The following is a 50,747-nucleotide window of genomic DNA, read 5'->3' on the forward strand; positions in this document are numbered from 1 at the left end:
AATGGATGATAGCGCAGCTATTTTTGAGATTCAAAATTCGTATCCAATTCCGGACACTTACTTTTGTCCGTGTTGGTGTATTCATATACTCGATATTAACCCTTTATTAACCCTTCCTGTACCATCACAATGTTACAGATACTTGTAAGAAGTGCAGGCTCTGTACTCAAAGCTCTTATTTTTCCATTTATCAGCCAATACCGATTCTCTACATGAAGTAACTGTTGCCCAAAGTGGGATTTAAGGCTTCCCACTTCTTGTTCGTGACTAAGTTCGTAACTTAGTGTTTTATATGCTTAAATGTGTATAGATATTTATGAAATTTGATACCTAGCTTCTGAAATGTGTATGAATTTACGACACTTAGATTTCGGTTGGGAACTCCATACACAAATGCCGGTAAACACCGAAAATTACTTGAGTGACCGAAATTGGATACAGTGTCTGGAATTGGATTCTTTGCATTTTTTTTTCTACAATGGTAAAGAAAAATACTGAAGCAAAAACTCAAAATGTTAATGTATCTCTAGAGTATCGTTAGTTTGTGTTCACCTTGTCTTCTAGCTAGTTAGCTAGTTTGTTAGTCTTGCTAGTTAGTCAGATAGCTAGTAGTGAAAAAATATCAATATAGTAGGCTAATGTTATTAGAAATAATGGGAATTGGCATTTTCATGTTTTTTAATCACAGATTGAATAATGATATGAATTTCAGATTCTTTTTTCAAAGCTCAACATAGGCTAGTCTGTAATAACAGTCTATGTGACTATGTTGCATATTTTACATTTTAAATGAAACACTTTTTACTTTTACTTGAGTAGATTTTTGCAGCAGTAATTTTATTTATACTTAAGCAAAATTACAGCAAAACATTAAAGTATTTCTACGACTAGGACTTTTTTGTAGGCTACTCCATCCCTGGTTGTGTGTGTGTGTGTGTGTGTGTGTGTGTGTGTGTGTGTCTTGTTTTAGTAGCCTACATAGAGCAAATAGTTTTTTTTCACTTGTGACAGCAGCGAGTCACTCCCAAAACATTCATTGTGACTGTCACTGCGTGTGTGTCTGTGTGTCTGTGTGTCTGTGTGTGTGTGTGTGTGTGTGTGTGTGTGTGTGTGACCAGACCAGACCATTGTTTTGTGTTTGCTGACATGGTGCAGCATCCACGGGGTTGTTACTGTTGCTTTCCCAGCAGCACAATGAACAGACAGTCCAGAGATGCTGAGCACAACACTCCATGGCTTTATTTAGCTGAATGACAAACACACCCATACACAACACAGCAGAGACAGAGATAGAGAGAGAACCACATGTGTGTGCGTGTGTGTGTGTGTGTGTGTGTGTGTGTGTGTGTAGGCGTCTCAAAAGGAGTGAAAGGACAAGAGTTCAGAAGTTTGAGGAACAAATGATTTTTTTTTTTTTTTTTCACTCATAGCAATAATGATGAGAAAATAATTGTTGGGCAAAAGTTAGATGAGTTTTTAATTAGGATCACGTACAGAGACCAAGAATAGCTTGTGTTTAACTGGCTGGAGATTAATTTTTCTGGTGGCGTGGCTGCATCTTAAATTGTTCAGTTGCCAACATTCAGCAATGTGTTTTGAACTCTGCGTGGGAGGTCATTAAAATGTCAAATGTGGAAAACAAGACTGGAGAAGTGCATGAATTGGAAAAGCTCCATTGTTTTATATCTGATATCTTATCTTGTATTGTGCCTTTGGTGAGGGATAAGATTAGATGAAACTTTAATGCTCTTTGTGTGGAAATTGGGTTGTTGTAGCAGCAAATAATAATAGGATACAGCAAAGAAAAATAGAATATAAATGAGAATACAGCAAATGAGGGTATTAAACATAACAAAACCAACAATTTCAACACAAGAACATGTTGAGTAGAAATAAGAAGGTATGACAATTTGAGTAAAACGGTATGTGAACTTCAGTTTATATACATGTGCAAAATGTGCATCATATTAACTTTAGCAGGTCTACAGAAAGCCATACATATGTACAGAGAGTGTCTAGGTGTATAAAAACTATACACCTTATCAAATATATTCAATTTACATTAACATCCAGAATGCGCAGATTTGAATATGTGCATTATTTTTATTTTTTTTATGATCAACATTTTATTTGTTTTTTAAACAGACATAACAACAATGGGCAATTGTAGAAACAGAAAATAACTTTAAAAAAAATATATATATATATACTGTATATACAAAAAAAAACTCATCAAAATAATAGAGTACAAAATAAAGCATAGGGGCAGCATAGGGGTTCAGGGCCATAGCAATGTGAAGCATATTCAGTGTGTTAGGAAAAACAAATAAATTGCAAATAAAAGGGCTGTTACCTGATTGTGAGAGGTTTCAAGGGCCTTTAATGTGACTATGGTATCTGTTCCATTTCAGACTATATCTATCTACCTAATTATTAATCCTAAAAGACAATTTCTCATAAGCTGCTACAATTGGATACATGCATTATTAGCTGTTCACATTAACAAAACTCCAGATGGAGTAACCAAATGTACGGAAAGAGTGACAATGTGCAAGAAGCATGTGCATTGTTGCCTGTTCTTATTTTCAGAGCATATTTATAGATAGAGGCCGCATATGTATCGACTCATATCCAGAGAATGTATGGGGAAAAAAATACAGAAATATGTCCATATCAGAAACTACACAAACACAGGTAAAGAAGTGGATGTACTCAAACACAGGTAGAGAGGTAGATGTTGACAGAGCTTAGCTAGGCGGCTGGTGGGAGGGAGGACGACTGCCTGGGTATAAAGGATGCTAATGCTATTGCTAATATTGGAATTACAAAAACCAACATAGTCAACAGCAAACAAGGCAGTGAATGCACCAATGTAGGCAGTCGAAGGTAATGAAAATCCAAATTATCAGTTATATTCACACTAATACAATCAACTGTACTTACAAAATGCGAGCAGTATCTGCTGCAGTTTGTTTATGGTTGAAGTTTATGGTTAAATTCATGAATAAAACAAATTAAACACATGAACCAAGTCGTAGCAATGAGATGTCCTGTTACCCTGCTTCTTCTTCTTTCTTTTTCTTCTTCTTTAGATATAATGTGAACGCAGCACAAGACACTGAGAAGAGAGAGAGAAACGAGAAGATAGGGAGAGACTTTTAACATTTAAAACTTCACTTGAGCATAGTGCAAAAACGAACATACCAACACTTCACAAGGGGAAACAGAACACATCTAACCCTAAACACAGGTAAAGAAGTGGATGTAGACAAACACAGGTAGAGAGGTAGAAGTTGACAGAGCTTAGCTAGGCGGCTGGTGGGAGGGAGGACGACTGCCTGTGTATAAAGGATGCTAATGCTATTGCTAATATTGGAGTTACAAAAAACCAATATAATCAAAATAGACAGCAAACATGGCAGTGAATGCACCAATGTCGGCAGTCGAAGGTAATGAAAATACAAATTATCAGTTATATTCACACTAATACAATCAACTGTACTTACAAAATGCAAGCAGTATCTGCTGCAGTTTGTTTATGGTTGCTTTTAAATTCATGAATAAAACGAGTAAAACACATGAACGCTCCCAAGTTGTAGCGACGAGACGTCATCCTGTTCCCCCGCTTCTTCTTCTTTCTTTTTTCTTCTTCTTTAGATATGATGTGAACGCAGCACAAGGCACAGAGAAGAGAGAGAGAAACGAGAAGATAGGGAGAGACTTTTAACATTTAAAACTTCACTTGAGTATAGCGCAAAAACGAACATACCAACGCTTCACAAGGGGAAACAGAACACATCTAACCTTAAACACAGGTAATGAAGTGGATGTACACAAACGCAGGTAGAGAGGTCGATGTTGACAGATAGAGAGGTCGATGTTGACAGAGCTTAGCTAGGCGGCTGGTGGGAGGGAGGACGACTGCCTGGGTATAAAGTATGCTAATGCTATTGCTAATATTGGAATTACAAAAACCAACGTAGTCAACATAGACAGCAAACATGGCAGTGAATCCACCAATGTCAGCAGTCGAAGGTAAGGAAAATCCAAATTATCAGTTATATTCACACTAATACAATCAACTGTACTTACAAAATGCAAGCAGTATCTGCTGCAGTTTGTTTATGGTTGCTTTTAAATTCATGAATAAGACGAATTAAACGAGATGTCATCCTGTTCCCCTGCTTCTTCTTCTTTCTTTTTTTTCTTCTTCTTTAGATATAATGTGAACACAGCACAAGACACTGAGAAGAGAGAAAGAAACGAGAAGATAGGGAGAGACTTTTAACATTTAAAACTTCACTTGAGCATAGAGTAAAAACATACCAACACTTCACAAAGGAAAACAGAACACATCGTGCATACAGCGTCATTCACATTTTCAAACAACTTGATACCATTGCTTCTTTGATAGGACATAAAGTCAACAGAAACTGCAGCTGTTATCGAGGTTTTGAACAAAGTCAAGTTCAAGAACTTATCCTCCTTGGTGGAGATAGCCAGCTTTGCTCGGCCAAAAGGAGAGATAGAAAGAGAGAGAGATGACGACAAAGGAAAGCTCCCTCAGAAAAACTTGCATGAATTATTCAACTCTGCCTTTGTCTCCTCTCCATTCGTCTCTCAATCCTCTCCTTTTCTCCTCTCTTCCCCAAGCTGGTACAGCCTCTGACAGCTTTATTGTAGCTGCTGGGAGCTCCTTCATGAGTGTGTGTGTGTGTGTGTGTGTGTTTGCCTATTCTTGTGAACTTGTGTTCGTGTGAAGCTCGGGGCATTCGTGTAGTGTGTATGTGTGTGTGAGTGTGTGTGTAAGAACTGTAAGAGTGCATTGCCTTGTGTCCACCCCACCACCCCCACTACTTTAAATAGCCTGGTAATTAGACAGGCAAATTACAACCCTTTCTGCCCGCCTTGCCTGCCTGCAGCTGAGGACTGTGGGAAACATAGGCAGCTTAAGTGTTTCCTTTATTGCATGAATGGCAGACCAGGAGTGTTGCTGGATTTGTAAAGGCAGAAGGAAAAAGAATACATGGTTAGAGTTGCTGGATTTAAGGTTCGTCATGATTTTGCTCGGAAGTAGCTGAGAATTGCAGATTGAGATGCATGTGCTTTTTTACTGAAATGATGCTGGACTACCCGGAGAAACACTGTGGACTGTTGGGGGTGGACTCCAGGGGAGGAGAAAGGAAGATTGATGGGAAATAGAAAAGAATAGAACATAACTGAATAGGAATAGAGCAGGAATTGACAAAAGCAAGAAGAGGAAAGTAAAATAATAATAACTAGAAGGGCACTTGGAGAGTTCAGACCTCCGCCAAGGTTCGTGCTATTATTGCTTGTTCGTGAGTCGGATCCGGATCCGCTCCAAAATTTAATGGGTTCTTCCTTGGCCCATGCTACACCCTTCCACGAAGTTTCATGAAAATTGGGCAAGTAGTTTTTCCATAATCTTGTTGACAGACAAACAGACAAACAAACAAACAAATGAAAACATAACCTCCTTGGCGGAGGTAATAACTAAAGTGCCTTTCGAGGAACCCAAGGGCACTGTACATACAAAAACAGAGTGATTTGTATGAGTGAAATACAAATACGTAGTACGCACTAATGTATGGAAGTCCAGATATGACATTATTCAATTTAAATCATTAAATCGAATTGCAGTTTAATTTCCCATATATGTGCCCAAATTTCAAAGGTAACACTTTACAATAAGGGTACATTAATTAAGGGTTAGTTAATGCTTATTAAGCATCAACTTTAATTAATGTACCCTTATTGTAAAGTGTTACCAATTCAAAATATGCAAAATTAAATAATCCAAAAAATGTACCTTCCATTACATCACTGTTTGTAATGTAAATTTAGATTCAAGCCATAGACTAGATGTGTGCATTATTACTTTTACAAACAGGCCCAGTGACTCCACAGGGAAATATGTGACGGGCAGAAACTTCCAAGTAATTCTGTTGACCTATCCTATATTTTGATTCTGCGTGGCTTAAGTTTTTTGAACTTGAACAAATAAAGTGATGATCATGTAACCACAGGATGACAGGAAGGTTGCACAACAAAGAAGTTCAGCTCAAAATGATACTGTACTCAGCAATGAGCCAGTCAGCTGATTCTAGACAAACTGGTTTCACTCACTCACACCCACACACACACACACACACGCAGATCAGCTGATTCCAGGCAGACAGGTGTAGCAGCATTCACACTGTGACCTATTTCTTGTTTGAATATTTGAAACTAGTCTAGCTGGCATGACAAACCTCTCTCTCTTTTTCTCTCCCCACTAACACACAAACACAGTACAAAACGTGGGCCTCTTGAAGCTATTCAATTTGAATAGCCTGCCATGATGTCAGCCATATCAACTTGTACATACTTAGGTGCTTCTGCTGTCAACAGACTATAGAATGGTAAGAGTTAATAGTGTTTTAATGCGAACAGGCATACAGAAAGACTGGTAGCATTGGCAGTGAGTTAAGTGTAGCCTACCCAGCAAGTGTGAATGTATCAGTACAATCAAGCCTTTTTCTGTGTGTGTGTGTGAGGAGTCATAGAGCAGCCTCCATGACTCTGCTTTAATAGGATTCCTTCTATAGGGGCCTTTGTCTGCTTCTATCACAGTCTGCTGGTGACAAAGGCTGACTTAATGGAGTGGTGCTGAGCGGTGGAGGCTGATACATAGACACACACACACACACACACAAACACATTATAGGTACTCATGGAGTGACTGAGCATGAGCATGAGAAAGTGCATTCCTTCAACTGAGACAGTATTTAAAACTACAAAGCAATCCAGGTTCTCTCTCTCCCTCTCTCTCTTTTGTGTGTGTGTGTGTGTGTGTGTGTGTGTGTGTGTGTGTGTGTGTGTGTGCGCATGCAGTGGACCCATTCCTAAGCCAATGGACAATCAGGGATGCCAGGCAGGATGCCCAACACGGACAGTTTGGGACAGCAGTACCCTGTAGTACCCTCCAGTACTCTGTGATAACCTGCAGTACCCTGTAATACCCTGCACTACCCTGTAATAGCCTGCAGTACCCTGAGGTACCCTGCAGTAACCTGTAATACCCTGGGGTACCTTGTAATACCCTGGGGTACCCTGCAGTACCCTGTAATACCCTGGGGTACCTTGTAATACCCTGGGGTACCCTGCAGTACCCTGTAATACAGTACATTACCCCGCAGTGCCTTATAGTACCCTGCAGTACCCTGTAATACAGTACATCACCCCACAGTACCTTATAGTACCCTGCAGTATCCTGTAATACCCTGCAGTACCCTGAGGTACCCTGCAGTAACCTCTAATACCCTGGGGTACCTTGTAATACCATGAGGTACCCTGCAGTATCCTCTAATACCATGGGGTACCTTGTAATACCCTGGGGTACCCTGCAGTACCCTGTAATACAGTACATTGCCCTGCAGTACCCAAATGCCCCCAAAAGATTCTTAAAAAAAATTAACTAAACTCATCTAAACTCAGTTTAACCTAATTTTTATTTGAAAAGTAGAGTTTACCCACACTTTAGGCTGATGTACACACAACAGTCTTTACTTTTAGATTTTGGTGATGCCTTATAATCACCAATCAGAGGTCATAGTTGGCACACTGTTCTTTGTTAGGTACTTTACAGAATTTAGTCAGAGTGAGTCTCTACACAACTGATGTTTGCGAGAACTATTCACTGTTACCATGGCTCATTTAATAAAACGGGATTTACAGCCATACAGAGTCTTTTACCACCTGAATGGTGTTGCCCCCCTCCCCCTTATATGTTAATGAGTTTGTATTCTGGGTGGTCTGTGGTGGTCATTGTTTCAACAGAGAAATGTCACTCGTTTCACAAGGATTGTTTTTCAAGATATATATTTTTTACAAACATCTTTCTGTTTTTTTGTTTTGTTTTGTTTTTTGTTTTTTTATGTTTTGTGATTATTATTTTATGGTTTTATTCAGTAAACCCATCTAACCATAAAGGTGTACCCACCTGTATATTTGCAGAATAGAGTTTACCCACCTTTTTAAGCTGATATGAATCTTTCTGATAGAAATTCATGGGGTATGTCATTGTAATTATTATTTCAGTGATGTGAAGATAGAATCTTTTACAGGAAAAAGCATAAATTAATGCTTTTGTTTCTTTTGGTGGTTGTTTGCCTTGTGATGGTCATGGAATGGAAGTCATAGTTTAGTCTCCTTTTGATTTAACACTACACCACTGGTTTTATTATTATGAAACTTTTTTATGAACATTTTTGAAAACAAAACTTCTGCTGGTGCAGCAAGATGATCGTGTCACAGAATGGGAATGGTTAGCTTAGTCAATTCAATTCCTGGAAGTCTACATGATCAAGTAGCAGCTCCTTTCAAAAGTAGGGAAATAGATCTGCTCCTGCCTCAAATAAATATAGCTCTGAAACTTACTGGTCTTCCTCAAAGTCCGACATGATTAGCCTATGGTCATTTTCGATAATAGCAAAGACTGATGGCTAAGGGGTTCAATAGCTCTTGAAAGTTTTGAGCTTACAAAACTGCACTCTGGCAAGAAGAGAGCCAAGACAACTGGGAACTGGGAAACTTCCCACTTGGAATTTCCTACATCCCACCTCAGAGCGTTCAAGGTTGAGGTGGGAAACATGGAAGTATTATATCGGTGGGAACCTGAACTCAGAGAACAGTCCCAAGTTTCTGTCTCGGAATTACGAGTTGGAGAGCGGTTCAAATTGATTTTTTCCTATCCAGAAGTAGGACGTTTCCGCGTTCCCAGTTGTCTTGAATGCATGATCAAGGTACTTTACCCCAACTCTAGTGCCACTGTCTTCACGGGGGGTCTGTGCTTTGCCTGCTTTCTTCTTCTTTGTGAGGCCTGTTTGAAGAAGTTATTTGTACAAGAAATTGAATTGGTTATTGACAGCTCATGACTTCGGAAAGTTCAACTGTGGCCAACTTTCTTGGCAGATTTTCCCTGGTTGCTCAGCTGCATAGGAAATGAATGGACTTCCAGTGAGTTGTTGATCGTATCGTTAGACCCCCACCTTCCATTGGCCTTTCTAGTGTTAACAAGGTGAGGGAGGTTTCAAAACAACAAGATTTACTTAGAAGTCCTGTTTGACCCAGGTCCATTCCAGTTACACAACATGCAGGCAGAGAGCCAGAGACCCAGGGAGGGGCTGTAGTTTCCTTCTGGTTTATACCATTGAATGATTGCTGCAGAGTTCAGATGAGGCCTTTCCACAGTTCTGCTGGGCAGGGAATTAACTTCCAGACACTGTACTGGAGAAACAACAACAGTAAACCAGGTTCTACATAAGAACTGGCTGAGAAGGCTGACTGTCTTTCCATCTGTCTGGCAGAGAGGACCAAATATCCTCACAAGGATAGAAAGATGTGTGAAATCATCTACAATGAGGACTTGAGGACATTCACTTCTTATCAGGTTTAGATTAGGGTAAGGGTGAAGGTAAGGGTAAGTCACTGTTCCAGATGTGATAAAATCCATTGAGGTTCTCAGGCAATAATGCTACCTACACTTCCCTGTCTGAGGTTGCACACCATAGCAGAGGTGGGGACTCGAGTCACATGACTTGGACTCAAGTCAGACTCGACTTGAGACTTGACTTGATACATGAAGAGAACACTTGAGACTTAACTTGAGTTCTGGTGACTTGGGACTTGACTTTGACTTGTACTTTGATGACTTGAAAAGGTTTCTAAAGTCTTTGTTCCACTAGACGACTGAATTTAACTGAATTTGTATGGAATGATTGAATTTATTGAAGTTGAAACTGATTATAGAAATCAAACTCATGATGCCCTTACCAAGTTTTTATCCTATTAAAACCATATTGCATTGAAAAGTCCTAGATATTTAGTTTTCTTTAAGATATTAAATTGATACTGGACTCTTGATTTGTTCTGACTTGACTTGCTGTTCTACATTTAGACTTGAGACTTGACATTAATGACATGGACTTGACTTGGAATTGACTTGGTCTTTTACATTTAGGACTTGACTTGGGATTTGAGCAAAGTTGACTTGGGCACACCTCTGCACCATAGTATTTGATTGTTTCCATGCCTCAGTAATCCATTTAATATGGGAGTGCGCTAGGCATCTTGATCAGGTTTTTATAATCAGAGTATGAGTTTACCTAGTTATTCTAACCCAGTTAGAGTAAGACGTTAAGATGGGGATTCTCCCTGCTTGTAACAATAGCCAGTGATGACTTTTCCAGATGCTTCTCCATGCCCATCCTGCCCAACATGACTCCTCCAACCATCTGTGGAACTCAACTCGTCTCAAATGGGTTTTTCACCATCTCTCTTCCCGACACCCCTCTCTTTTCTCTCTCTCTTCTCTCCACTCCACCTCTTCTTCTGTCTTCTAGCATGTTCCTTTCCCGCGTTCTGCTTCATATCAGTGGAGGTAGCACACAGAAACTTAATGAGTCTCGGTGGACTGCAGATGGTTTGTGCAGCGCAGTGAGACAAAACAAAGATGTTCCACTTCCACTCTGTTGCTGTTTAATGGCTTGTTCTATAGTATTTAAGCCAATGGATCTGTCTGTAACACTGTGCCCTTAATAGAATAGAATAGAATAGAATAGAATAGAATAGAATAGAATAGAATAGAATAGAATAGAATAGAATAGAATAGATTAAATTAGGTTAGGTTAGGTTAGGTTACATTAGAGTAGATGAAACTTTAATTGACTATAATGTTATTCTTAGATTAGATTAGATTAGATTAGATTAGATTAGATTAGATCAGATTAGATCAGATTAGATTAGATTAAACTTTAATTAACGGTTATTTTATTTTGTCTCCATCTTTGTTGCTGTGGTGTTTCTGCACTGCATTTCCCAGAGATCACCTGTCAATCAAACAGTGTGTCCAGTACTGTGAAAATGTCACAGATTATTACTTTAAGTACATATATTTGATAAGGTGAATAGATTTTTACACCTACACACTTGATGCATGGCCAGACCTGCTAATGTGAATACATTATTGTAGTGATGCACATTTTGTACATCATGTATATAAACTGTAAATTAATTTTCTTCTCTCTCTAATTTGTATGTTCAAGATCTTGATATTTGTATAACATTTCCCTTATTTGATACTGCATATGTTAATTAATACTTTTTTGGTACATTTTCATATCATACGTATTTTCATTGATTTTCATAATGCTGTAACTCATACTTTCATTCATACATTTCTCTTGACACATTGTCAGTTGCATGAGTTATCGTCGGTATCCAATTACCGTTTGCTACTATTTGCTCTCTCTCTCTGTCTCTCTCTCTCTCACTCTCTCTCTCTCACACACACACACACACACACACACACACACACACACAAACACACGTGTCCTCTCTGTGTGTGATGGATGACCCATTGTCTATAGTCCTACCGAGGTGATAATCTCTTTCCTTCCTGTAAGGCCACAATCTCCCTAATAAAATCGCCCTGTCTCTATGTGGTGTGTGTGTGTGTGTGTGTGTGTGTGTGTGTGTGTGAAATGTCAGGAATAAATTGGTGATCAAATAGTAGTCAAATAAGTCAGAAATGTCAGGAACATATTGGTGATCAAATACACAACAAATAGTAGTAACAAAGCAATCTGAATAGTCATCTAGGCGTCCCACCCACTCTTCCAGACATGGTGATCAAAGTGGCCTTGCTTCCTATAAACACATTAGTCATGATGTGATTGAATTTGAAGGCCTCAGTGTATTATGAGTGAGTGCTGTAGTGACATAACATGTGCCAGTACTGAATGAACAAACTTTACTGAATTTACCAAACACTTATTCATGATGAATCTAGATTGACTGTGTATGGGAGTACATGACATCATCATGACCTCAGCTGACATCATCCCCCATGTTTAGAAACAAGCATTGACACTGCACTGTAAAGGTCAAAACAACAGCAGATGGGATGTGATGAGCTTGACGTAAAACTATAAATCTTCACATGTTAACTGTCCATAATCTTCTTCATTTTCACTTTGTAATGACATTTTTAAATTATTGTTTACATTCTAGCGGGCCAATGCCATTGCTGGAAAGAAATAAACAAAATTCTGAACAGTCATACTTTGTTGTCATTGAACTTTTATTTATCACATCGTATTGTGGTTGTATTGAATCGTGAACCACATATCACGTATTGAATCATATTGTGAGATAGGCATATTGTCCCATCCCTAATAGTGATATATACAGCTATTGATGTATAAGCCAGTGATTCGCAACGTTTTTCAAATCAAGGACCCTTAATTTAGTCCACATTAGAGCCATGGACCCCCATTTGATGAGATTCTGCCTCTTGGACCCAAATCTGAGAATATTTTTTTTCTTAGATATGATTTTGTCCAGTATTCCATGACTATCTGCATTGTAGGTAGAGAGAATAGAGTGAAACTATGATCAAAACAGTCATTCTTCTACATTCTCTAATGAAATAATGGTGAAGTTTAACAATTCACCAATTTGCTGGGGACCCCCTGGAACCCCCTCAAGGACCCCTGGTGGTCCCTGGACCCCACATTGAGAACCACTGGTATAAGTATGTATGTATGTATATGTATAAGTTATGTTTACTAACGTTGCTGTATTCTCTATACAAGATGAAGGCAACTGATCAACTAGGGAACCAGAGAGCTGAGATCACATTAAAATAAACAGACAATTAAATAGATATATGTCATGGCCACTGTGGGTCTTTCCATAATATGTCCTTGTTTGGTTTATTAGATGCTAGCAAAAAGAGAAAGTGTATTTTCTCTACTCTTTCCTATATGCTATGATCTTGTGTTTTCTGTAATCACATCTAATGAGAATCTATTTGGTGCGGTCCATGGTAGGGGGAAGCTTGAGAACATTGCCGGGACTCTTTTTTTTTGAGAAATCAAAAGTCACAACACGATTTTATTTCATCCAAATATCTGCGATGGGAGGCGCCCCGCTCGATAAGAATGACTCCCCTCCTCCTCTGGGTGTGTAGCGGCTTGTATTAGTCTGACACAGCAGAAGCGAGAAACCACAACAGGAAACCATCTTCACCAGATAACCCTGCCGCTTCCTGTATCTGCGATGCTATCACTGCCTCAGTCTGACCGCACAGTAGTCACACTGATTCTCGCAGGTTCTGCATTGCCAAATCTTACAAAGAGCAGAACCAGGGGTCAAGGCAGGATGTGGTAAGAGGTTTAGGGAGCATAGGCCACACTGTCACACACGATTTTGGGAGTGTGTACGAGTAAAGGGAGTCACTCCACTTCCCCTGATCTCATGATGGCTATAAATAATGAATGTAACCATAATAAAATTGATGCCATTGGCGGTTTAGACCGTGTTTTCAATTCACTTGACAACACTGGCAACTGGAGGCAGCAATTTATCCGTCAAGTTCTGACAAACCGCCACCAACAGCGTCTTTGTTTTCGATCCTTTGCGTTTTGTGTGACACCCTCAGCGAACGGCTTTTCAGATATGACTTAAAACACCTGCTGGATTCTTTTTAGGTTTTTGGATGTCCTCCTCTGCCTAAATACTTCAATAATTCGCTCAATGTTTTGTCTCCCACTCCCACTAGTGCCTTACGAGACTTAACCAGTTGTCCGGTGCAGTTCTGGTTCACACTACTGTACGCAAATTCAGGAGTAAATACCTGAATCTTTCTGGTAGTGAGTGCGGTTGCAAACTGAACTTTACAGGATTAAGAACTCTAATGAGGAGTGACAAGCTGTTGTGGTGTCTACAGTTTGGTCTGTTGCCCTGGCTGATGTGGCCATTGACAGCGCATGAGGTACAAATGTTAGAGAGAATGATGAACTCAAGGTGGGAAATGGACGCAGGCCCTTCATGTCTTAGCAGTGTAGCCCTAGATGAATACAAAAGCACATAAGTTAGACTGGAGTTGATGCAAACAAAGGTTAAAGACGTGACAGTAAGAAGTGTAGCACCTTCTCTAGCAACCGGATGGAAATGGACCCCTAAAGAGGCAGTTCAAGTACTCACGACAGTTCGACACAAAGACATTGTAGGGCAAGTACAACAGGGTGGTACAAGCAAATCTGTATGGAACAAAGCAACACCATCAGCAAAGAGGAAGCTGGTAATACATCACCAGGAGGAAGCAGCAAAGCGTGCCGAAGCAGTTTGTCAAGCTAGGAAGGGACAATGGACGAAGTGGAAAGTATGGAGAGGAAGAAGTTGGAACGAATTTTGGAATATGGAGGCATTTAAGATTAGATTGATTATTGGAGCAACCTGTGATGTGCTGCCATCACCAAACCCACCCAAACCCTCAACCGGTTGCTAGATGAAGACCCCACATGTCCTGGAAAGTTAGTACACCTGACAGCATAACCAAGTGTCGATGTCCTTGGTCGCAGAAATTGAGAGTAAATGGACAGAAATTCATTCAAGGAGAGAGAAGAAGATTTATTGTGTAGGCACACATTAGGAGGATTGAGAAAGTCAGCATCTGCCTAAGACCTGACCTAGTGTTGCATGCTCTTTGTAGAACTGAACAGCTGATGGAAGTTGGGTGCCATGGATTTATAGCCACACAAGCTTGAGATTCATAGTTGCGGATTACAGCAGGCCACAAAGGCTTCTGAAACAGCAGAAAAGATCAGCCAGTGGTCCTGACTGAAAAGAAAGGACACCAGTTGGGGTACAAAGTATGGAAGTCTATTCCATGACTAAGACAAGAGTTATACATCATATAATGGTATATCCAGGGTTCCTACACATTTTCAATTAAAAAATTCCGTACTTTTTCCAGACCTTGATTTGTTCTGAAGATTTTGTCTGGTGTTCAATATGATTTACGCAGATAGACATCTTGCCCCTGCTAACTAGGTCATATCACTGTATAGATGAAGATTGCTCTTCACAGCGACACATATCACAATATGTGAGATGATTGGCAGGGTTCCTACACGGTTTCCATTTTAAAATTCCATATTTTTCCCAGACCCTATGTTCTTGACCGGATTTGATTTTGGTGGGTATTTGATATAATGCATGCTGACAGCGGCTGGGTAATAAGAGCGTCCCTCTATCTGAACATTATTCTTCACATCAACAAAAACTGTGGACTCAAAGTGGCTCTACAACAACATAAAAGCTAGAATTATGTGTGTATCGGACCTGAACCGCAACATTTTCCATACTTTTCCAGAAATTTTTTCAAATTCCCAAACTATTCAAGACCTGGAAATGATCAAATATATTTTTAATACTTTTCCAGACTTTCCAGACCTGCGTAGGAACCCTGTATATCTATGGTAGCAGAAGTGGGAAGTCATACCCTATTCTCAGCTGCTGGTATAATTGTTATACATAATTATCCTTACAGTTTGCTGATACAATACATTTTCTGAACTGCTGAGTGGGCCGATTCAAGCCAACATGGTCATCCATCCCTTTAGCCTTATGTTGTCCAGACCAATAGCAGGTTTAGAAATGATTTGGTGTTGGGAACTAGGTATAACCCTAAGTGAGAAACCCAACTGCCCCCCCCACCCCATTTTTCCACCTGGATAATAAATGGAGAGTCCATCCTAAAACAGAATTCATGTCTATGTCTTATGCTATGTTGGCTTATGCTCTGATTCTCTGCTGCTAAGTCAGTGCTTTTAGGTATTTCTGGAAAGTTGAAACACATTCATGTTCAACATATTCATGTCAATGACCTGACCTCTCGCCTTTTTATTTTATCATGTGTTCATGAGCAAGAGATCTGCTAAATCTCAAGCCACTCCCCTTCATTCATCATCTTCTGTGTGTGTGTGTGGGTGTGGGTGTGTGTGTCTGTATGCAGTGTCATCTAAAGGGCATTGAATTTATTGTCTTCATGGTCAACGGCCACCATTTTAATCATCAAATCTATACTCTGCTGTAGAGCCAATATTAATAATACTGTTTGGTTGAGAGAGAGAGAGAGAGAGAGAGAGAGAGAGAGAGAGAGAGAGAGAGAGAGAGAGAGACAGAGAGAGAGAGACCTGGGATGGGGGTGGTGATCAACACACAAGCCCTTACCGTAGGTGTGACAGATAATAAAATGGATGGATCAGGACATAGAAGAGATGTAAAAAAAAAAAAAAAAAAGCTTCTTCAGAGGAGATAATAAGCAGATAGAAAGCTTAGAGAGAGGGAGGAAGGAGGAGGTGTAAAGAAAAGGAGAAAAAGAGCGAGGAGAAGCTGACCTCAGAGGGCGTCGCATGAAAAATCTTTTACACGACGGTGCTTACGATGATCTATGTTTGACCTGCGCCTCCAGGTCAACACCTGCTCTCCCTCAGATCCTCCAACCATTAATCGCAAACATAAAAGTGCAGATTATATTTCCTTATCTTAGACTGGAATTCCACCGTCTCAGACCTTCCCAAGCTACTTTCCGCGCTGACGTCATTTTCATCCCACTGATTTACAGTGAGAGTGAGACCATTTTAGAGCAAGGGAGATTTAAAGTCAGCCTAGATTATCCGTAGACCACTTAAAAAGATATGAAACAAAAACGTCAGACTTTAACATCATAAGTGCTTGGACAGTGTACGCTAAAGTGTTAGCATGGAGCCTACTATTGCTCAACATAATGTATGCTAAAGTGTTAGCATGGAGCCTAGTATTGCTCAACATAATGTATGCTAAAGTGTTAGCATGGAGCCTACTGTCACTCATAGTGTATGCTAAAGTGTTAGCATGGAGCATGCTATCACTCAATGTAGTGTATGCTAAAGTGTTAGCATGGAGCCTACTATCACTCAATGTAGTGTATGCTAAAGTGTTAGCATGGAGCCTACTGTCACTCATAGTGTATGCTAAAGTGTTAGCATGGAGCATGCTATCACTTAACATAATGTATGCTAAAGTGTTAGCATTGAGTCTACTGTCACTCAACGTAGTGTATGCTAAAGTGTTTGCATGGAGCGTGCTATCAGCATAGACAGTGCTAAAGGATTAGCATGGAACCAATTATCTACCAGGGACACATGGATGACTTTGGCTCGTCACTCATGAGAAGTTGACCAACAAAATCTAACAAAAATTTAATTCCTTTAAGCTCTACTCTGCAAAGTCTCATGTTTCATTAAAATTTTTTGATGCTTTAGTGTATTTTTATGCTTTGGATGCATCTCCTATATATGTTTAGATAACTATCAGTATCACTAGCCCAGCGTTTTACATATGTAGAAATGTGAATTAACCCAAAATGTATATAGCCTAATCAAACCTCTCTGTATGATTTATATTGCCTCTCAAATCTTAAGCTAACATGATGGCCATGTTTCAGCGTGGCTGCTTGAAAAATGTGCCTGTCTGATTACACAGTGGTATGATTCAGTGTGTTATCTACCAACACACCTTCTATTTTCCTGTTCTATTCTCACCATTGGTTGCTCATATTCCAAAAGCAACATGTATTTCTCCCACACACTGCAACAGGAAACATCTGCTGCGGTGTGAAATGTGGCCACACAGGATATAACGAGATGTGGAGAGAGTTTATTGTGTTAATATAAAGGTGTGAACAAAAACGGCTTGAAGGTTTATAATAGAAATAGATGCTGCCTATGCTGAATCACACCTCTACAAACAGACATCTCTCTTTCTCTTCCGGTGTACGTAACATGTCCATGTCTATATAAGGCTATCAAGTGAGAACAAATACTTTAGATTGATGCCAAGTCCGATCAGGCAGACATCACATTAAACCACTGTCAGCATCACCCCCAACCTGATGTTTTATTCATCGCATTTGACTGACAGGCAGCCTGTCAGACGAATTGATGACGGCTTGTGTGTAATGTATTGGCTGATCAGGGTCATCCATATTCATCTCAGAGATCGATGCAATGCTAACACTCTGCAGGACAGCAGGCGCTGCTTTAGTTCAGTGTCTGAATTTAAAAAGGCGAAGACAGTATCAGGTGGCTCACCTATATGTATCAGATCAAACACAGCAGTAAAGAGATTCAGTGTTTGCCAAGCTTAAGGTGAGGCGCCACTGGTGACGTTGATTTTGACTTGATTTTGAGATATTATAAGGGTTTGCTTCTATCACTACTGTTGTTTCATAAAATATACAAAACAATCTCCCAAAAAAACGTAACTCTTCATATCCACATTTTTATACCAGCTGTGTCAGGCACAAAACTGTCTAAAAGAAAAAACTTAGTAGACATTTTCTCAAAATTACATATTCCCTGTATGCAAAACACCTTTGTTCCAACTTAATTTGTAGATATGACCACTAAATTAGACTTGCTGCTTCTTAATAACAATAGCTGGCAATTTAAAGAGGCTTTTTTAAAATATAGTTTGTTGTTTATTTATTTATATATTTATATATTATTTATATATATTTTACATGAAAAAACTGCAAAATTCTGACATACACATAGAATGTTAAATTCAGCAAAAAAACAACATTTTTACAAAACTTCGGTGGCCCTGAAGTGCAAAACACAACAACATTTCACAAAACAAATTAACAAAACCGAAAACAACATTTCACAAAACAAATTAACAATACACAAGACACCACAACATTTCACAAAACAAAATTAACAATATGCAAGACACCACAACATTTCACAAAACAAAATTAACAATATGCAAGACACCACAACATTTCACAAAACAAAATTAACAATACGCAAGACACCACAACATTTCACAAAACAAAATTAACAATACGCAAGACACCACAACATTTCACAAAACAACTTAACAAAACCGAAAACACATTTCACAAAACTTAACAAAACCGAAAACACATTTCACAAAACTTAACAAAACCGAAAACACATTTCACAGAACAAATTAACAAATCACAAAACACAACAATTCACAAAACAAATTAACAAAACACAAAACACAACATTTCACAAAACAAATTCACATATAATTATAATATAATAAGCAGTGAGAAGTCACATTCACCCTGGACTGCCCCACTGTGGCCTCTGTCAGTGTTCTGTTTCCTCTGAGTCTATATGTCTTCAATAATTAAGTCAGTTTTCTTTACATTGTCAGTGATTTAGTCTGTAGTCTGTCTCTGTCCTGATCAGTCAGGTTGAGTGTGATCTCTTAGAAGCCCAGTGGTGCTCCTTCCATCTGGAAACCAACCAGTGAATGAACTACACTGGAAACATACACACACATTCATAGAGGAAGGCAGGCTTCTACACAGCCTGTGCACAATATCATGCATAATCTATATAGCATATATGCATTTGGTGAGGCTGAGTGGGGGTTGTGATGTGTGTAAATGCACATATACACGCATTCACACACACACACACACACACACAGAACCATGACTCATCATTTTATGTTGTGTCCTCTGCCTTCCCCCGATTCCCTAGTGACAAATATCATACATTGTTAACCATGACACATTTGCTCTTCTTGTTCCTGAGACAAACCAGTCATTGTTGGTCTAACTGAGAAACGTATGTTGCAAGCTTAACAGTAAATAGGCTTAACTGTAAATAAGCTGCATTTATTAACTGCAACTTCACTGGAAATAGCTGGGTTTATGGTTTTCAATAACCCAGAATAGTTTATTTGCACTGGAGTTAGTTTTGGATGGAATTGGACTAACTTTCATGTCCAATTTTTAGAACTTTCATCTGAACCTTTTTTTTTTGGTGCCAATCCTCTCTGAAGACATTGGGTAAGGTGACCAATGAGCCAAACTCCCAATAAGTCAATAGTAGTATTAAATAGTCTGTATCTTTCTTGCCAGCCGAGGCTCAAGTGTTGTGTTTTCTGGGGATGATGGCAGCCACTGCACTATGTGCAAATAGATATGTGTGTGGTGTTGTGGTGTTGGAAGGAAGGCATTGGCAGCACTGTGTGGCATTCAGCACCTGCTGGCTAGAACTGGTTTAGGAGACAATATGGAAAACAGACAAAACAAAGAGTCCTCCTCTCCTACCATCTAATAGGCTAAATAAAGGCGATATATGGATAATGCACAGGGTTAGAGGTTCGAAAACATGAAGTTGTATGCTTGGTGTAAATTATGCTTTTGAACATCAGTATTCTATTCTATTCTATTCTATTCTATTCTATTCTATTCAGTGAAGATGTGGTAAACTAAAAGGAGGCTAAATTGTGACCTCCAGTCGATCATCATGAGGCAAACAACCAACCATATAAACAAAAATCAATTATATTTTCAGAGAAGCATTCATTTATCTCTTAAAAAGCATATCATTGAACTTAAATTTAACTTTCATCAGTTTGATACCTCTTACTATAAAGTATACTTTACTAAGAATTTATGTGATAATTGAGCATGTCAACCTGAAAAGCTAAACTGAGTTTAACTGGGTTTACCCTCCACTACAGCCCTGACTCAATTCAATTCAGTTCAATTCAATTCAATTCAATTCAATTCAGTTCAATTCAATTCAATTCAATCAAAACAGCAGCAAAACAATGATCAAAGCATAAAGCTCAGAGTTTAAGAAGACAGGGGGAAGGCAGGTCTGAAAATAAAAGTTTAAAGAGGAGACTTGTAAGAAGTAAGGGAGATGGGGGCACAATGTTAATGTTGTTATTGTTGGTCAATGGAGAGTTTTAGTGTCCCATCATGGTCTAAATACTGTTTCAGAGCCTTTCCACCGTGACAAGAATACAACTCTGTGGGAAACACTGAATACTTTAATTTTATTTATTTATTTTTGTCATTTTTGGACATGGATACGGTAAAATTTAAGAAAGAAGAGTCATTTAATACATTTGATTGGACTTGAAACAGTTAACAGGCCTCGTGCACGTTGAATTGTTAAGATCGCGAACGCGCGTCCCGAGCGTAGCGGGAGCGCGACTGGGGCAAGACGCGCACGGGAACGCGGAACCAGAAACAGATCAGACAGCAGCAGGTCGGTCGGTGAGCAGAGAGACAGACGGACCACACAAAGTACTGGCGAAAAACCAGCGTATCTGAACTCTGTGATTTCCGAGGCGTTTTTTTTTCTTCTTCTCCCGTGGACTGAGGGAAGTTTTATTCATCGGTACAGGCGGACGGAGAGATTCTGAAAGGCTGTCCACCATGTCGGGGAGCAGGGAGGAGGAGAGGAGGAAACTGGCCGACATCATCAACCACTGGAACGCCAACCGGCTCGACCTGTTCGAGATCAGCCGGCCCACAGAGGTAGGGGACCAGGCCACAGAGGCAGGATAGGCCGCGGACCCGCAGGCCCTCTCCTGGCTGAATGGGAGAGCGAAAAGCCCCCGCTGTCTGACACTTTGCTTGGAAATGTTGGAAGCCAAGCTGTTGTGGCTAGCATGGTGTACATGGTTTACTCCGTGGTTAGTCCCGATACGTGCAGTTCTCGTGTATGGAGAGAAAGGACGCCGAACTCCATTGAAAAATCTGGCGATGTATTATGTCCTTGCGTGCACTCAACATGACATACGACTTTTTACAGACCATTTGGATTTACTGGTAACGTCGGCAAACAATTAATCCACCAAGCGGCACGCTGTTTAAATAAAATATCACCTTTAACCAGTTCACACTGCTCGCTAACGCCCACCACGGTGCATTTTGTTGGAAGGATATTGTGGGAATAACAGGCGAACCAATTCTCAAAGTTGGCAGTATGTTGAAATACGTGGTGCTTTCTGTATTAGATGGAGGCCGAATTGAACAGTGGATCCTAGTGTTTTGTAAAAGGCCAGATGTTATGTTCGACGAGGTGTGTACGTTTGCCTATTAGCGAGGCAGCATTACACTGCCAGATTTTTGAATGGAGCTTGGCGTACAGTTCTCTCCAATACAGGAGGGAACGGCACGTACCGGGGCTAGCTAGCTAGTTAGCTAGCTCAATACCTGTAGAGCAAACGTGAACCGTGTAAATGTGAAATAGTAACACGGGTAACCGTGGATAATGGCACTACATTACAGCATAGTTAATTGCTGTGTAAAAGGAAGATGGAAGTTAAGCTAAGTTAATGTTGGCTGTGTGTATTGGTTGTGTAGCGGGCTGCAGCAGTGCCTGCAATGGCTGACAAACCCAGTAACACAGCGAGGATGTTTGATACGCAGAACAAATAGATAAGAGCTTAAAGCATTAGCAACTAGCTAGGTGTAAATGCTAACACCAGGTAGGTTACCAAAAAAGCACCGGTGCTACAGCATACAAGCCAAACCCCAATCTCCTTGGCAGTGCAAAACACCCCACCATGTTGTCTGTATTGTCCTCACGTTAGCTAGATGGGAGCTGCTTGTTTGACCAGCAGTAATTTAGCACTGGAACACATTGAGGAGCGCGTTGCTGTAATTAAACGTTGTTCACGAGCAGAAAGAAAAGTCGTCCTTGCGGGCTTCAGCTTAGCTAGCTAGCAAGCAGAGAACGGCTATGGTTTTGTTGTTGTTTTTCTACTGAGTCTGACTTAACAGGTGCAGCTAATTGCTAGTAGTTTTGCCTTTGATTGACAGTTCTGATTTGTAGCTGTGACTGTGTTTGTGTCAACAGCAGTGTTTTTAGGCGGCCAGCCTCACCCCCTACCCCCCACCTTTTCTTGGATAAGGGTGGGAGGTGAGGGGTGGGGGGGCGGGGGGTCTTGGGGCCACAGGGTCTCCTCCTCTCCTCCTCCTTGAGCCGATTAATTTCTCAGGATTGGAGCCGGCCAGCCGTTGGCCGGGGTTGTGTACAGCAAACACAAGCTCTTCGTTCAGTGTGAGGAGTGACTCACCCCCCCCGGTCCACAAGTTCCCCCTTCGCCGTAATTCTGTCTCTTCTTGCCCCGGGAGCATCGATTCACCACCGATGGAGGCTGCTCGGGGTTTTTTGGCCGGTAGAACATGATCGAATGCGAGCAGATGCGTGGCCATCGCTGCCACGCCACTCCCGCCCCATATGTCAGCTGCCCCCCCCCCCCCCACACACACACACACACACACACCCAAGCCCCACAAGTGCCCTTCACACTGTCTAGACTGGTCGTGAGTGTAGCCTGTGCAGAAAATCTGCTGTTTGCAATGAAATCGTCCCGCTATGTGATCGACACTGAATATGGACTCGGAATCAGCATTTGTGATAATTCGAAATGTTTAATTTTCCAGTCTCAGTATCAGAATTCAGATACAAACTGCCACTGGGAGCGGTGAGATCATTCGTGTGATTAGATTAGCCACGGATGGCTGAGTAGTCTGGAGCAAAGGTTCTCAAACTTTTTAATCTCGCAACCCAAACTGATTAAGCCTTGCCGTGGGATTTAGGCTCATTACAGCATAACAGGTACCCATGTCATGTGGGGACGCTCCATGGGCAGAGACGTGGGACCCATTTTGGGAATGAAGACACACTGGGTTAGAAAGATGTACAGCGAACCAGGGTTGGTAAACAAAAGTCACATGGAGTCACAAGTAGCTTGTTGATTGGACAGAGTTTTGGTGACCTTTCATCCCACCAGGTTAGAGATTTTGGCATGTGGCGAGTCAAAACAAATTCCATTCCAGTCCCTGTAGCTTCAGCAAAGCATGATGGACTCGTCTTTGCTGTAACTTCCCTTCTCTGGTGTTCATACAGTTAAGAACACATGAAGAAATAGCTGAGTATGAGCATCAGTCCAGACTGCGGTTTGCCCTCGCTTCATTTTGTTATGCTAGGCTATCCGAGCATGAGGAAATACTGGCTATCAGATGTCAACATCCGTTTCCTTATACCCATGAAACCTTGCGTTTTGGGGTTGTTTCCTGTCTTTGGTTCAGGTTACGTTTTCACTCATAATGACCCACACCGCAGTTCTCCTGGAAGAGGACCGAGACTCTCACCGCGGTTATTTGGTGCCGCCCGAGTTCGAACGGCATTGTTCTCACCTGGCCAAACAAACCGAACGAAAAAGGCTGCATTCACACCTCCGGCTCAGGTGGCACCGAATATCTGCATCGAGACGCCTGAAAGTAACGGTCTTGGTCCTGGTCCAAGAGAACTGGTGGTGCGGCTCGTTAGGAATGGGAACGTAACCCGAACCGGCTACAGGAAACGACCCCAAAAACGCAAGGTTTTATGGGTATGAGGAGACAGATGTTGACATGTGATAGCCAGCAGTTACTCACGCGTGGGAAGCGTGGCATAACAAAATGAAGTGAGGGACAACCTGGAGTCAAGAGCGGGTCAAATGCCTTCCAAAATCTCTAACCTGGTAGGATGACAGGTTACTAAAAGCCTGTCCAACAAACAAGCTGCTTGTAAGTCCATGTCACTTTTGCCTACAAGCACTGGTTCACTTGCGGTTGGGCAGTTGTGAACCCGAAAGCAACTAAGTAAACCTTTCCACTACGTTTCAGACCAAAGAAACACTGCAGGTGTGATGGAAAGTAACAGTTCTGGACTTCACATACAGTGCGAGATAGATGCAGTAGACGAGTGGTTCTCAACGTGGGGTCCGGGGACCACCAGGAGTCATTGAGGGGGTTCCAGGGCAAATAGATGAATCGTTCAACTTCGCCGTAATTTCATTTACGAGAAGTTAACACAATTAGAGAATGTAGAAGAATGACTGTTTTGATCATAGTTTCACTGTTATCTCTCTACCCACAATACAGATAGTCAAAATCATATCTGACAATAAAAATATTCTCAGATTTGGGTCAAATGCGGCCCTAATGTGGACTACATTAGGGGTCCTTCACTGCAGTAGACAATACATGATGCCTTACAAATGTACTTACAGCATTGAGTCACTGTGCATTCAGGCAGTATGTTGCTAGCAGATGTATTTAGGCCTAAGGCAATGGCTGTGATACTCTTCTAAGTAGTATGTAATAACTTTTAACAGCCTAATTACATGTGAGTAGTATTGTTAAAGTTGATCATGTAGTCATTTTCTTTGGCAGGTGATGCTGTAGCTTGTTGAAGATAAATGGGGTCACCCCCCATATAGACATGATTTTCCTGAGCGTTGTGTCACATAAATCGCAGCCTGAATCTCGGTAACATTTCTTGTCAGGAAAGGCTTTTTGCGTGAGGAAGACAGTTTCAAAGCTCCTCCGCTAGTCCTGAGTGCTGACCTAAGGAGTTTTTTGCTCTTTTCGGAGCGACCCAGCGAGGCTTATGGTTTAAAAGTGGGTCTAGCGGCTTTTTTTTTTAATTTTTTTTATCCTTCTGTCCAGTTCTCTATTGATCCTGCTTGGAACAAGGCCTTATCAACTCACTACTGGACACAGACAGAGCTAATATTAGTTGACCACTTTTGTGAGGCCTGCAAATGTCTGTTATGCTTTTTTCAAACTCTGCATCTACATTCGTTTTCCCCCACTCTTCCTCCCCATCATACATTCACACTGTAGCTGGATTGTGTTTCAGTCTGTGTGGATTCCTGACTTGGAGGATCCCATAGCAGGCTATCTGCAGGTGTTTAAGAAGTCAGAAAAACGTCTTAAATGATCTAAATTTAATTCAAATATCTTAAAAAACAGTCTTGACAGGTGTATTTCTAATGTAGTTTCCTTTTGATGCAGCTATAAAATTGGAGTTATTGACAGATTCTTTACATTCAGTGATGTTTGGTTGGAGGCAGAGTTGGAAAGAAAGGCGCAATGCAAATTTTGTGTAGTTTCATCAAAAGACGTGAATGTTATGCGGCTATGTCGGTTTTTATTTCCTTATGTTGTAAATTGCTGCAAAACAGGGTTAATACATTATGACAAAACAGATTTTGTTTTCATTCAATTCATTCAATTTCCCGGTGTCAATTTCACTCAATTTCCCGGTGTCCTTTTTCCTCTACTGCTCTTCTATCCTGTTAGGTCCAGTTAGAAATAGGCTGGTTTTGCCTTTTGCTTTGTTTTGGTCGTCACATCGGTCTTCAATTCAATTCCAGGCATCATTTAAAAAGTTCCGAATTTGGCCTTTCTGAAAGCCGCGGACAGCATTGCAGTGACAGTCGAACCCAGCTTCTGTGCGTCTCTGCGTGTCCCCGCATTGTGCGGGGGCGATCGAGTGACACGGGTCACATGTAAGGGTGGAAGTGTAGCGGCTCATGTAACCTTCCCACACAACGACCGGGCCGCACAAGGGGGCTGAACGGGTGTGCAGGGCGGCCTCTCACTCGCGTATTGCTGCGTTCACTTCACATGGGGAAAACCCAGCGGAATGACCGGAAAGCTAAAACCGTTCATTTGGAAGTTTTCATGCATTCAAATTAGTTTGAAGCCAGGGAGACGCCTACAGTAAACCAAACTTTGTAATGTCAACCACCAATCAGAAATCCAGCAAGTGGTTGTGTCCTGCTACAGTGTCAGTGACAGATTGACTATTTCACGGTGGTGACGTCATGAATTCATGATGCGGTGTCCATCACAAAAACCCACTCACTTCCCAAGTAGCATTTACCGCCTTTAAAGCTGAGGTCGAATGGCATTTTTTCTATTCGGAAGCTCGTATCTACCATCTTTCCCGTGGGATGTGAATGCAGCGTGCGAGCGGGCTCAGCGTGACATCAGCAGCGGCTCCTCCCTTTCTCCCCCCCCCCCTCTCCCTGCAGCACAGGAAGCAGGAAGCGGGACAGGAAGTGTGTGTTGTGCGGAGATAGTGGGTTTCCTGTGGCCTAGGTGGAATGATTGTGTTGTGGTGTGGAGTTCGGCGGCACTGGTTATTTCCAGGATGGCTTTTTTCCACCAGTGGCACCAATGTAATGGTCTAGAGACTGCTTCACACAGGCAATAATATAGTGCCTATTGAAATATAGTGCCGGTTGAAATTAATGAGCTGTATCAGCTGAATAAACATAGAGAATGCACTACAATAGGTAGCACATCTGCTGCAATTAACTGATGTTTTAAAGTCATTGAAGTGATTGAAGTTCATTCTAACTATCATACCATCCACCTATTTGACAATTTATGGCCACCCAAAAAATATATTTCATTGTATTTTTTATATCAAAATCTCATTACTTTTACTTTCTGGAAATCAGTAAATCTAGTAGTGACTTCACTGTGTACCAGCCAATCAAACCATCACAGATTTTCGAACGGTCCCACCCCTCCGCCCCCTCCCATCAAATAAAACGGCCTTTCTCTCCCTATCTGATATCCCATTGGTTTACACTTTTGAATGAATGAATGAATTGTGACATTAATTTATTCATGAGCCAAAAGTTGTATAGTTGATCGGTACTATATGTTCAGCACACCTATGGTTAGTGCTGGTCGATAATTCAATATTATCATTTAGGCTATCGTCTTTCAGTGGAATCATATTGTGATGATATGAAGATATTTTGATATCGTGACACACATTTCTGCAGTCTAAATTGATGATGACAAGCAAATTTTACTTAAAAACTCTCATAAAATGAGGTATGGTAGGAATATTATTTGAATATTTCGGTTTTGTTTGACATCACACCTAACATCGCCATTCGGTTCAATGAGATGAACATTCATTTGATTATTTGACGTGATTTTGCATACATGAACCATATCGTGATATATCTATTGATATCAAGAAAAATCCTTGATTATCGTGATATTGATTTCAACCATATCGCCCAGCCCTACCTATGGTGAGGTTGTGTCATTCTGAACCAGTTTATAGTAGGGTTTGACTGGTATGGCTTGTTGAAGGCTTTCACAGATATTGTTGTATTGAAATTGCAAGAATTGTATCCTTGTCAGGGTAGAAAAGCCTCTGAAACAGCATTTAGACCATGATGGGACACTAAGACTCTCCACTGAAACCCAGGGTAATGATATTCTGTTAGGTTAGTTAGCAGCTTCTTAAAGGGACAATCCCCCCTTGCATCCTCTTACACTGTTATATATGGTCAGTGTGTGGTGTTCACTGCAGTACAGGAGTGATGATGTGATTTCAGGCTGCTCCCTGTCTGTAGTAGTAGGTGGTGGTGATAGTAGTGGCGTGTTTGACAGCAGAACAATGGAGGCGTGGCCACCAGATCTGCTGGCCTCAGCCACAACCACAATACCATGATGTCACACACACACACACACACACACACACACTAGCTGACCGCTCTCAAACATTTATCTATTTATGTTTGCATTGTCTCTCTGTGTGTGTTTATCGGGCCTGCTCTCTCTTTCTCTCTCTCTCTCTCCCTCTCTTTCATCACGTCATGTGGCCGCTGGCTGGCTGCGTCGCCATGGCAACGCTCCGGCAATGATGAGCGCAGACTACAGGAGTTCAGCAAAAAAACAGGCCCCTCTGTCTCTCTGTCTCTCTCTCTCGCTCTCTTTCACACACACACACAGCCACACACACATTTGACAGGCTCGTGAAAGAAGTGTGTGTATATGATTTTAGTCTGCAGTGATGACGATAATTACGATTGCGCGTATTTTTCATACGTTTGTAGCTCATCGTTCGTCATCCAGGTCCAGTCTAATAACAGTTTGGACCAGGATTTAGTTTAATGCTGGTCTGCTCTCAGTGGTAGCTGACCTCAGTTGAACGGGATTGTTCGTTTTACTCTACTTGGAGTGCCGGGGGGGTGGGGTTTAAGTTGTCAACCACAGAACAGTAATGTAACATGACTTTCAGATACTTTACTGTGAGGTTCTGAACTGTGTGGTAGTCACGGTGTTGTGTTACATGGCAAGAGAAACCATTAAATAGTATTTGCATATGTTAATGTGTACTGTATGAATGTAAAGCAGGGTGTTGATGGGGAAAGAGCGTGGGGCTCTGTTGACTTTCCCTAGGTACATAAAGGCTAGAACACACACACACACACACAGACACACAGGTTGATACTGTTAAATACAGCCTTCAGTTCAGTTTCAGAGGTTATAAAAAATGTTGCAGTGTTTTTCTGGTGAGAAATCAGCCCGATCCATACTGTGAGAAAACAGTTTTTAAGAAAGATATATATTTTCTTGTTCATGTCAGTGGTGAAATTGGTCTTATGTTTCATTCTAGCTGCCATTAAACAGGTCCTGAGGTGTTAAATTTACCTTGCAGTCACCCTGTAGATGGATCTTAACACTCTCCAGGCCTAAGATGACTTGGGGCTCAGTGTGTGTGTGTGTGTGTGTGTGTGTGTGTGTGTGTCCACCTATGTCTCCCCTGTTGCCGAGCACATCTGCCCGAGTCTCCGCCCATCAGCCCGACCAGATGAAGCTGTAAATGTGTTCCATGTCACATTTCAAGGCCGTCTATACTGTATGTGTGTGTGTGTGTGTGTGTGTGTGTGTGTCAGAGTAATAGCTCCCTAGCTGTTCATTACAAAGCAGGGCAAAGATCATGACCACAGCCCAACAGAGTTATGGCCCATATCTATCACACACACACACACACACACACACACACACACACACAGTTTATTATTATTATTGAGTAAGGCATTATTTAAAAAAAAACATCCTTACACTGTTTCCCACAGGTTGAGTGTGTGTGTGTGTGTGTGTGGTTGTAAACATTAACCCGACTGTAAGTTGACTCTCATCCACTCAGTCCGGACTGGAGTTGGAGGTGCGCTTCATTTCACGGTTTCCTCCAGGCGGGCGGCATGGGGAGGGGTGGTGTCCTTTATTCCTCTATTCACTATTCAAATATAATTTTTCATGAATATATACATCTAAGTAGGCTGTGTTTGGCTATGTTTTTTATGACCATTTCAAAAATTTCTAAAAAATTGGGGAGTGATTTGTAAAGATTCTGAGTGTTTTTTAGTGGTAAAATTGCAGAAATTAGTAAAAAAAATCACAAGGAAAAATGCTGATTAAGTGACACTAAGGAGAGACCAAAAAGGGGTTTTCTAACTGCCTCCCATTAAGAAAGAGGCATATCTCAGAGACTATTTGAAATACTTTTTTTTATCAACAACTCTGTATCTAATCTCAGTTCAGCCACTAAAGTCTCTGGCTGCATTAACTGTAACTCATGACGCTTGCATGGGCCAATTGGCTTCTGCCCGTTAAGTAGAAGGATGGGGTCACACTGGACAGCCAGGACGTTCATCACTAATATTTACTGCCAGTGTGTGGATTGGAGGTCCACGTCAGCCATATACATGCTGTCAGTGGGTCAAAGGTGAAGTGGGTTCATATCAGTACATGTTAATGTGCATACCAGAAATGGAATGTCATTACTGGAAGCATCGTAGTCACAAATAAGGAAATGGATGGAAAAAGTTAGTCAACTATATTTTATATTCTAGGAAAATATCCAGTTTTAAATTCGATTTAATCATTTGATGCACTCTCTTACTCTTGTAAAGAGGAACTAAATCCCAAACCCAAATCTGTGGTGAAGACGGCTGAAGGGGCCATCTGCTATTGGCTGGTCTTTGGTGCCAGGTGATGTCACCAACAGTTGTACTCTATAGAAGTATAATATGACATCACCTGGCACCAAAGACCAGCCAATAGCAGATGGCCAGTTCAGTACCCTACCTTTTTCTTGCGATATATTGAATTTGGATATATTGTCCCATCATGCAACATCATCTCCATCATTTGACTACCTTTCTAACTTTACCTCTCTGTTCAGACACACTGCCTGACCAATACCATGTGTCATAGGTGCAATGAATTATGGTCCTTGTAGTTCACGAACACGCTTTCAGTGCTTGACAACATTCAATCTTTGTTTTTGGAAGATGCGTTGATGAGAAATGTGAGATTTGAACATCCAGTTGTGTGTGTTTCCAGGGTTAAAGGGTCTGAAAGAGTGATTGCATCCAGATTGACACATCCACATGGTGTCTGTGTGTGTGTGAGTGAGGAGTATGCAGGGAGTCAGCTTGGGTAATATGCAGTCGTTTTCAGGATTCCCACTGCTCCCGGAATTCCTGGAATGCACACGGAGAGGTGTGTTCCAGACGGGGGGGGGGGGGGGGGGGGAAAGTCGGGGAATTCGATCAAGCCTCAGGGGGGGCGAAGTCGGGGAATATCGGGGGAATTTTTTTTCCAAACGGATCACTTTATAGGAATGCGGCAGAATGTGTTTTACAGCTTGTTTCGCACAGTCATCGCAGTTCGATGGTGGAGACCAGACTGAAAAACAAACCGGGAAGGAAGAACGGTGCAGGTCATGGAAGCACTCCGGCTTAGTTATGGAAAAGTCATGGAAATTGACATCAGGGACACAGCGGGAGTTTTTCTCTGTATGGAGGCATATTAGTCGGGAAGCACCTGTGGTTTATAATATTTCTCTCTCTCTCTCTCTCTCTCTCTCTCTCTCTCTCTCTCTCTCTCTCTCTCTCTCTCTCTCTCTCTCTCTCTCTCTCTCTGCCTCTCTCCCTCTCGTACATTCCTCCTCTGTGATCTGGCCTCTCTCTTATCTATCTTTTCTCTTTTTCCTCTCGTTCTAAAACAAGCAGTGTATTGTGTGTGCTCAGCAGAGCAGTCAGCCCTCAGAGCTGTGTGTGTGTGTGTGTGTGTGTGTGTGTGTGTGCGCGCGTCTGTCCCAGCCAGGCTGTCAGACCTCGTTAATCCCCCTCAGAGGCCCGGCTCACCTCCTCCTCGCCCCCCCACCCCCCCTTCCGCCCCTCCCCCTCATTGGTCCTCGCCGTCCCCTCGGAGCCCTCCGATAGGCTCCCCCACCTGTCGGGCTCCCGGCGGGCCAATCGCGCGGCAGGTAAACCCCCCCCCCTCGTGACCTCACAGGATCAGACAGCAGCGGAGGACCAATGACTGCGAGTGTTTAGCACCAGCTCCCATGGTGCTTTGCTGCAGAGCAGTGTTTTGAGTCGTGACGCAGAAGGAGGGAAATACAAGGAGGGGAAGACTGGTTTCATCACTGGGAGTAATTGAGAGATTTCCAGCTACAATGGAGTTTGATAGGAGAAAATGATTTTTTGTGTCAGTACCTCAGAATCAAAGAGCGAGGGCTTCTTTCTAGAGCCGCCATTTTGCACCAAAGTTCAACAATCATACAGGGAGAAATCCATCGTAGAAGAGGAGAGAGACCAACTTCTCCACCCACAGCAGCCTCAATAGACCAGAATGCAATGCAGCCACAGGCCATGTTGGGTTTTAGGTAAGGTTCGACAATCTTACTTGCCCAGCTAGAGATATTCGTATGCCCAAGACGCCCAACCTTTGATCGAAAGCAAGACGTTCCCCTTCTCTGGGGCTTGTCGAAAAGGCATTCTGGGAAACGTAGGAAATGACACAACTGAATCGGAAGTAGACGAGGCCGGTCGAGCGTTTTCTTTCTGCCTTCTCCCTTTTGCGGTGTTTACAGTCACAGGTGGAAATTGAAAGTTTACATAAGCAAATATCTCCCGCACCACAAGTCGGACTGACAGAGCTGCCTAGAGAAGCTGTTTCAGGGTGTTATCTTTAGGTTTGGTTATAGAATTACCCAGCACAACAATCCCTCCACACACACACACACACACACACACACACACGCTGTAATACGATAAACAACCAAAAAACAGCACCCAAGTGAGATTCCACAACCCGTAACACAGGGACCACAAACTATTTTGGCTGTGTGTGTGTGTGTGTGTTGAAATGCCGTGTGGGTTTGGCAGTGCCGGCCCTGTGAAAAAAGCATCAACACGCCTGTCAGCGAGCTAATGAGAGCAGACAGCAGCTGGGCGGACCCGGACTCGACCGGACTCGCACTTCTTCTTCTACTGGTTGATAGGAAACGGAGCGCGACTGTCCGCCTCAGCATTTGTCGGGAGTTTAAATCCGCACACGCCAGCTAGTTTAAATATTTGAAAGGAGTTCTTTTTTTTTATATATATATAGGTCGGCCCACTCAGTGTCATCCACTGATATGATGGATGTGATGATTCATTACACATTTATTGTAGAATTCATCAAAACGGCACTGGTTGTTTATGGCAGTGGTTCTCAGCCTTTTTCATATCAAGGACCCCCTAATTTAGTCCATATTAGGGCCACATTTGACCCCCATTTGATGAGATTTTTGTCTCTCGGACCCAAATCTGAGAATATTTTTATTGTCAGATATGATTTTGTCAGAATTCCATGCCTATATTGTAGGTAGAGAGATAACAGTGAAACTATGATCAAAATAGTCATTCTACAATTCATCAATTTGCTGGGGACCCCCTGGAATGCCCTCAAGGACCCCTGGTGGTCCCCGGACCCCACGTTGAGCACCACTGATCTATGGGACGCCCTTAATCTGAATTGATTCTAATGAGACATCTTGATCAGATTCTATGCAAGTATTCATCAGTCTGTTTTCTTCTATTTCTTCTTCTTTGGTTTCAAAGTGTCCCATTCTCACCCTACTCAACCCAACATCTGCTGCTTGTTGTCACGCCCCCCCTCTAATGGAGCTGCACCCTCACCTCGCCCCCGTTTCACTCCAGCTCCACCCAGCTGGTAGGGCCCGGTCGAGGAATGGAACACACACACACACACTCACACACTCACAGAAATACAATAGTAGTGTGTGGATGACCTCTGCGTGCCGGGGACTTCCCTACACACTGCTCCACCCGCTCATATTTGTTGATCTTAGCTGTCCGCCCCGGTTTCGTAAGAACTGCTTACACACACACACACACACACACACACACACACACACACACACACACACACGCACACTCGCAGATGCAGAGAGCAGCAGGACAATGGTGACGAGTGACTTGGGCTGACATCGCTGACGCAAGCCAAGAATGTGTGTGTGTGTGTGTGTGTGTGTGTGTGTGCTTTGGAATTCAGAGTTTGGGTGTAGATCTCTCTCAGGGAAGGGAAACACTGTGTATTTGTCTGTCTGTCTGTGATTCACTTCCCACTAGTCCCACTTGGTGTGTGTGTGTGTGTGTGTGTGTGTTGGTGTGTGTATGCATTCTACGTGTGTTAAGGCATGTGTTATATGTGCGTGGAGGCTAGCAAGTCTGTCAGTGTGTCAGCAAATGTGTGTCAGTTTCTCTAAGTGTGTGTTTACCTGCACATGTTTGTGTGTGTGTGTCCCAGCTACTATTCCTGGAAGTGTCAGCTGTTTGTCTAAGGAGGCAGCGCTACAGGTGGAATTGGACAACAGCACCCATAGGTGTCATAGGCTTTGCTCATGAGTCTTAGGGGCAGATGGGTAGGGTTGGGTATCGTTTGGATTTTAACGATTCTGATTCCTATTCCGATTCTGCTTATCGATTCCGGTTCTTAACGATTCTTGATTACAATTCTTTGAGGGGCAGGGTCAAAACAGGTCACATGCTTATTTCACAGAATTTTTTATTTTTATTTTTTTTAAATATGACTTTACACAAGTCATATTCAGAAACTTCTAACTTGTGCACAGATAAAAAAAAACAAAGACCCGGGTATTTTTCAAAGTCTTTGTAAGTCTTTGTCACTCAGACTCCGGTATGGCCGGTATGAAGAAAGGTATGTATGTTGTCTGTCTCTGGAGCTGTATGTGTGTGTGTAGCCTACAGTTCAATCCTACCACACTTGAAGTACGTGTGGAATACGTGTTCCTTAGTTCACAGTCTTCTTACTGCAGGCAACAGGTTCTGTATCTTGTGGGCTGGGCTCGCCATCCAGTGCTGGATTAGTTCAGAGAGCTAATGCCTTTAGTAAAAACTCGATTGCAGCTAGCGGACTTTTAGATTGCTAACTCTTTTAGCATAACTCAATGGAGTTGAACATAGCGAAAATTAGCATCAGGGCTAGCGGACTTCTAGATCGCCAGCGCTTTTAGCATAACTAGACTAAACTGCATAACTAAGAAACAGGAAATTTCTTCTTCTTCTTCATTGGTTTTACTGGCGGACTACAAACCAAAGGTGCATGCCGCCACCACGGAAACTGAAACTAGCGCGAGTGAAATCTGTTTAGGAACCGATAAGCAGAATCGAAATTAAAATGTCTTAATGATTCCTTTGGAATTGGAATTTTGGAACCGGTTCTAATTTGGAACCGGTTCTAATTTGGAACCGGTTCTCGATGCCCAACCCTACAGATGGGTGGCGTTCACCTCCATAACACTGTAAATGCCAGAAAATTGAGTCCATCATAGGAATGTATGTGAAAGTCATTTTTGTGCTACTGTAACGCCCAGATTCAGTAAACCCCACACTGGAACTCAAGACCAGGGCTGGTCCTGGATTAAACTGGAGGAGGAGCGTGAGGAGGAGGAAGGACTGTTAGGAGGAGGAAGGGCAGTCAGCAGGAGGATGAGGAGGGAGGAAAGTCAGGAGGAGGAGGAAGGACAGTTAGGAGGAGGAAGGACAGTCAGCAGGAGGAGGAGCAAGAGGAGGAGGAAGGACAGTCAGCAAGAGGAGGAGGAAGAAGGACTGTTAGGAGGAGGAGGAGGAGGAAGGACAGTCAACAGGAGTAGGGGGAAGGAAGGACAGTCAGGAGGAGGAGCAAGAGGAGGAGGATGGACAGTCAGCAAGGGGAGGAGAAGGAAGGAAAATCAAGAGGAGGAGGAAGAAGGACCATTAGGAGGAGGAAGGACAGTCAACAGGAGGAGGGAGGAAAGTTAGGAGGAGCAGGAGCAAGAGGAGGAGGAAGGACAGCAGGAGGATGAGGAGGGAGGAAAGTCAGAAGGAGGAGGAGAAGCAAGAGGTCCTCTTGCTTCTCCTCCAGTCAGCAGGAGGAGGAGGGAATGTCAGGAGGAGGAGGGACAGTCAGATGGAGGAGGAGGAAGGAAAGTCAGGAGGAGGAGCAAGAAGAGGAGGACGGAAAGTCAGGAGGAGGAGCAAGAAGAGGAGGAAAGAAAGTCAGGAGGAGGAGGAGGAGAAAGAAGAGGAAGGCAGGACAGTCAGGAGGAGGGTCAGATGCTGTTAACAATGCTTTCTAGTAGTAGGGAGGGTTTGAGTCATTTCCCCACTGTCTACTACCACTAATATAATGACAGAACTAATGAAGTAGTGCCTGCCTGCAGTTTAAAGTGGGACATTTGGACATTGGGACCAGCTGCCCTCCTCTCTGCCTGCCTGTCCACCTGTCACCTGAGAAGTGGGCGTGGCCCGCCTCCCGGCGCCGTGGCAACACGACACCCAGGCCGAGGCGGTTCCCATAGCGACGCGCGAAAGCTTGGCGGTGTCGGGTTCTGTCGGCGGCTACTATTCCTGGAATTGTCAGCTGTTTGCCTTCGGAGGCAGCGCTGTGGAAGTGGACTACGGCACCCATGGGTGTCGTAGGAGTTGTCTTGGTTCTGCTTTTGTGCTGCTTGGGGGGAAAAGATGGGTGCGGTTCGCTTAATACCAGAAATTTAGACAGTCATAGGAAAGTTTTGGAAAGTCAAATATTGACTCCTGTATTGTCCTGATGCAGTAAAGCCCACCCATATGGAACTCATGACACCAGACTACATCATAAGCTAATTTGCATAATAGTGGCACCAACCGTACCAGTTTGAGGGTGTCTGTAGGTTTCATCAAGGTAATCCTAAGACTTTTCAAGACCTTTTTAATGCCAGAATGAAATGCACACCACGAAACCTGTTGGTCCGGCTGTTTGGGTCTGTTGGTCCAGCTGTTTGGGTCTGTTGGTCCAGCTGTTTGGGTCTGTTTGGGTCTGTTGGTCCAGCTGTTTGGGTCTGTTGGTCCGGCTGTTTGGGTCTGTTGGTCCGGCTGTTTGTGTCTGTTGGTCCGGCTGTTTGGGTCTGTTGGTCCAGCTGTTTGGGTCTGTTGGTCCAGCTGTTTGGGTCTGTTGGTCCGGCTGTTTCGGTCTGTTTGGGTCTGTTGGTCTGACTGTTTCGGTCTGTTGGTCCAGCTGTTTGGGTCTGTTGGTCCGGCTGTTTGGGTCTGTTGGTCCGACTGTTTGGGTCTGTTGGTTCGACTGTTTTGGTCTGTTGATCCGACTGTTTGAGTCTATTGATCGGACTGTTTGGGTCTGTTGGTCCGGCTGTTTGGCTCTATTTGTCCGACTGTTTGGCTCTATTTGTCCGACTGTTTTGGTCTATTGATCCAATTGTTTGGGTCTGTTGGTTCGACTGTTTTGGTCTGTTAATCCGACTGTTTGGGTCTATTGATCGGACTGTTTGGGTCTATTGATCGGACTGTTTGGGTCTGTTGGTCCGGCTGTTTGGCTCTGTTTGTCCGGCTCTTTGGCTCTATTTGTCCGACTGTTTTGGTCTATTGATCCGACTGTCTGGGTCTGTTGGTCTGGCTGTTTGGGTCTGTTGGTCCGACTGTTTGGGTCTGTTGGTCCGGCTGTTTTGGTCTATTGATCCGACTGTTTGGGTCTGTTGATCCGACTGTTTGGGTCTGTTGGTCCGACTGTTTGGGTCTGTTGGTCCGGCTGTTTTGGTCTATTGATCCGACTGTTTGGGTCTGTTGATCCGACTGTTTGGCTCTGTCGGTCCGACTGTTTTGGTGTGCGGGTCGGTCCGTCCGTCTGATAGTTCGTCAGTACTCCCACTCTCCTGCTTTGCACCAAAGTCACCCCAAGGCTGAGAGAGGGAGAGGTGGGCGGACCTGCATAATTCAACGGCTCATCCCGTGCGTGTGTGTGTGTGTGTGCGCGCACTGCATTCTTACAGCGCATCTCTATTCCCCGCACGTTAGAACCTTCAGAAACACCTAGTAAGGTCACACTTGTGCTCACGTGTGTGTGTGTGTACTTGCATAGCCCTGATCACAAGGTGCTGTGTTTAACCAGCCCCTCTGTAAGACAGTTGCAGACTGCTATTGATCTGTCTTTCTTGTATGCAAACGCACACAGGACATGGGCAGTGTGAACTTGGAGAGTGCATTAGATGTAAAGAACTAACACTGTGAACTTGCTTTGTAGAAAGAGCTTTATAGATAAATGTCTTATTTTTTTTTTCAGCCTTGTGATACGACATAGGTCATCATGATCCAAGTCCAAAACTTGGGCTTGGTAAAATAGGTTATGCAGCGCGCACGCACACACACACACACACACACACACACACACACACACACACACACACTCCTCCTTTTATCTCCTTCTTTTGTAATTCCTGGAATGAGGGAGAAAATATCAGTAAATGGAGCAGAAGTGAATGCTTCCTCTCATTATCCAGTTAGTCTTTGGCTCTCTTGGTTTGAATGTTTCCACTTGGGTTCAACCGATATTGTTTTTTTCCATTGCGGATAACAGATACCGATAGTTTTTAGCTGAAGCTGCTAATGGCCAGTATGTCATTGTCTTTAAATCGGACCATACATGATGTGGGATGTGTGGAATCTGATCAAAAGGTCCCATTAGAATCAGTTTGGTATGGTTTTGCTATAGACAACCAGTGTAGTATTTATCAGTTCTACAGTAAATAACAGGCCAATATCAGACCCATGTATCAGTCTTGTGATTGTGTTGCTAGTTCCTTTGAAGACAGCATCCCATACGTCTGCCCAGCCCAGCTTAGAAGAACAGACCCATGCGGTGTGGCTTCAGTGTCTTAGCTTAGAGCGGAGTCTGTGATGTCCCATAGGAGAACAATGGCTGCTCTGTTTACAGTCAGCCTGGGCTATGCTCTCCAAGCCTCCTCTTAACACAGAGATTTGTGTGTATGTGTGTGTGTGTGTGTCCGGTCGATGCTAGAAGATGGATTAAGTGGTCCTTATCAGAAGTTTTATTAGGGTTTGGCCTTTTACAGAAATCAGATCTGGTTTAGTCAGTGTCATCCACCTCTGATATGATGATTTTGTTTGATTGGTTCCATATTATGAATGTTTTACTATCATGATTCAGTGTTTCAATGTAGAGTTTTAGTGTCCCGTCTCAATGCCCTTGCAGAGGCTTTTCCACTCTGACAAGAATAAAATTCTTTGAATGTTTTGCAATTTTATAGCATGAAGAAGTCAAAATGAAACATAATGAATATCGGCTATTGGCAGCTTCACTGTGGCTGTTAGCGTGACATGTTTTACTTCACACACACACACCTGATGGGGGGTTTTTAGGGAATGGGACACCTTAAATGCTGCTGTTAGTCAAGTTGACAGCCATGTCAGCTATACATCCTGTCTCACATCTCCTCTGGGATTTACTGTGTGTGTGTGTGTGTGTGTGTGTGTGTGTGTGTGAGAGAGAGAGAGAGACGGGACACAGACTCATCTGTCCCTAACGGCCTTGTGGTGGGCTGGTTAAACCCCCCCCCCCCCCCCCAAACAACACACACACATACACACACACACACTGATTTTCTCCCAGTGGCCAGCCATGCTGTTATCTACCAGCCTTGATCCGCGGGTTTCTTATGGAGGTGTTGCGGCTGATTTGTGGCCAGCCGATTTTTTATACCGGGCCGTCCCCACAATGCCTCGCTCTCTGAATGACAGGAGGGTGGGGGGGAGGGGTCGGGGTGGGGTAGACGGCTCGATACCGAAGCAGAAACTCACCTGAAACAAAGGGTCTTTTCTTTCCAGCCACAGAGGGGGAGTGTGTTCCTTTTTTTTTTTTTGGTCCTTTTCATTCATTCATTACAACAGGCCTCCGCTGGCCGCCTTTGTGTTTTTCACGGCGGCTCAGGTTGTTTACCTCAGTCAGTACAGATTACTGCTGTCACAATGCCAGAATTTGGATACTAACTAATAATAACGAGTCTGAAAATTCGATACTACTACGATACCACGGCAAACAATAACAACTTTTGCGCTTTTGTTTTGATGTCGGCCCGTTGTCTGGTTCCATATTTGACTTCTGGCACCAGTTCGGTCAACCAGCTTATGGGGACCGGGATCCATGTGAAGTATTGTAATCCTAGGGTTCACTCCAGGGCTGGGCGATATGGACTAAATCAAATTATCACAATATTTTTGACCTATTACCTCGATATCGATATTGCGACAATATTGTAGGGATGACTATTGGTGCTTTCACAAAATATTTACACAATGAGATTTTTGATAAATAATCATCAGTAATGTGGATATAATGACTAGGGTTGCAAAGGGGTGGAAAATTTCCGGTAAATTTCCGGAAAGTTTCCGGTAAATTTCCATGGGAAGTTAAGCTGGGGAATTTTGGAAATATTCCAAATTGGAAACTTTCCATGGGAATTATGGGAATTTTTGGGAATTTATGGGAATTAATGGGAATTAACTGGGAATTGAGGGTAATTTAATGGAAAGGTATCATATCCAAGCATAAATATTTGTTTTGTTATAAGCAGACATCCATCCAAAATAATACAATTAAAACAGATTTATTTGTAAGTAGAACTTTATCAAGTGTTAAATATTTTATTGAACAATCAATTATTTCATTGAAGAACAAAAACATGAATGTTGAGTTAAATATTAATCATCCCCCCGACCCAACCCATTCAAAAATTAATAAAAATGCACAGGAATGCACAGTGCATGTAGGGGGCGTGGTCTCAATAGCCCTGCAGTAAGCAGTGTGCTATGTGTGCATGTGATTGAGGAATAGCATAGATATTCAACTGTACTTGCATGATATCTGGTTGTTTTAGTCAGGATTATGCTAAAATATATTTTCCCCAACTATATTTAAGTTCCCTATTAAGAGCACACCTTCAATTTCGTAAATTCCTGGTTTATTCCCGTTTATTCCCATAAATTCCCGTTAATTCCCATAAATTCCCGTTAATTCCCATGGAAAGTTTCCAACTTTGAAAATTCCCGGAATTTTGCAACCCTAATAATGACTAAGTGGGTAAAGGCAAATAATAGAACAGCTAGAACAGTCTGGTAAGTTCAGAAAATGACATCACTTTACTGTAATGCAGCCTTTAAAACCAGGAAAAGACACTTATGCCATATCACGATATTGCGATATCCAAAATCTAAGACGATATCTAGTCTCATATCACGATATCGATATAATATCGATATATTGCCCAGCCCTAGTTCACTCTCACCACTGTTATTTGACAGTTCTACAATTTAGTGCTAAATCAACTTAAAATCTCCCCATATGGATCCCTGGGGGATCCCATATCTGATTGAATGGGGGTCTATAGTCTAATGTGGGTCTTTTTGGGGGTTCATGACATGAAAACGACATTGAAATTGTATTTTCATCTAGTACAGATTCCTCCTTGCATATATGCTATATTTTCGTCTTGGAACTTTGTATTGCTATTGCAGCGTATGCCTGTTAATCTGGGTTTTATATTGAAAATTTCTAAATTCGTGTTATCATTCTTTCTGGCTTACCACTGATCGAGGAACCTGGCTGTACTTCTGTAGTAAGCGAAGCTGTTCATGTTACTTTATTACTAGTAAATGGTATCAACGGATCTGGAAAAAGTTTGAAAAATTCTGAAAAGAAATGATCAAAATTCAAGGCTTTTAAAAAGTATTAAAATGTCTTAAATCCAGTGATTAGGGGTCTTATTGATGACTTTCTTAGATGACTACAGATCAGAGTCAGTAGTACAATATGCATCCTATCTGCTTTACTAAACACAATTGAATTTCCTAGTGTCCTTTTTCTTATTGAGCCCATTGAGTTCCACAACTTTCATTAGATATGTTCAAGCAGAAACAGGCTGGTTTCTGCAAGCAAGAGGAAAGTAATTCTCTCATCCCTCTCCTCCTCCTCCTCCTCCTCCTCGCCTCTCTTTGTCTCGATCCGCTGTCTTTGAAGCGTCCGTGCCGGGATCTGATCCGGGATGAGTTTTTACCTCCCCGCGTCTGAGCTAAAGCCTCCGTCCAGGCTGACCCCAGACCGCGGCTTAGGCAGGAATCCCCTCCCCACCCCACCCCCCGACCCCCGTGTTGCTGCAGGTGGGGCTGCAACAATATTGACTCAGGAACTCAGCTCATTTTATTAGGCTCGCATTCCCCCGTGTGTGTGTGTGTGTGTGTGTGTGTGTGTGTGTGTGTGGAGGAGACTGAGATGATGCACGGCACCTGGAATCTATTTTCATGTTCAAACAGCCGTCGCCCAGAAAGTTCCTCTCTTCCCTTCTCCTCTTTAACACTGACCATTTTCATACCAACATATTCCAAATTTCCAATGTTTTCCACAGAGTTTTAACCTGGTCGAGGTGGAAAAGCCTCTGAAACAGCATTTAGACCATCATGGGACACTAAAACTCTCCATTGAAACCCAGGATACCACTATTCAGTAGACTTGGGCCGATATTTGATAATATCAAATATCGCGATATTTTGTGAATATCGCGATATTTTCCACGATATCGAATATTGCCATCCTGCAGGTTGCAATTTTCTCTTGCAATTTTCTGTTGCTTTATGATGAATTACAAAAGTAGGTTAGTCTAGTGAGTGAGCAAGCGAGTTTTGAATGAACACACATAGAAAACGGTTATGAATAAATTTGGATTCTGATCAAAAAGTCTCGCCAGACCAGAATCCACTCCATAGCAGTCTCGGCACAGTAGCATGATAATGGAGGCTAGCAGTGGTTTACCTCCTCGGAAATGGAGGTCTGGTTAGTTTCCTTAACACCTGATAACCCATGTATTCTCTCTGAGTCACTCACACACACACACACACACACACACACACTCAAGGAGCAAGGCATGCTGTTCTTACCAGAGAGAGAGAGAGAGGAGGGGGAGAGTGATGGAGAGAGATAGGGAGAGGCGCTTGTAGAGTAGAGATGGCGATGGCTGGTGAACTGATACGGGGGGTGGGTGGGGTTAAGAGGGTGAGTTCAACAAATATTATTCAATGAGAAACAGTCGCACGAACAATTCAAACTTAAGTCCCGCCCACAAAGATGCCGATTGGCTCGTGCAAAAGCGAGACGTTTATTATGATTTGAGTAGAGGAATAAAGAGCACCACCCCTCCCTCCATGCTGCCCCGTGAAATGAAGCGCACCCCCAACTCCAGTCCGGACTGAGTGAATGTTCTACAGTGCTGCTTAATGTTTACAACCACACACACACACACACACACATACACACACACACACTCCTGAGAGACAAATGCCAGGTGGTGTTTTTCTTTTTTTACAGCCAGAGAGTGAAATGAACCCACTTTCTCTCTCTCACACACACACACACACACACACACACAGGTGTGACCTTTGACCCCTCCCCTAGGAGACCTCTGAACCCTCGGCGTTCGGTCAGAGAGCATGATGGGAGGATTTGGACGCCAGCGTTATCTCTCACAAAGCCTGTTTACCCTCCTGTGACCCACTTCAATAAGAGTCACACACACATACACACACATACACACACACACACTCCTATGGACTACTTAGTTTTTGTTGTGACTCTTCAATTGTATTTTAGCTCTGGGGTTCATGCTATTAAAGCAGATTGAGATGAACTGAGAGAGAGAATGAGAGAAAGAGAGAAAGAGAGACATATTCAAGTACAACCTAAGCACAATGTCAGACTTTCACCTTGTGTGTGTGTGTTTGTGTGTGTTTGTGTGTGTGGGGGGGGTTGGGTGGGGAGAAAGTGACAAGTGCTAGATGTAGATGAAAGGCTTTTTTTCTTTGCTGCCTTAAAAGAGAATGTGTGATGTATTTACAGTGTTGGCCAGCAGCTTTAAAACTCTCTCCCTCTCTCTCTCTTTCTCTCTCTCCCTCTCTCTCTCTCTATCTCCCTCTCTCTCCCTCTCTCTCTCCCAGGCTTTATCTAACTGATAACAGCTATCTACAGTGTTGACCTACTTTGCCAGTGTGTGTGTGTTATAAATCGTAGTCTTACCAGTTTAGTCACAGGTATCACTTGCATATCTTTGCTCTCTTTCCCTCCACTTCTCTCTCTCTCTCTCTCTCTCTCTCTCTCTCTCTCTCTCTCTCTCTCTCTCTCTCTGTGTGTGTGTGTGTGAATTCCTTCTCGGGAGGCACTGACGTCTCCGCCTGGCACAGCCGAGCAGGAGGATTACACACACACACACACACCAAATAGTTGGCGTAATACACAGTAATACAAAATGATTATCCACAAGTAATGGACTAATGTGGTGTTGATGATAAGAGATTTTAGAATAGAGAGAGAGGAGAGAGAAAGAAAGAGAGAGAAGCTACATGTCTGTCATGGTTGCTCGTCCTCATTTGGCTTCAGAGGAAATTTGTACTGTAACACTCCCTTTTTTCATACAGTGTGTGTGTGTGTGTGAGAGAGAGAGAGAGTGTTTGAAGTGAGCGAGTACAGGAAATGTGAAAAGATCAGTGAAAAATGCAGAATATGGACATATCATACACACTTATACAAAGCAGAAACACACACACACACACACATCACATTCCCACATTGACAGAAGTGGTCCGACATCAAAGAATTCCCTAATCCTTAGCTGATACCTCTGCCTCAACATGACTGGAAATGTGTGTGTGTTTGTGTGTGTGTGTGTGCACCAGGCTGTTGTGTGGTGAAATACTGCTACATGAGCGTTTCCTATCAGCCTGTGTGCGGTTTGGCAAAGAAAAAGCTGTTGGGGGATTATTAGAATGAAAGCGGCACAAGGTTAAACTGAACACTGAACAGTTTGTGCTTCATCTACATTTCCATTTCAGATTTGACTGAGCTGACACTCTGGGATAAGCTTTAAAAAAATTACATGCAACCAAGGAGAAGGAGGTCAGGTTAGCGTTCTTAAAGTATTCTTGTGACTGTAGAACCGGACTAAAGTCGGAGGTATGGGGGTGTAGGGCTGGGCTACAGTCTGGAGGTATGGGGTTGTAGGGCTGGGCTACAGTCTGGAGGTATGGGGGTGTTGGACTGGGCTACAGTCTGGAGGTACGGGGGTGTAGGGCTGGGCTACAGTCTGGAGGTACGGGGGTGTTGGACTGGGCTACAGTCTGGAGGTATGGAGGTGTAGGACTGGACAGTAGTTTGGAGTTACAGGGGTGTAGGACTGGACTATAGTCTGGAGGTATGGAGGTGTAGGACTGGACTATAGTTGGAGGTATGGAGGTATAGGGCTGGGCTATAGTCTGGAGGTATGGAGGTGTAGGACTGGACAGTAGTTTGGAGTTACAGGGGTGTAGGACTCGGCTATGGTATGGAGGTGTAGGACTGGACTATAGTCTGGAGGTATGGGGGTGTAGGACTGGACTAGTCTGGAGGTGTAGGACTGGGCTATAGTCTGGAGGTATCGAGGTGTAGGACTGGGCTATAGTCTGGAGGTATGGCGGTGTAGGACTAGACTATAGTCTGGAGGTATGCAGGTGTAGGACTGGACTATAGTCTGAAGGTATGGATGTCTAGGACTGGACTATAGTCTGGAGGTATGGAAGTCTAGGACTGGACTAGTCTGGAGGTATGGGGGTGTGAGGCTGACACACTGGACTTGTCCTGCCTGTGTCTGCACTGGTCAGCTCCCAGTAGCTGACAGTGGAAGGCTGCGGTTGCACTGGGCAGTCGCTTAACCGTCCACTGCTGGCTCTCAGCTTTTGTTTGAACCCAACTGGACTCGTGTCTCCACGGTAACGGTTACCAACGGTTACGCAACCTTGACAACGGCAACCCTCAGTGACCCACATTCCAGCAGTAAATCACAACACACACACACACATTCCCAGCTCCACCCTGGCCTATCGAAACTGCACTCTGCGTTTCCACTCTGCTTCTCTCTATCAGGAAAGGGGGATGATAAAGGGAGAGAGAGAGAGAGAGAGAGAGAGGTTGTTTTGCATGAAAGAAAAACTTTTTCTGTATCTCAACCCTACTGCTATCTCTCTCTTTCTTTCTTAATCCGTTCTTCCCTCCTTCCCTCCTCTGTCAGTTTTGAATTTAATGAGCTTAGTTGGCATGAATGTTGAAAACAGCATTGCCAAATCAATGAGGTATATGAAACAATCATTGTAAATCAACATAGTTAATCCACACTTATACTGATAGAAGGATTTATGATCTATTTCTGGATCTGTTTATGTGTTAGTGTGTGTGTGTGTGTGATTGTCAGTACCTGGACAGGGGAGGATCTGGGTCGCTGCCTGCTTGGCTCCCATACAGTGAGCAGCAGTATTCCTGTGTGTGTGTGTGTGTGTGTGTGGAAAAAGAAAATTACAGATGCTGCATACACACACGAAAAAAAAAAACAGTTCATGTCCATGTTATTCTGCTGTAGTGTTTACATTCTAGCGAGCCGATGCCATAGCTGGAAAGATTTGTGGCTCGGAAATAAACAGAATTCTGCACAGTCAGACTTTGTAAGTTTAGAATTTAGATCCAGTTAGTCAGAACCTTCTTGGCTGTGATTGATGCTGTTATTGATGCTTCACCTATGATGTTTTTTACCATGTTCCGCTATACTTAAATGCAGGATTTTGCAGACAGAGTGAAGATTTTTAGGTCCTGATAATGAAGCTTGTTTTGTGTTTTTTTGTTTGGTTATGCCAGTGTTCCAGATAATCATTCCAGATAATTTGGCATACTCAGATTGGTGCTTGGTAAGCAATGCTGTTGCTTAACCAAGGTGTTATTGGAGCGATTCCTATGTAACCGCTCTGTAGGGTATTGCTTGCTGTGTTTCGGTGTATTAAATTCGGGCGTGGAGTATCTCCACTGGATTTTTTGGCCCATTTACTAGGATCAAGATGGCTCGCTGGGCCCCAGATCTCACTGCCATGTAGGGCGATGGGCAGGATTACACTGTCAAATATCTTCAGCCAAGTTTTAACGGACAGATGAAGTTATGAGGGTGTGACTTTTTTTAGGTAGTTGTTCCATTAACAGTGATCTATTGTGTTACCTGAAAAAATGAAAAAGAGTATCTGTTTCATTTATTTAAAACTTGCATTGCAAACTCGCTGCTTCCTTTTTGCAGTGTTATCTGAGCATCCACTTTGCCTTCACTGACACGGTGCAGGGTTTTTCCTGGTTTAAACTCTTTGCTGAAGGTCAGATGATGTCATGTGCTCATTTGCATATTAGTGGCATAAGCTTTACCAGTTTGAGGATGTCTGCAATCTTCAATCAAGGTAATTCTAAGACTTTTCAACAGATTTTTAATGCCAGTTAGAATGAAATATAAGGCTAATGTCACCGCTGCACCTTGTAACACACACACACACTGCTGCAAACAGTTGCTGTGTCAGCATAATATTGCAGGGATATATCAGCACTGGATGTGTTTGAGACATGGATGGACCACAAATTTGCATGTACACACACTCACACACACACGCTCACTCACTCTCTCGGGTACTAATGAGGCATATCCGATGTGCTGCCTCTTCTTAAGGAGCAGTGCCAGTGGGAAGTCAATGGGACTGAGTGTGTACACAAGTTGGTGTGTGTGTGTGTGTGTGTGTGTGTGTGTGTGTGTGTATGTTGGCAGGCCAGGCCAGTGAATGATGTAACAGCCCTCTCCGCCTGTCGTCACACAACACGCTGACACACTCCGCTTCCTGGCTCGCAGCCAATGGTGCTTCTCCCGTCCCATGACGGACAGGGCTGCCGGCCAATGGCGTTGCTGCATAGTCCTGCATGGATGATAAAGTCCAATCACCAATAATTGCTGACTACTAACTCTAGACTCTAACATTGCTGCTAACATACACTCTAACAAGGCCTACTATACACTAATGTTAAATTTGCTTTTCATCTCGGCTTTTTCCAATTCAATATGTGATAATTTGCATAAAATACTTGGATGGAAACCCGGCTAGGGAAAGGCAAGCACCATAGAGAGAGATAATAATGGTGATGAGATGAAAAGACAGTGACCCATACATGCTCTCTCTGTGTCTCTATGTCTCTGATCCTAATGGAGTCATTGCTGTTCAGTCAATGTTAGGTCAGTGAGCAGGGTTGGACTAATCTAGTCTGTGTCAGTTGGGCTGGTTTTAAGGCTAGTAGTGTCCACTGAGCTATTCTATTCAACTGATGATAGTAGACATGTAAAAAATGAATTGGTATACAGAAGTGGAAGACAATATTTTTTTCTAACAATATTTAAAAAATTATGGAGAGTAACGGTATTAGTAACGATATACCCGTTTTTCTGGTAATATTTGAAAAAGTACAATCGCCCTGTGGGAATGCTTGCCTTCTTTTTGACAGGGTTTTCAACAGTGCAGTTTAACATTTTTTTAATTTAAGGGCAGGTATCACCATTAAGAAGTATAACTTTATTATTTGGTCAAAATTTACCAATACTCATACTCATATGTTTACTCTTCAGCTGGTAAAATACATTGCCGGTGTTACCAGCCCTGGCAAAGACAGTTGTGCAGCAGTTTGCAGATGATAGTCTTCTGTTTTTCTAACCTAACCATGTCCACGGGATGGGGAATGCCTCCTTTTTAGACGGTCTCTTCGACTTTGTTCTGTTGGCTTTTGTTTGGTCGGGAATTCGGAAGTGTGCTTGCTTCACTTTTTCTTCCCTCTGCTTACGAAAACACAAATGGTTGCTACATGTAAAGCGCGTTTTCAGGAATTCCACGACTGGCAAACTGCTTGACCTTAGCAAAGATTTCTACCGGTGTATCGTTTTTTACTGTTGTACCGCCCACCACTAGTATACAGTGTGTACACATATATAATGAATATGCCCCCTCTGTCTCTTGACCAGGACCTGGAGTTCCATGGCGTGATGCGGTTCTACTTCCAAGACCGGGTTGCCGGTAACTTCGCCACAAAGTGCATCAGAGTCTCCAGCACGGCGACAACGCAGGACGTCATCGAGACGCTGGCCGAGAAGTTCCGACCCGACATGAGGATGCTCTCCTCTCCGAAATACTCCCTGTACGAGGTCCACGTCAGCGGGGGTGAGTCCCATAGACTGCCAGTGAGAGGTGGAGAGAGAGAGGTTAACGTACGCAATCACACCAAACCGATTAGGTGGAATTGTGGAAGATGTACCCGACAGCTAGTTGGAACAATGTCAACCAGCTAGAATTGTCTTTAGTTAGTTCGTTATACTTTTTGTTGAACTCTGGCATGTGTATAACGTGTGATGGATGTGTGGTGTGTGTGTGTGTGTATGTGTGTTAGAAGAGCGTCAGCTGGATCTGGATGAGAAGCCTCTAGTGGTTCAGCTGAACTGGAACAAAGACGACAGAGAAGGACGTTTCGTGCTGAAGAACGAGAACGATATTCTGCCCAAGGTCGGTCTGTCTGTCTGTCTGTTAACTTGTGTGACTATTAAACCAGTCAGTCCACTTGTCCATCCACTCATTTGTCATCTATTAAAAGAAAAATCCACCTAAAACACTTCAACACAACAGCTACTGGCGATGTACCTTACATTTTTGGGCCCATTTTGTTGTTTGCTGATGATACCTAACAGTATAGGAGGATCTGAGGGGGAGTTTTCCTTTTTAAAGAGTAACTAAACCCCAAACCCAAATCTGTGGTGAAGCCTGACATCTAATGGTGAAAGGTAGGGTACTGCGCTGGCCTTCTGCTATTGGCTGGTCTTTGGTACCAGGTGATGTCACCACCAAAAGACCAGCCAATAGCAGATGACCAGTTCAGTACCCTACTTTTCACCAGCAGGTGTCAGGCTTCACCACAGATTTGGGTTTGGGGATAGTTACACTTTAATGAATTTATTTATTGATGCATTCATTCCGCAACATGTGTCATTACAAATCCCCCCCCCCCCCCCCCCCCCCTTCGCTTTAGCAAGTGTCTCGCCACACAATTCATTGCTCTCTCTCTCTCTCTGTGTCTCTCTGTGTCTCTCTCTCTCCATCAGAAGAGCCAGAGTAACGGTCCAGAGAAGGAGAAGGACGGCGTGATCCAGAACTTCAAGAGGACTCTCTCCAAGAAGGAGAAGAAGAAGGAGAAGAAGAGGGAGAAGGAGTTTGCCCGCATCCCCGACGGGGACGACCAGACGCTCAGCCGAGAGGACGGGTAACCCCACACACACACACACACACACACACACACACACACACACACACATCTATCTTTCTGTCCTGCCCATGCATCCTCTTTGTCCTTGGAGAGAACTTGGTTTTTAACTGTGACCTTTTTGTTCCTCCCGTCTCTTCCTGTCTCTTTCTTTTCGTTCCTCCTCCGTTCATCCGGCGCTTCAGGGAGAACAGTCGCCTGGCGGCCGAGGTGTACAAGGACATGCCGGAGACCAGCTTCACCAGGACCATCTCCAACCCGGACGTGGTGATGAAGAGGAGACGCCAGCAGAAACTGGAGAAGCGCATGCAGGAGTTCCGGAGCAGCGACGGGAGGCCCGACTCCGGTACGGGGAGCGTTTACCGTTTGTCCAGATCAACAGCAATATGATGAAAATGAATATGGAAATTTACATTCTGCGGTCCAACACACACACACAGAGGCAGACATTGAATGAATGAAACGCACACACACTGGCTGGTTCAGTGTGGTTGTGGGTGTTAGGAATAGTGGGACTGTCTGTGTGTGTGTGTGTGTGACTCAGGCATTACCTAATCACACTGCCAGACAGACAGATGGACCAAACGATAGACCCTAAAAACAGCTTTAACCACTGTCCGCATACGGTAGACACACACACACACACACACACACACACACACAGGGACAGGATGGCTCGTGGTTTAGACAATGACGTTCTCCCAGCAGAAAGTCCTATTTTAAAAAAAGCCCCGTTTATGTAACGCTGCTGAAAATCCTGTTTGCTTTGCTAAAGCTTCCACTGTGGGATTTACTAAGGTGATCATTTGTAGTTGATGCTATACACACACACACACTCTTAGGTTTTTTCCCTCCACTAAGGGCAGTCAGCAAAGATTCATTCATATGAGCTGTAGGCTATTCAGTTTAGTGATTCTACTAGTTCAGGAGAAATATACATCAGTGGTTCAGATTTGCCTAAATGCATCAAAACTGGTATCCATATACAGACGGTACAGTTAGAACTGGGATCCAAGTACAGTAAGTTAGTATGCATGTACAGTGAATTGGTGTAAGTCGGTACATGTACAGCAAGTGGTATACTACATAACAGTAAGGTGTA

At 42.9% G+C, this 50,747-nt stretch overlaps 1 protein-coding gene across 1 annotated transcript; it reads left to right on the forward strand.

Moving 5' to 3' along the window:
- Nucleotides 1–20,958: 20,958 nt before the first annotated feature.
- LOC139663632 (afadin-like) lies at nt 20,959–49,991 on the forward strand (the record flags this gene model as incomplete). Its single annotated transcript, XM_071542356.1, has 5 exons — nt 20,959–21,211; nt 48,360–48,555; nt 48,785–48,894; nt 49,488–49,645; nt 49,831–49,991. Coding segments are annotated over exons 1-5 (727 nt in total), but the record flags the coding sequence as incomplete, so codon positions are not given.
- Nucleotides 49,992–50,747: the final 756 nt, after the last annotated feature.

Source organism: Centroberyx affinis, unplaced genomic scaffold (assembly GCF_046629955.1).
Source record: "Centroberyx affinis isolate AG114_WGS23_722 - 3 ecotype Tasmania unplaced genomic scaffold, CSIRO-AGI_Caff_v1 ptg004064l_1, whole genome shotgun sequence".
Lineage (NCBI taxonomy): Eukaryota > Metazoa > Chordata > Actinopteri > Beryciformes > Berycidae > Centroberyx > Centroberyx affinis.